Here is a 72,089-nt window from a genome sequence, read left to right as displayed (position 1 = left end):
TTATTTCTTCGCTATTCGATTTCTCGAGTCTGACACTATGATTGTAATAGCTTCTTCCTACGACTTGAAGTACAGTTACACTAACTTGGATATATTCAATCCGCATTCTGAGACGATCAGAGTGACATTGAAAGTTCAGTTTGGCCGTCCCATATTCCACTTCGATTTCAGAGAAAACCGAAGACTCGGAAAAAACTAAAATCAATTATTATCATTGCGTTAGTACCCACCGAAAAGTATGGAGGACTTCCAGTGCCTCGAATACCATGCGCGCTGTGTTTTTGAGTTTTTTTCCTCTCTTTTTGAAAGATTTTTTCAGGCCATTTATTCTGAAAATATCCACTTGATCTCGCGAGGAGGCGTCGTCGAGCGGTTTTTATTTTGGCCTCATCTCTTTTCTTTTTTCTTTTTTTGAGTGAGTCCGACTAGTCAATTCCACTGGGGACTTCAATGGTCCTGATCGAAGTCAGCTCTTATTAACGCACATTCTCTGCTTAGTGTCCAATTCCAAGTGTATTGCATTTAACACCACAACCCTACAACTCAGGGTAAAGTATTGTTGAGGGAGCTTCAATTCCTGTAAAGAAAAAGAGAGATCTTAATAGAATGATCGAAGAGTTTGGTGCCAAGGAAATGAGACTTACCTGAGTAACAAGCGGAGGTTATTGTTGGCCGAGTGTTTTGGAGAAGCGACCATGACTTGATGATGCAACCCGTAAGGATTTATTTTATTTTATTTTTTAAAACCATGTGTGTAAATAAAAAGTGCAATAAAAAAAATGGAAACTCTTTTCTTTTAGTGACCAGACTTGTCTTATGAGCATGTTTTATGTTTTGGTGATTTAGATAGCCGGGATCAGACACTTGACTTTTCCATTGTTCATCCTATGCGACTTCTGAATTGATTCTTGAAGATTTTTTAAATTATCCTTAAGAGTATGTAGTGGGAATCCATTTCTCTTGGCTTGGGCTACGCTTGATAGTTCTTGAAATAACGTGGTTTTCACGTCTTTGACTTCGAATACGAGTTGTTGCCGTGACTGAAGTACATTGTTTTTTTTTTATCCTTCTTTTCTTTTATTTTCTTGTCGTTCTTACCCGTAACGCTCTTGTTGTTTTTCATTACATTTGGCTTAGCCCGTTATTTTTGCCCGTAGCGCCCTTTCAGGTTTTCACCATATCCGGGTATTTGTTCTTGCCTGCCCCTTGGTAGTTGTGCCTTTTTTCCCTTGGCGCCCTTGCAGGTTATCACCAGGCCCGCTGTGCATCCATTGTTTTTACCTGAAGTGCCCTTGTGGGTTTTCACCTCATCCATTTTGCTTAGACTCTCTCTCTCTCTCTCTCTCTCTCTCTCTCTCTCTTTTGTCTGAAAAACTTTCTCACTGTTGGCCGATGATGATTTCTAGGGCAACGAGAAGCTTTGGAATGCCTTCTAAGATCAAAATTTTTCTTGGAAATGGGGTAAGGCTAATGGGAGTTTACCTTTGATTTTCTCTTTGGGTCTTCATTCCTTTTTTTTTTTTACTTTCTTTTTTTACTCCTTTTTTTTTTTTTTTGCTTTTTGTGTGTGTGTGTGTGTGTTTTTTTTTTGAATTTTGGGAAATTTGAATCATCATATCTACATACGTCTTTTTTTTAATCATATTTTATTATTAAGGATAATCGAGTAGGGAATTGTAAGATTCGATCTTAGGAAACCTTTCCTTAACTTACTCGTTATCCGTAGTGTATTTCGACGTGTTCAGCGTTGATGGGCTCAGCTAGATCCTCTCCCCCCATGTTAGTGAGGCGGAGTGTACCTCCAAGGAGCACTTCTCATACAACGAACGGGCCTTCCCATGTGGGTTTGAATTTGCCCCTTGGGTCAGGTAGATGAAGAGGTAGAATCTTCTTCATTACTACGTCTTATATTCTAAATGTTCTTGCATGGACATGCTTGTTGTAAGCTCATGCAATCCTTCTTTGATAAGCTCGGGAATGACATAAAGCTCGCATGCGCTTTTCGTCTGTCATATGCAATTGATCATAACGATCTTGTAACCACTCTCCCTCTTCCGCTTCACTTTCTAACAGAATACGTAATGAGGGAATTTCGACTTCAACCGGTAAAACAACCTCCATTTCATATGTGAGTTTGTATGGAGTGGCACCCGTTACAGTGTGCAAGTATGTTCGATAAGCCCAAAGCGTGTATGGGACCATTTTTTACTAGTCGTGATATATTTTCACCATTTTTTCTAGGATACGAACAAGTGTTTTATTGGTTGCTTTCACCCCTCCATTCATTTGCGGCCGATAGGGGCTAGTTCGATGCCTTTTGACTTTAAATTGCTCAAGAAAGTTGTCCACCTTTCGGTTCACAAAAGGTGTCTCGTTATCTATGATGATAACATGTGGGATTTCATATCGGCTGATGATGTTGTTCTTTAGGAACCGTGCCACGTGAGAGTGAGAGGCGGTGATGGTGGTAAAAGATGTCGCTTCCACCCACTTGGTGAAATAGTCAACTGCTACCAAGATATATTCGTGGTCATTGGATGCTTTGGGGTTGATTTTGTCGATGATGTCAATGCTCCACATTGAAAACAGCCAGGGTGTGGTCAGGTTATATAACTTGGAAGTAGGTGCATTGATCTGATTCTCATGTTCTTGGCATTTAAAACATGTCCTGACGTGTTGACAACAGTTAGTCTCCATAGTTAGCTAGTAGTATCCTAATCATAGGATTTTCTTAGCCATCATGTGTGGGCCACAGATTCCTTCGTGGATCTCAGACATGATTTTTGTAGCTTCTGCCTCGTCCATGCATCGCAATAAGATCTGGTTGAAGGATCATTTGTATAAGATGTCGCCGTTAATAGTAAACTATGTGGCTAATTATTGGATCGTACGATGGTCCGTTGGTGTGGCACTTTCCGGGTATACCTGATCTTCCAGGTATTTCTTGATATCATTATACCAAGGGTGCTCGTCAGGTGGCGTTCAGCTTCTTTGATCTATAGGCAGAATGCTGGATCTTCTTGTAGTTCGACTGTGATTTCCCATTGTGCTGCTCCTTAGGGAATGTCTAGCATAGATGTTAATGTGGCTAGGGCATCAACAAATTGGTTCTTGGCACATGGCATGTATGTAAAAGTGACTTTACAGAATTTGTCAATGAGATTTTCGAGATAAATGTGGTATGGAACTAGCTTCTCATCCTTCGTCGTCCCGTACCCATTCGTTTGATTGAGGATGAGTTGAGAGTAACTGAAGACCTTTAGCTTTTTCACCCCCAAAATATCAAGATCCATAATATTTCATCTATTTTTTTGTTGTTTATGTCATTTCTGATAGACAACGGTCCTGCCGGATTCTGGTAATACCTTACGCTAGATACAAGTCCTAGCGACAATAGCAAATTACGCTACTCACAACTGGATGCCGGAAATAAATGCGAAGTTGAATTCGTCCAGAGCATCTGTCCACTCAGGTTCTCTAGAGTCTTCCCATTGTTCTTCCATTTGCTTATTTGTCCACCTGTCCGTTGATCTGTTCTGCATGTCAACTGGGGAAAATCTCTAGGATTTCTTTTCAATCTTCACCTTCTATCTCTTCCTTTCCGCTTGATCTTATTCACTCATATGTTTGCAGGCCTACCTCACCTTTCATTTTATCTAGTGGTAGACTTTACGTTATTTTCGCTAATGATTTTAGTCGATGCTGTTGGTTATTTCTGCTTCAGTTTAAGTTGCATGTTTATGATGCTTTGTAACCTTCAAAGCACTAGTTGAGAAAATGCTTGGCAAAATTACTAAATCCCTCCAAACTGATGGAAAGGATGAATATACCAATCTACATTTTCATTCTTTTTTAATAGCAAATGGTATCTCTCATCGGTTTGCCTGCCCTGACACACTTGAACAAAATTGGCTAGCAAAGCGGAAGCTCCATCATACTGTTGAGACTGGTCTAGCCTTATTAGCTCATTCTAGCATCCAATGCCTATTTTAGGATAATGCCTTTTGCACTACAGTTTTTATTATTAATCGGATACCTACCCACATTCTTGCTAACACCTCTCTCCTTATGAGTGACTGTTTCAAATTGTGTCGGATTATAAGATTTTACGTAGCTTTAGGTGCACGTGTTTTTTGAATATTCGTTCCTATCATCATACAAAACTTGCATTTCGCACTGTTCCTTTTTCGTTTTTGGGTATGGAAAGAATTACAAGGGCTAGAAGTGCTTTAACCCAATTTCAAAGAATATTTACACACTACCAAAAAACAAGGCAATGCCGATGCTATAAACCGTCGGCGTAAGCCTTCCTCGACAGCTTTTAGCTGTTGGAACGGCAGTTGGGAAGGAGGGCGTTGGCGTAAGCCTTTACCGACGGCTTTTAGCTGTTGGAATGTCGGTTTAAAAGCCATCTGCAGCAAAACCGCCGGTAATGTTGACAACTTTAAACCCCAACACCGATGCCCCCATTCCCTACGGGTGGGAGCGGGCGTCAAATCTAGGCTGTCTCTGGGCTGGGTGGGACCTATCAATGACAGATGGCCTGAGGTATGTGGGATACGAAGTCACGTTTCAGGCATCTAAACCGTTTACTTATTGAACTTTCTCGTCTGAACTATTTTAAACCTTTGATTATTTAACTCTTTTCTTTATAAGGCCAACCATGTAGGCCTGGGCTACAACCTTTTCAGCCCACATGCATCTAAGGACAGACCAGATCAGGGCATAGCTCGGCCAAACCCAGGCCTAGGCCTAGCTGCATGTATGATGGATTAATCAGCACCATTCATCATGGGCCAACAAACACACGTTTGGCACTGATCCAGACCATCTAATTCCATCTTCGATGCAACATATCTTCAAAGAGAGCATGAATAAGCAACATCTGAGTTGCTAAGTGAAGATACCTCGTTTCAACACTTGAGGTCTTGGTCTTGGTATTGATCCCTAGCGGGGGTGGCTAACGTGGAGTGTGTGTACTGACATGGGTGTGTACTAACAAGCTAACCCAAAAAAAAAAAACATCTGAGTTGCTAGTGGGCCCCACCATCCTAATGCCGGGGACTGAAAGTCAGGTTATTCATCAGATATGGACGGCCTTGTGAGTTCTATTGTTCTTATCACGTGACTTCTGGATCTGCCCTTTCAGACCACTGGACATATAATGTGGGACCCACCTGAATACGTACTATCCACGAATTTACGCGCGTGACCAGGAGAGCAGTTGGTGAACTTGGCTGGATTCAAAACAGAAAGCTGGTAGTTTATGGAAGTTTGGGTCCTCGGCGGTCAACTCATCTAAAGGACCGTGGACAGGGAAGATGAGAAATCCAGACGGTTCATTTGATGAGCTCTGACGTAAATGGGACATTCCAAATCTAGGGCATTTTCAGACCTACAGTAGTACGTACCGGGAACGCGGATTAGGTACTTCCCCCCGCCTGTTCGGAGCTAGGGACAGGCGGAGGCTCTGAGGGTCCACTGTGATGTTTTCATTTTATCTAAACCGTCCATCTATTTTTCCATATTATTTTAGAGTATCAAATTAAAAATGGAGAAGATCAAAGGCTTAAATGGACCACAAGGTGGGGATTAGATTCCTACCGTTGAAAAATTCTCGGGGACCACAAAGATTTGGATCAAGACGATATTTGTTTTTTCAATTCACCACGTGTATATGATCGTATCAACAGGTTGGATGGTAAATAAAAAACACGGTGAACCCTAAGAAGGTTTCAACGGTGGACATCATTAGCACTACTGCTTCCTGTGTTGTGGTTCAATTGAGGGTTGGATCTGTCTTATTTTTTATTTGATACCCTAAAATAATATGAAAAAATAGATGGACGGTTTGATAAAATGAAAACATCACAATGGACCCTCAGTGGCCATCTGTGCCTCCGCCTGTCCGGAGCTCCGGTCAGCGGGGGGAAGCACCTAATCCGCGACCCCACACCGGCGGATACATAAGAAGCGGATTTGCTGGTGTACCACACACCAGCGTTCTAGCTTATGTGTTGGCGTCACCAAATTCAGTAGGTCCTATAATGAGGTGTGTTATATCCAAACCGTCCATCTATTTGGAGAGCTCGTCCTAACTTGAAACGGAAAATAAGGCAGATCTAAAGATTAAATGGACCACATTGAAAAGGCAATGCGAGATAAAATGTCTATCCGTTGAGGCGTCACAAAAGTTTTGGATCAATAAGATATTGATTTTTCTTCATTTATGCATCCGTGACCTTACGAACAGATTAGATGGAAAAAAAGAGTTACGTTGGTCCTTTGCAGGTTTTAACCGTGAAAATCATCATCCCCTGTATTATTTGTGGTGTGGTCCATTTGAGCTTTGTACATGATTCTCTCGAAAGACGGATGAGCTGTACGAATATAATAAATACATCATTTTTGAACCCACGTAACTTTGATATTCTTTCAACCGTTCGTACAACTCGGAGTTCGAGGAGCGTGAGCACTCCGTCTTCGTACGACACGTTCCCACACCAGCTGTATCGTGTGTGGTATACCAACCAATAGGATACTCAAGGACTCTTGTGTTGTCTTTTAGTGATCCAAACCGTTCATAGGCTGGGCCTTAAACTGACTGATCATTAAGTTATCATATTTTGCATGTGGACGGTCAACTTTACCATTGAATAATCAAAGAAATTAAATATATAAAACGTGATTTATTTGTTTGGGTGTCGGACAATCATCGTTAGGCCCTTCAGGTCACCAAGGGACGCGGATTGCGTCCTACCCCTGCCCGTCTCCTGCTGGGAACGGGTTGGAGGTTTGAGTGGTACCGTGATGTATGGGTGTTATCTACATTGTCCATCTATTTTTTTAGTATTATTTTAGGGTATAATCCCAAAAATGAGGCAGATCCGAGGCTTAAGTGGACTACATAATGGGGATTAAACTCTTACCGTTGAAAACTTCTTTGTAACTTTATGTATAGGTTGGATGGCAAATAAAATTTGTGTTTTCTATTCCTCAAGTCTATGTAACTTGGATGGAATAGAAGTTTTGGATGGAGCTGATATTTATGTTTTCTATTCCTCAAGTCTATGTAACTTTATGTATAGGTTGGATGGCAAATAAGATTATGGTGGGCCCTAGAAAAGTTTCAACAGTGAGAATCATTATCACGACTGTTTTCCATGGTGTGGTCCACTTAAGCCTTGAATCTTTCTCATTTTTAGGAATATAAACTAAAATGATACAAAAAAATGATTAAAAAAATGGATGGACGGTGTGGATAAGATCCATACATCACCGTGGCCACTCAAAGATCCTGCCCGTTCCCAGCAATCCGCGTCCGTCAGCAAGGACGGTACTGTGTGCTATACCTACACGACCCAATCCGTGCACGAGAAATGATAGTCGTTCTAGACGCGGTGCATGGATTAGGTACTACTCCCTCCTGTTCGGAGCTCGGGACATTTGGAGGCTCCGTGGGTCACTGAGGGGCCACTGTGATGTATTAATTTTATCCGCACTATTCATCTATTTTTTTCATATTATTTTAGATTTTTATCCCATAAATATTGAAGATAAATGGCTCAAAAGGACCACACAGTGGAGATTAAATTCCTACCGTTGAAAAATTCTCAGGAACAACAAAAGTTCTGGGTCAATATGATATATATTTTTTCACTTCATCCATGTGTATATGACCATATCAACAGGTTGGATGGAAAATACACAACACGGTAAACCTTGAGAAGGTTTCAATGGTGGGCGTCCTTAGCAATGCTGCTTCCTATGGTGTGGTCCACTTGAGCCTTGGATATGCCGTATCTTTGGTTCATTACTCTAAAATGATATAAAAAAAAATAGATGGACGGTGTGGATAAAAGTAGAGCTGGGCATATCAGGTCCAATCCAGTGGATCCGACCCTATCAAACCCGATCTAAACCGTTCCGAACCAAACCAACGGTCTGGATCGGTGCAGATCGGGTAGGGCCATACAGATGCGATGTTTTTTCCGATCGAAATCGGGTTGTGGTCAATCCAGACCTATTCAACCCGAAAACCCGATCTGAATGGATTCGGACCGACCTTATCCGACCCGATCCGGGTGGTTCTTATCAGTAATTTTACTTTTTCCAGTGGTATGGTCCACTTAGAGCTTTGGATATGCATCAATTTTGGGTTCAACCGCTGAAATGATCTGAAAAATCGAATAGACAGCGTGGATAAACCACGTGCATTCACGATGGGCCCCAACAGAGTTTACTTAGTATGATAACAAGAGGTTTGCTGGAGTACCATTACCATACACAGCTATATAGCATAGGATAGCTGATGTAGCCATGTAGGCTATAGGTTATAGTGGAGGTGCGTGTCGTGCGAAGACGAGCACTGGCGCTCCCTCGAGCTCCGAGTTGTGTAAATGGTTTAAAGGAGATCAAAGTTATATGGGCCCCATAGTGATGTATTTATTATATCTACACCGTTCATCTATGTTTAAAGATCATTTTAGAATATTATCCAAAAATTGAATTATATCCAAAGATCATGTGGACCACACCACAAATAGCAGCGGGGATAATGATTTTCACTGCTAAACAATTCGTAGGGCCCACGATAATGTTTATTTTCCATCCAATCTGTTCATAAGGTCACAAAGACCTGAATTAAGAGGCAAAACAAATTTCAAATTGATCCAAAACTTATGTGAGGTGTGACCCCAAAAAGGCTTTCAATGGTAGATGTTCAATCCCCACTGCCTTTTTCAGTGTGGTCCACCTGATAGTTAGATATACCTTCTTCTTTTTTTTTGGGGTTAGCTTGTTAGTACACACCCATGTCAGTACACACACTCCATGTTAGATCTACCTTATTTTTCGTCTCAAGCCTTAAAACGAGCTCGCCAAATGGATGGACGGTTTGGATATAACACGTCCCATGATCAGTTGCTAACATAAACGCAGCAGCAATACAGGTTTCGTGCACGGCACGTTGCATGCCGTGTATAGCACGCAACACAGCTGCCTCCCTGTACCACCTCGAGCTCCGAGTTGTACGAACGGCAGAAATGGGAATGGAGTGGTCGGTGGTTTGTGGGCCCCAAATGATGTAATGTTTTTCATGCATGCCGTCCATCTATTTTTCCAAGTCATTTTATGGTGATAGACAAAAATTGAGGTTTATCCAAATCTCAAGTGGAACACATTACAGGAAATAGCGTTGAATGAGCGTTAACCATTAAAAAACTTTTGGGTGCCATAAAAGTTTTGGATCAATCTATTCTTTATTTTTTCCATTCATCTGGACATTTATGACCTAATCAACAGATTGGATTTCAAATAAACAATACATTGGGCCTACGGAGGATTTTAATTGTGGATATCCAATCACTATTGTTTTCCTGTGGTGTGGTCCACCTGAGATTTATATCCCTCTCATATTTTGGGTCAAGTGCTAAAATGATCTTTAAAAATGGATGAATGGAATAGATTAAAAACAAACGTCATGGTGGGTCCCACAGAGCATCGACCACAGCCACCAGGCGGGTGGCAGGGGGAGTAGCTAATCCATTTCCGCTCATTTCAAATGAGATTAACATCACATGCACCCCACAATAAAGTATTTATTATATCCATACTCTTTATCCATTTTTCGTGATCATTTTAGAGCATTTGGAAAAAAAAAATGAATATATCTAAAGCTCAAATGGACCACACCGAATATAGCAGCGAGGATAATGATTTTCACCATTTAAAAAGTTGGACCGAATAGTATCCAATCCGATCTGACTCGGTTCGGGATAGGCCAACTATATGTCGGATCGGTTCGGCTCCTGTGTCCCAGACTCGGTCTCGGATCGGTTCGGGTCCTGTGTCCCAGACTCGGTCCCAGATCGAACCGGGTTCGGATCAGCCCAGATACACTTCGGATCGAATCGAGTTGGACCGAATCTGATCCGACTTGGTCCGATGCCCAGCTCTAGATAAAAGTCATATATCATAGTGGGCTATACTACACTAGACAGCGGGGATTGAACATCCACCATTGGAAACTTTGTTTGGGGCCACAAAAGTTTTGCTTGTGGATAATATTTTTGCCTACAGTTTATCTGAATGGTAGTAATTCTATGAATGGTTTGGATGGCATATAAATAGTATGGTCGGCTTCTGGGAAGTTTGGACAGTGGACATTTCTTTTCCTACTCTTTCTTTTAGCATGGTCCACATGATTTTGGATCTGCCTGATTTTTATATTCTTGTCTTATTTTATTTTGATCTTGCAAAACAAAGGGAATGAGTGGATTTGTCAAAGGAATCTATGTGGGTCCAGGGAGCTAATTCACGTGACAGGTTGGTGACCCCTACATCAGCCAGCTAACGGGTGGAAAAGCTCTGTGGGCCCGACCATGATGTATGTGTTCTCCATGCCATCCATTCATTCTTCCATATCATTTTAGACCATGAGCCAAAAATTGAGGTGGATCCGACGCTCAAGTGGAACACACCACAGGAAACAGTGGTGATTGAATGAAAACCGTTGAAATTTCTTGGTGGCCACAGAAGTTCTAACTGGAATTTGCTTTTTCCAAATTAGCCCACAAAGACCTGGTGGGTTCTCCTGATGAATGAGTTGGATGACGTATACACTAAAAGGTGGACCCCTCAGAAAGTTTCTACGGTGAGCACCACCCTGCTCAGTGTCCCCCATTGTACCCAAACGTAGTTTGGGACAGCGTTTGTACCTTTATTTCGAGTGGATTAGCTGTTACCCGGGTAACACATTAGTAGGTATTAACATAACCGTGAGGGGCCTACCTTGATGTATTTTTTGTATATCCACGTGGTCCATCTGTTTTTCCATCTCATTTAAGGAGGCGACCCCAAACCTTAAGAATATCCAAATCTCAGGTGGATCAGAATACTAGAAACAGTAAAGAATGACCACTAAAAACTTTTATGCAGGCCACAAAAGTTTTGGATCAAGCTGATATTTGTGTTTTACCTTCACAGAGGTCTTCTCGATCATCAACAGGTTGGATGGAAAACAAGCATTAAGAAAACTTTATGATAGGCCCTTTGAAATTTTTAATAGTGAGACACTCAAATACCACTGTTTCCTGTCGTGTGGTCTACCTGAGATTTGGATCTGGTTAGTTTTTGGGATCACTGCTTCAAAGAGGCCGGAGAAATGGATGAACAGTGTAGATATACAACACATCATCAAGGTAGGTCCCATGGTAAGGGTAACAACAGCTGACGTGTTACCCGGGTAACACGTAATCCGCTCACCCTTTGTCTCAATTACCCAAAAACCAGGCTGTTAACGCGAAGAGGAAAGGATGACAAGTCTCGTGATGGACCACGTCTTCACGTGAAGAGCTATATGCTTTGATAATCTGCTAGGTGCGATGGATGATATCGTTGGCCCCTATTTATGGTGTGATGGATGATATTGTTAGCCCTGCCAATTCCAACCAGCGCCAATCAGGAGTGCGTTGTATATTGTATTTAAAGATATTCAGAAATGTAGAAATGATTTTGCGGTAATACAGCTAATATATATTGAGAAGCGTCAGGTCATCCATTAGGAAAAAGTGGTTGAGCGAATGGTGGTCATGCCGGAGCAGTTAGTATAATAGATGGTAGGTTTAGAAGCAATGAAATCAAGTAGTGCTGAAATGGTTATATTAACCGTCACAACATGGGAAGCATCTAGATGATGAGTTTGAGACTATAAATACAAGGGAATTCAAATGGAAAATTCATCTCATACAAACATAGTTAAACTAAATCTATCTTTTAATTATCATTTCAATCATCTATCATTTACATTCCTTAATGTAATCCTTATATTTATTCGTCATTTACATTTCGTAATGTAATAATTTACATTTACCTACTATTTATATTCTTTAGTGTAATTTATAGCGGTAATCAAAGCAATCAACTTTAGCCATCATTCGAATATACGCTCATACGCTGGATCATTTTGAGTATCAAGCAAAGTTTTACATCCAGAGAGGTATTTTATAATTGTTTTGTGCGGCCAATTGTAAGAATTGTCCTTTTATTTTATCTGTATTAAAGTAAAGAAGTTCTTTTGTACGGAAGGCAAATGTGTAACACATTTTCAGACGATGAACCTACTATAAAAAAAAAAAAAAAAAAAAAAAGAAAAAGAAAAGGCCAATGGCTAAGAACCGTCGACAATGACCAGAAGGGTTGTTGGGAAAGGGAGCTGGCGTTGCTTGCCGACGGTTAAAAGCCGTCAGTGTTTTCGACGGCCAAAACTATCTGCATTTCTGACAGATAAGGGCGACGGCCAAATCCGTTAGCGTTTCCAATGGCTAAGGTTGATAATTAAAAAGCTATTTGTCGACGGTTTCAGCTATCGGCGTTTCTCATTAAGTTAAAATAATAATAATAATGGAATTGGATTACCTAATCAGTGCACACATTCAAAACTAGCTTAATACCCATTTCAGAAACGTTCTCCAAAGCCCTAAACAAACCAACCTATTTGAAAAGGTAAGTCAAAACATAAGAAAAAGGAAGTAATCAGAATTGAAATCAAAATCAAAATCAAATCTATCATCCAAATCTCACACATGTAAAATCTGTATTTTCATACAAAAATTGATTGTATATATGATACCCAATCTCAAGTTGTTACCTGATCATAACGAATCATGACAACTCCATCTAAAAGCAATCTTAGGAAGAACGTTGATATAATAATTAAATATATGCTAATAAAAAATATATATCCCAATTCTCACAAATCATATAATGTAAATCTTTCAAACTATAAACTAATTCTCACCTTCTAAGTGAAGATAATAATTACATTCAAACTAACGCATAAACCAAAGTATGATCAAGAAATAAAATTTAGGCAGTTTGGATTAAACTGCCTAAAATGATTATTGTAGTCGAATCTGAAGCTTCGAAACTAGCAGGCAAACCTTCGAGTTCTCAATGAATTACGTGAAATAAGATTTGGTCTTTAAAAAAAATCATTGACAAAAGTTGAGAGGAAAGATAAAATTAAATCAATAAACTTCAAAAACTTGAATACAACAAACAAATAGCTGACGAAAGGGGGGAAAGAAAGATGTGGGCCTGACAGAATTTAGAAAAATAAAAAAATAAAATCCAGTTAAATGATATTGAAAGCTGCTATAATGAGAAGAAAATGATCAGCTATGTCGGACAAATTATGTGAATTCAAGATATTTGATCCAATCCAAGGATTCACTTATAGTCATCTACCACACTAATGGACGTAAAATCATCGGGAGTACCCAAATTTCATTTTTCATGAATGGAAAAAATTAGGTCTAACCATTCAAAAAATAGATAAATAAACTAAATCTAATTTCCATCCCATGATAAAGAGCTGATCTCAAGTTTTAGTTCATGTGAGCATCTTACCTCCCCGCCGAAGGAGGAAGAATCATCTCCTCATAATGAATCAGCACCCAAGCTCATATCATCCTCTTTTATAAGATCTTCATTCTCATCCTCACGGGGAAAATCATCACACGATCGTCGGCTTTGGTCATTTTTCTGTAGTGACCCCGCTCTTTGACTATCGCCTGATTATCTTAAGCAACACCGTGCAAATGGCTAACTAGGTGACTGATTTTATTCAAACTCAGTCATATATGGTCGAATTCTGACATATCTGCTTATCTTGATGTTTGAGGTCATAGTTGTTCAGTTTGAATTTGGCGCAATGAGGGATGTGATGAGATCAAATACTGTCATTATTCTCCTAACTTTTCCAAGCCCTTTTAATGTTGGGCATGACTTTTACAATACGAAAGATCACAAGTTATACTCGAACTAAATTTTACTATTTATAGTAAAAATGAAATTAAATGAGACTTTTGATTGTCCATCTGATAGAATCTCGCAAATCCGGCATGGGCAACCCATCGTAGCAAGGTTAGTTTAAGTAGGTTCTTCTACCCCCAAAATCATATATAATATGTTGAAAAATTCATTCCGATTTGTGAGATACGATTGATTTAATTAGGTGATCATTTCCATCTCTGATCAGGCTTTCTCTGATCCATCTTTGCCATGAAAGTGTTTGCGACCCACTCTACACAAGGCTTTAGCAAGGCAAAATCAATATTTTTTAATATGCCTAGCCCAATGAGCCACCAAACAAGCTCAAACTCTGACTTTGAACCAACACACAGCCCACCCAAAGCCAGTCCTATCAATGGGAACTACACCCAAATTCATACCTATATTGAGATTAAAATAGGCATTTGTTCATTCTTTTCGATACAGTAAGCTATACCGAACCCCAACACTCAATAGACCGCGATATATGATAAACGCATTAGGTGCTTCACTGTACAGTTTCATCAGCAATCGCCAGCCTGTTCAGCAAGTGCTTGGTGGAATGCATGTGGTCATGGAGTTAATATGTTAACCTATACATTATAAATATATAAAGTCAATCAACAAGCAGTTGCGTCTCAATGCCGCAACAATAGGATAAGCTTATCTACACCCAAATTCATAACTATATTGACCTTAAAATAGACATTTGTTCACGTACTTAAGTTGTTCGGCAGTCATTAATTAAGATATAAAGTACTCGATTTGTGCTTTGATATTTAAAAATAAAAAACATATGGGTCCAGATGCATATACCTAGGCATACTGCCATATGACTATGAGCTAGTATTAAATCATCACAATCTTCCACTTTCCAATCCCATTTCGAGGTACTTTCCATGTGAGGATCAGCATAGCAAGTGTATGACATCAATGCATCAAGTGAGCCCCATTATAATGATAGAATGTCAATATATTAGGATTATTCGGTTATTAAGTGGGCCACACTATAAAAAAATTTACAACACATAAAATATAACTCCAAATTCATTTGATAGCCCAGATGATGGTTGCGTTCGTCTGAACAAAGGGGCTGGTGTCACGCCCGAACCTGAGGACAACCTTACTGTATGGATTGGACGGCATATATATATATATATATATATGGCTCACACCACAGTGGCCCCACAAGAAAATATGTTGTAGAGTAAGCTTATCCAAAATGTGGATTTAACTACACCCATATACATCCAGAGATCAGATACCCGTCGGGCCTTTCCCAGCCCATTACCACCACATACACGAGTTCTCTCATTATGCAGTTGGACCCCTGGTTCACTTGTACCATTTAAAGTTGAATGATGAGGACATGTATTCGATTATGTGGTTTTCAATTTGAACAGGTGGGACCTTTAACCATTAGATTAGTGGTCATTTTTCAGTGATCCACCCTGTTCTTATGATGGGCCTCGGGCAATCCAGAAAAATAAAATTTTATTGAAATATATCAACCCTTAATCAATTCAACTGTCCAATCACCATAAGTATTTGACAGTGTAGGTTAAAGGATGGAAGTCACAGGCACATGCATCAAATAGAAACCTAACTAACAGCTAGGGTTGTAAATGGGACGGGCTTTGGGTAAGTCTCGGCCCAGATTTTGAACTGTTTCGGACTGGGCCGTTAGGCCGCCGCTACTCAAAATTTTAAATTTTCAGACCCGAGCTCGGCCCATTGACACCCATACGCACATGCGTGCGTGCATCATGTTTTGCAACCGATCCACTTTCCGTACATGTATTTTAAGTACGGTTGGTACGTTATGAAAACACCAGTAGTATGATGTTCAGAACCATTTTAGGAAATGATGGATTGCACGATTTTAGGAAATGGCGAATCGTAGACAGAAAGCTTGGTGGGCCACCGTAACGTTTGTGCCAAATCCACTTCCTCCATCTCTTTTAACGGATCATCTTAGTACAGGAGCCTAAAAATGAGGCAGAACCTAAACTCAAGTGGGCCTCATGACAAGAAACAGGGAGGATCGAATGTCCACCATTAAAACATTTGTGAAGGGCTACAGAAGTTTTGGACCAGATTATTATTATATTTTGTTTAATTTTCAGTTCAATCCAGTAGAAGTGTCCTTATGAACAGATGTATGGCATATAAACAGCAAGGTTGGCCCAGGGAGGTTCGAATTGTAGGCATTTCCTTACCCCACGTTTTTCTTGTTGTGCGGCCCACTTAAATTTTGGATCTGCCTCAATTTTGGATTCATGTCTGAACATTAGCTAGACAAACGGATGGACGGAGTGGATTTATCACAAACATCACAGTGGACCCAAACTGCAGGAACTTCCCACCACAGAGTGTCACAGGCAGTCCACGGCTGCATCTACTCTATCCATCTAGACCATCGAAATCACGTTCACAGTTGCGTATTGAGAACACCCCAACAACCACACTCACCGTACGAGGACATGAAATGGAGAACGGATTGGCTACTCCCCCTGTCACCAGCCCGGTGGCTGGTGGTCGGTGCTCTGTGGGCCTCACCATGATGTATGTGTTTCATCCACTCCGTTCATTCATTTTTACAGATCATTTTAGGGCTTGATACCAAAAATGAGAGGGATATAAATCTCAGGTGGACCACACTTTAGGAAAACAATAGTGATTGGATATCCACCATTAAAATCCTCCTAAGGCCCACTGTACTGTTTATTTGACATCCAATCTGCTGATTAGGTCATACAGACCCAGATGAAGGGAAAAAACAAATATCAGCTTGATCCAAAACTTTTACAGCTCCCAAATTTGTTTTAATGGTCCACGTTCATTCAACACTATTTCGTGTAATGTGGTCCACGTTCATTCAACATTGTTTCGTGTAATGTGGTCCACTTGATATTGGGATGTAACTCATTTTTGGTCTAATACCATAAAATGATCTAGAAAAATAGATGGACGGCATGGATGAAACACATACATCATGGTGGGGCCCATAGAGCACCGACCACCAGCCATTGGCCGGTGGCCTGGGAGTAGCTAATCCATTTCCAAATGGAATGGACACCATACATGACCTCTGGAGGTGGGCATCGAGTCAAGTTGACCGGATTGGGTCCAACTCGAATCGATCCGAAACTTTCAATGCACTGACCAAACTTGATTTGATCCGGGACCGAGTCTGGTTCGTCTGACTCGATCCGATTCGTTGCACCGTAGGCCTGACCAGAACCGAGTCCGACTCGATCGGGGAAACCGAGTCAGATCAGATTGGATATGGTTCGAATCAAATCTTCTATTTTAATTTTTTTTATTATTATTTTTTTTGGTAGTGTGGGCCACTTGATCTTTAGATCTGTCTTATTTTTCGGCTAAAGCCTTAAGACGAGCCTGCCAAATTGATGGACGATTTGGATATGACACATACCTCATGATAGGACCCACAGAACTTGCTGACATCAATACAGCAGCGTAGTACACCTGCCATTCTGTTCATGTACTTGAGAGGGGTTACGGCCTTACGGGTTACCCTCCCATTAAAACAGTCATAATCATTTTTGGGCCCACCGAGGTGTGGTTCAAAAATTCAGACCATCCATTATGTGTGTCCTACTTGGATGAGGGGTCATACCAAGTTTCAGATGCATCCAATTTTTAGGTGGGCCCCACCAAGTGCTTTTATATGTCTAGGAATGTCTTCACATGATTTTAGATGGTATGGCCCACCTGAGTTCTGTATATGACTGATTTTTGGGATATCCCATAATTTAAAGGGGACCCATCAAATGCACGGTGTTGATGTTAGACAAACATCACGGTGGGGCCCACACAGCTTGACTACGTGGAACCATTTTCCTTTTCCTTCTTTTCTTGGGCACTAGGCAGTTTGGCAGAGCTCAGTGCTCGATGCACCTCGAGCCACGGGCTGAGGCATGAGAGGATGGATTGGCTACTCCCCCTGCCACCAGCCAATGGTTGGTGGTCGTGCTCTGTGGACCCCACCATGATGTATTTATTTCATCCATGTCGTCTATCTATTTTTCTAGATCATTTTATGATATTAAACCAAAAATTAGGTATATCCCAATCTCAGCTAGACAACATTACAGGAAACAGTGTTGAATAAACATTGTACGGATCGAATAAGATCGGATCCCGGATCAGATCAGTTCGGATTGGCCATTGATTCGAACTCGACTCGATGTACGGCCGGATCTGAGTGGGCCTACTCGATCTAACTCGATCCTGGCCTTTAGTTCGGTTCAGATTGGGTCGGATCCGTCGAATTGGGTCGGATTCTGCCCTGCTCTAAATTAACCTCTTCGAAGTTGGATATTCCAATGTGCTTCTTTCCAACTTTTCCAAGTGATGGTGAACGTTGGCATACATCAAGTTCATCCAGACCATCCAAATTGTGAGCCAGATTGTGAATTGAGCATAACTGGACAACCAATCCGATCAGGTCATTTAAACTGTACGTGAAGACTATGTGTCAACTAGCATGATCCAAACCGTTCATCCCCTCAGCCTCACCTTGTAGATTGTCTCTACTTTTTTGGATTCCAAAAGACATAATTGCAATGATGATGGACCATAACTAGGCATTTTTATGTCTAGACATTATCATCTGTCGGTTTCATTTGTAGACAACGTGGTCCTTGTGAAAAGAGAAATTCTTCAAAAGTGAGGGAAAGTGCGATAGATGGGAGAATTATAACCTTTTAATTAGTGGGCTATAATTAAATGCTCGACTCTACCATGACGTGATATCTTTGAGTGCTAAGAAATAACTCATGATTTCATGATCTAACAATATATTAGAATGTTGATTGCTTAACCAAACAACTACTTAATTATTTTGAATTTGTATGGTGCCACTGTTGGGGATTTGTGTTGCGGAATCACACAAATCTAGATCTAGGATAGCAATCCAAGAGCAACAAGCAATCACAAGAGAACACAAAGATTTAACTTGGAAAACCCTTTCAAAAAAAACCATGGCACAAAGTGACAAAAATCCACCATGAAATATAAATTACAAAGAGAGATGACTTACCCGATTCGAACAATCTCAAATCTCACCCTTGCTACACCCTTTGATAACCTTAAAACCCTAAAACCCTTTTAAGAACCCTTGGAACCCCTTTAGGAAGCCTTAACATACATTAGAATAGCCCTAGGGACTCCCATTTATAGTTTAGGAAACTCCACTTACACACCTCTTTGGAAATTTTTTGAAATTGCATCAAATTTACGCAGTCCGCACAAAATCCACGCAGAATCTACGTAACCCTCGACTAGTCAAACTAGGGCTTCAACTGGTCGAAGGGGAGCCTGACCCTCGACTGGTCAAGCAGCCTAGACATCCAAAAGCTATGCTCACTGGACTTCGAGTCGAGTGGGCTCACTGGTCGAGTGGACCCTCGACCCGTTGAGCTAGGCCCTCGACCGATCGAGCGGCGCAGAACATTGAAGACATCAATGTCTGACAACAATCTCCACCATGTCTTCAATCTTCAATCGTGTAGCTTCTTGACCCCTTGTCTTATCTTTGCATCACATCATAACTTCAATCAATGCTTCCCGTGCACACTTCGTCCTTCTTTTACGCCATTGTCAAGTCTAGAGAAGTTGCACAAAACTTGAACTTCTCTGTAGGAACTACCTTGGTGAGCATGTCTGTTGGATTCATGCTGGTGTGAATCTTCCCAATGTTACGCTTCCTTCCTCAAGCACCTGTCGGATAAAGTGATGATAAACATTAATGTGTTTAGTACGTAAGTGATAAACATAATTTTTAGCCAAATTAATAGCGCTCTCACTATCACAGTTAACCGACATGGCCTCCTGCTGAAGTCCCAACTGATTTATCATGCCTCTGAGCCAAACACCTTCTTTAAACATTTCCGTCACTGCCATATATTCTGCTTCAGTCGTGGAAGGAGCCACCACGGACTGAAGCTTCGACATCCAACTGATTGCTTCACCCGCTAGTACAAACGAGTATCCTGAAGTAGACTTTCTGTAATCTATACTACCCACGTAGTTGGAATCCACATACCCTATTAACTTTGTCCATGTCTTCTTAAAAGTTAAGACGTAGTATTTCGTACCTCGAATGTATCGAAGTAGCCATTTCACCGCTTCCCAATGTTGTTTGACGGGGTTTGACATGTATCTGCTCACAATACCGACTGCCTGTGAAATATCTAATCTTGTATAGACCAGACATATATTAAACTTTCAACCACATTCGAATAAGGCACATGAGACATAATCTGTTTTTCCTCATTTGATTTAGAACATTGTTTTGAGGAAAGCTTGAAGTGAGTCGCGTGCGGAACGCTCATCGGATTTGTTTGGTCCATCCCATACTTAATTAACACCTTTTCAAGGTATTTTGCCTGTGATAACCAAAGTTTGCTCTTCTTCCTATCTCTATGAATATCTATGCTGAGAACCCTCTTTGTAGTCCCTAGATCTTTCATCTCGAATGTCCCTGATAACCGGGTCTTCAGTACGTTGATTTCAGACATATCATGACAGGCCATCAACAATCATCAACATACAGTACTAAGATGATAAATTTTTCATCACTCAATGTCTTGTAATAGACACAGTGATTATATTCACTCCGAGTAAATTTCTGACTCACCATGAAATAATCAAATTTTTTATACTACTGCATAAGCGACTGTTTCAGGTCGTACAACGACCTCATTAACTTGTAAAAAATTTTATCTACCCCTTTAACTTTATAGCCCTCTAGTTGTTTTATATAAATATGTTCTTCCAATTCCCCATGTAGGAATGCAGTCATAACATCCATCTATTCCAGCTCGAGATCGTATTGGGCAACCTGTGCTAACACGAATCTAATACACCTGCTTAACTACTGGCACGAATATCTCTAAGAAATTGATTCCTTCTCTCTAAATATAACCCTCCGCTACCAACCTTGTTTTGTATCTATCATGTTTTCTTTCAAATAACCACTTGCATCCGATCACTTTTTAGCCCACTAGAAGTTCCACCAACTCCCATGTGTGATTTTTGTGTAACGAGTCCATCTCATCGTCTATTGCTGCCTTCCACTTTTCTACATCAGGCTCATCAAGAGCTTCCTGAATAGTAGACAGGTCCCCTTCATCTGTAATGAGGGCATATGCAATATTAGAGCCGTCCCTGTATCTTGCTAGCGACCTGCGATCACGTGGTGGGTTCCTTCTCACAGGTGGCTGCTCCACCTAATCTTATACCTCTGTCTGTACATTTGTCTCTGCCTGTGTATCATATGTGTTAATTTGGACATTTACGATAATCCTTTTTGGTTCCTTTTGCTCCTCTTGATCATTCTTACGGAATAGAGAGCTTTTATCGAATCTGACATTGCGGCTAATGATGACCTTACATGTGACCTTGTCAAATAACCTGTAACCTTTCACACCAATGTCATAGCCAATAAAAATGTACTTCTTGGCTCTATAGTCTAGCTTATCTTTCTCAACTGACGGTACATGAGAGTAAGCCTCACAATTAAATATGCATAGATCTGAGTAGTCGATCCACTCCATACTTCCTCTGGCATTTTACATTCAATTGCTGTTGAAGGAGACTGGTTCACCAAATAACAAGCTGTGTTAACGGCCTCTGTCCATAAGTCCTTGTCCAACCTAGCATTACTTAACATGCATCTGGCCCTCTGCAGGAGAGTCAGATTCATTTGCTCAGCCAAACCGTTTTGTTTGGGTGTGTGGCACACTGTGTTGTGTCTGTGATCCCTTCATCCTTGTAATGATCATTAAACTCAGTGGAAGTAAATTTTCCATCATTGTCAGTCCTTAAAACCTTTATTTTTCACCCTGATTGTTTTTTCACTATTGTCTTCCATTGTTTGAATATAGTAAAAACTTTAGATTTACGTTTCATAAAGTAAACTCAAACTTTCTTGGAGTAGTCATCAATGAATAAAACAAACCATGACGACCCTCCAATGGAAAACTCCGACGATGGCCCCCATACGTCAAAGTGCACATAATCAAGCACTCCTTTACATACATGTTTTTCAAATTTAAAAGACAATTTAGATTGTTTACCATATATACAATGCTCACATATATCTAAATCAGAATTTTTAAAAACTGGAATCAAACATCGATCAGAAAGTACCTCCATGCCCCGCTCGCTCATGTGGCCCAGACGAGCATGCCACATACGTAGATACGTGGAGTCTACAATACTTGCTGTCACTCCACCTGCTGAAATGCTCCCAATCAACTTATAAAGGTTTCCGTACCTTTGCGCTCTCATAACCTCAAGTGCCCCTTTTAAAACTTTAAGGACACCATCAATACCAGTGAACTTGTACCCTATAGCCTCGAGTGCACCGAGAGAAATCAGACTTTTCTTCATATTAGGAACGTGCCTGACATCAGTCAAAGTACGCTCCATTCCATTAAACATCTTGATGCTTACCGTATCAATAGCTACAACATTACAAGCATTGTTATTTCCCATAAAAACTTGTCCACCATCACATTCCTTGTAACTGGCAAACCAATTCCGATGAAGAGTCATGTGATATGATGCCCCAGTGTCAAGTATCCACTCATCTTTATGATTGTCGTGTAATTGACCAATTATGGAAATAGACAAAATATCACCACCACTTGTTTCTTCATCAGATGTAACAACATTGGCCTCCTTCGAAAAAGCCACTGAATTTTTTTTCTTCGCATTTGGATTTCTACAATCCTTTTTCATGTGTCTAGATAGCCCATAATTCCAACACTTTAATTTTCCTTTGCCCTTGCCCTTGGATTTGGATCTAGGTCTTGAAGATCCTGTACTTCACTTAGAATTTCTACCCCTCGTAACTAGTACATTGGAAGATGCACCCATGTCGATGTTTAGTTTTCTCATAGCCTTCCCTTGAAGGGCTGAGATAACGGTGTCAACACTTAGGGTTTTATTTGTGGTGCACATCGTGTCCCTAAATGACTCATACGATGTAGGAAGAAAATTCAACAATATACATGCATGTTCCTCATCTTTGACCACTTCCTCCATATCCAGCAATTTGCACATCAATTTATTAAAGTTACTGATGTGGGCTTCTAGATCTCCACCCTCTGCCATCTTGAAGGTATAACATTGTAGCTTCAAGTGTAGGCGATTTTCAGAGGACTTCTTTGCATACATGTCTCTAACTTCGTCCACAAACTAACCGCAGTTTTCTCCCTCAAAACATTATAGAGAACCTCATCCGTGACACATAAACGGATAGAAGCTTAAGCATTACTATCAAGGTTTTCCCATTATTCATCTTTCATGGTAGATTTCTACTCCTCAAGAGCCTTAATCTCGTGTTGCTTGGTTAACAGGCTAATCATCTTAACCTTCCATAATTCAAAATTATTTTTGCTTGAGTATTTCTTAATATCAAACTTACCGTTTCCAATCATTACTAATCCTACAGATTCAGATCTATGCCTCGACGATTGCTTTGATACCACTTGTTGGGGATCTGTGCTACGGAATCACACAGATCTAGATCTAAGATAGCAATCCAAGAGCAACAAGCAATCACAAGAGAACATAAAGATTTAACGTGAAAAATCCTTTCGAAAAAAAACCACAGCACAAAGCGATAAAAATCCACTATAAAATAGAAATTACAAAGAGAGAGGACTTACCTGATTCGAACAATCTCGAATCTCACCCTTACTACACCCTTTGATAACCCTAAAACCCTTTTAGGAACCCTTAGAACCCCTTTAGGAAGCCTTAACATATATTAGAATAGCCCTAGGGACCCTTATTTATAGTTTAGGAAACTCCACTTATGCACCTCTTTGAAAATTTTTGAAAATCGTATCAAATTTACGCAGTTCGCACAAAATCCACGCAGAATATGCGTAACCCTCGACTAGTCGAGTTAGGGCTTCTACTGGTCGAAGGACCCCTTCGACCAGTCGATCTTAACCCTCGACTGGTCGAGCGGCCTGGACACCCAAAAGCTATGCTCACTGGACTTCGAGTCGAGTAGGCCTCGACCAGTCGGGTGGACCCACGACCCGTCGAGCCAAGCCCTCGACCGGGCGGCGTAGAACATTGAAGACATCAATGTCTGACAATAGCCACGCAATCTAATTTTTCTTTTTAACAACGTTTAAATATATTGTAATAACCTCTCATATCATGCTCACATCACTCAACATGATTTCAATATCACTTCATAGGAGAAAAAGTAACTTATGGTGAAAATAATATCTAATCTTACTAAAGGCTTAAGCACTGCTAGGTTTGAGTGTGTACAATCACAAGAGTTTCAACCACATAGTAACGGGTTTTGATACTCATTGTAGTGAAATCCTACTGTGGTGTGAGTACATATGTAAAGAAGAAAAAAAATGCTTAGTTTTAAATGTTACAAGAAAAGCTTCACATCACCAAACAACGGTATAGTCCACGAAGGCATGTTAGTATATATGCACCAAAATTCCCTCCAAATAGTACTTAAAAGGTTGAGAAAACTTCATATGTGACAAAGAGGTCACTGCAGATGAAAATTACGATTAATTCAGGATAGTTTTTGTTGTAACTGACTACATCTCGTGTGATCCTGGCCACAGATCGAATGGTTGGGTGGTTATGGGAATGTCCAAGGGGGTTGTAAAACATGATAAAACATACTAGGTCACACATACCTTAGATCCAATTATAGTAATGGTGTCTCTGATGGCGCATCCTTGGTGTCCATGCAAATCAGACGCTCCACACTCTACGGCATCAGACAACGGTGTAGATGATTCGGGAAGCAGAACTATAGTGTGAAAGACAAATGAAAGTAGGTATAAACATGGTGGATTGAATGAATATTCATCTACAACAGCCTAAAGATAGCCTTCTTTAGGTTGTCGGAAATGAACCATTCATTCAACTGCCAGTGCAGTACCTAGCATCCCTTGCCTTCGTAACTGGAGATCTCTACCACCCAAACTGTAAGACCCGTGTCCTAATCCGTACTGTTCCGTTAGCTTCCGCGGTCCTTCCGGTCAAATTCCGGCAACCTTCGCACCGTATTCGGTATTTGCGCACGATCCTAAGCCAGGTCCCGCGCACCGACGTCGGCTTGGTCTGAAAGTTATATCTTAGCGACCGCGTCGTCGCCGCGGTTCCAACGCCGTGACTTGCGCACCGAACCGATACCCAGGCTAGAAGATGCCGATCAGCGTTTATTCCGAAGAAACACCGCGCGTTGCGGATTTCGAGGGAATCTCTACTATTAGTCCCATCAATCAACCATTAAAGCATCCCATACCCTAAGTACATCAACCCATCCCCACCTTTTTCAAAAGTCCACCATTCTTTCCACCTCACCACTCCTCTTTTCCAAATTTCAACAACAACCATACACCTTTTCACAATTTTCAACCCAAACCATCCCCCATCACTCCATCACCCATCTCTTTCTCTCTCTCTCCCTCCCTTTACAACTATCTCTCTTATTCTTTTTTCAAAAGAAAAATCCAAATCCAAGAGAGAGCACCATGAGTTCCCCATGGTGAGAAAACTTCATATGTGAGGTCCACCTTTCCCACCCCTTCATCTCTCATCTCAACCATCCATTTCCCATCTTCCTCCATCAAAGGGTAGTACAAGGAGCTAAGGAAGCCAAGGGAGCAAGAAGATCAAGTGGTGGGTGTTTGGATAGGATAGTTTTTGATGTTTTTAAGATGGGCCAAGTGAGGCCAACCGATCAATGGTTTGGATCTCGCTTTGGACCCTAAGGTGTGGCCGATGGCCCACTTGGATCATCATGATCATTCCATGATGGGGCCATTCTCCATGGACCCCATCATGATGTTTATTTTCTTGTATGTTTAGGGTCATCTAGACCGTTTAATTTGGTGGAGAAGGGATCTCCACCGTTGGATTTAATTTTTAATGGGCCACATAAAATGGGACCCACTTGATGTATGATTTGGTGCAAGGGAGGGCCCATAGTGCCGGGGTCCCTCCATCACACGGTCTCACTCTCTATCTCTCTCCCTTTTTATTTTTAATTGTTTTATTTTTATTTTTATTTTTATTTTTTTATGTTAATGAGGTTATGTGGCCCACTTGAATGGACCCCACCATAGGGCATGTATTCCATCCAACTCACCTACGAGTGGGGCCCACCTTGTGTGTAGTATACACACCATCCTCCATGAGGTGGCCCACCTAAGCAAGGCCCACCTCTATAATAGTTGCAGAGTCCAGCGTCCAGGGACGCTGGACGTTCCATGAAAAAAAAAAAGAATTTGCTTGGTTTGGGGATGGCCCACTTGTGTAGGCTCCACCTTGATGCATGTATTAAATCCACACCATCCATTCCCTTCCCAAGCTCTTTTTAGCCGTTGACCTGAAAGATGGGATCCATCAGACTTTCAGGCGGGCCATACCGTAGCAAATGATGGTCTTTACCATTAAAACTTTCCCTATTGGTTTTATGCATCGAAACAGGTCCAATATTGGGCTCGTTTAACTTGTCTAGGGCCGTGGAAGGCCATTGGATGGAGTGGATGGCTTGGATATGGACCCCACCTGCAAAACCCATCAAAAAACAAAAATCAAAAAAAAAAATAAAGAAACAGCAGCCGCAGCTGCTGCTGCTGTGTCACCGGGCTGGCGGACTGGCCGCCGTACAGCCACCCACGGCTGCAGCCGTGGGCCCCACGTTGATGTTTATATGTCATCTAGTCCGTTCATCAGGTGGCCCACTCTCTGAAGTGGGCCCATCTCAAAAATCAGCCTGCTCCAAGACTCAGGTGGCCCACACCGTGTGAAACAGTGGAATTGAACATTTACCTTTGAAACCCTTTTTGGGGTCCACAGAAGTTTTGGATCAGGGTGAAATTTATTTCACCCTTCATCTAGGTCTGCTGGACCTTATCAACGGTCCGGATGGGATATAAACATTATAGTGGGCCCCACATGGAGCCCACATTGATGTATGTGCTTCATTCCCACCGTCCGCCTAGACGGTGGACGTGGACCCACTGTGACGTGTGTGGGCCCACTGTGATGAGTGTGTGGGCCCACTGTGATGTGTGCGCGTGTGTGTATATATATATATATATATATAATATTATACTTCATATAATATTATATACATGTATTATGTATATATATTATATACTATATACATATTATATACTATATTATATGTATATATTTTTTTTTTACTAATGTGGAGGCCCGTGATTGAGGCCCACCTCAGTACTTGTGACCCATGGTTGAGAGCCACTTTGATGTATATAAAAGGCCCATGGGTCGAGGCCATTTAATGTATTAGAGGCCCATGGGTCGAGGCCATTTAATGTATTAGGGGCCCATGGGTCGAGGCCCATTTGATGTAATGGGGCCAATGAGTTGAGGCCCATTTGATGTGCACATGGGGCCCAATTGGCGAGGCCCATTTGATACATATAAGGCCCAGGTGAGTAGGCCCATTTGATGTACATATGGAGCCCAACTGTCGAGGCCCATTTGACACGTATAAGGCCCATAAACGTAGGCCTATTTGACACGTTCTAAAGCCCACGGGTTATAGCCATTGCAATGTACATAAGGCCCATTGGTGTGGCCCACTTAGTGAATGTAAGGCCCATATGACTTAGCTAATTTGATGTATTTAAGGGCCCAATGGATGTACCTAAGGTCCATTGCAATGGGTGATCCCAAAATAACTTATGAAATGATATTTGTGGCAGTCGTGCCTTGGGAGCAATGTTGGTTTGACGTCCACATTGTAAGTGTAGTGTGGTTAAATGTCCGCATTATGACTTTCCCTTGGGCCCACTGATAGGCCCATATGTGTAATATGTAGGCCGTCTAGGCCCGTCTTCATTATGAGCATCATCCACCCCATATGACATATTTAATTCCATGATTCATGATCATATGCATCATACGTATGCTTGATATGAGAAATGGTGATCATAGCATAGCCTTGGGCGGATTGTTTAGGGCTCCGTCAGGGGTGTTGCCTACATGAGCGCACGATACGCGCGAGAATTGCTGCATGATTGAATAGTGTGATTCATGCATTCGCATTGTGTGGTATAGTTCTTGTACGCCCTAGCGACATCGGGGTCGTAGCTCCACAGACGTATCGTGGTTGGCGGGATTGGATACGGAAATCTTGTTCTACATGGGGTGCGATAGATATCCCTGGGTGAAAGTCCCTAAACCCTTATGGTACCAGGAGGTTGCTCCAACGTCTAGACCGAGTGGGTGCATGAGCGCTGGGTGCCGATTACCAGACGGTTGCGCTTTCCACTGTGTCGTGGTCGGTTGGAAGGGGGTGCGGCCTTACCCGCCCGAGAGTAGGGGGCAATGCTAGGCTGAGTCTGACCAGCTCGAGGAATGGGTCCGCTATTGACGAGCCGAGCCCGATATTGGCAGGCGGATAGTGAGGTCTTTTCCACTCACCTTATTGCGCGCGATGGGGCGGCAATCTGGCTTGGAGTGTACTAGACCCCGGTGATATTCCAGATTTGAGCCGTATTGACATGTGGACTTAGATGAGGATTTGTATGCTTGACTTGCATTGCATGGCCTTGGTATGGCCGACATCATTCTTTGCACCGCATGGCCTTGGTACGGCTAATGGGATTCTTAGCATTCATCAGCATGTTCCGCATTACTCTGATACTGCATGACTACATTATCACTTGAGCATACACTTTCACCACCCTCTAAGCTTTCTATAAGCTTATGCACGACCGTTGCGTGCAGGTGACGTTGGATCGCAGCAGCGCTGAGGCTCGGACGCGTGGCTGATCTTCTTTTGGAGTTTTGGTCTATCTTCATTGTATTTCCCTTCTGCTCATTGTACTTGTAAAGTTTTTGATTATAGTGGAAATGTGATGGAGTTTCTGGTTGTTGTTTGTGGGTTATGCCTTTGGTTATGCTTATTACGAATCAAACTGATGTTAAAAATCCTCCTTGTAGCATCCCAGGATCGGTACCTGGCGAATGGGCGCTGGGAGCCGAGAATGGGGTTCTACGGAGGCTGTCGGCGCCAGATTCGGCGATCGGGAATTTTGTGAGCCCGGTTTCCGAGTTTGGGGCGTGACACAAACCATCTACTCCATGTCTAATGCCAGGAAAGTGGCATTGATGATGAATGTGATTCTTCACATATACTTTGATGTCCAAACGCTCCATCTGCATAACTGAATTCACAAATCGAAAGAGAAATCAGTGATGTGTTTGGTTTCATGGTTTTAAGACTTAAACGCAACTCACACCTGATCTGGTTTGAAAACATGAGTCACTCAGATGAGTCGCCCCATCTTCGCTGAGTTTGGCCGATTCACCCCAACTCGGGTGTGTCGTGACTCGTCAACAGACTAAATTTTTCTAAACATTATCACTTATCAGGGGTGGCAGCGAATTAGGTGTTACCCGGGTTACAAATAATACAGTGGGACCCTTACTGTGGGGCCCACCTTGATGATGTGTTGTATATCCATGTTGTCCATATGTTTCTATAGCGCATTTTATGACGTTATATCAAAACTTAAGCAGATCCAAATCTCAAGTGGACCACACCACAGAAAACAATGGTTGTTGAGTGCCTCACCATTAAAAATTCGAAAGGGCCCATTGTAAGGTTTTCGTAATGTTTATTTGCCATCCAACCTGTTGATAATGTCAAGAATACCTGGATGAAGGTAAAATACAAAGATCAGATTGATCCAAAACTTTCGTGGCCCACAAAGTTTTAATAGTTATTCATAACCGTTTCTAGATGGTCCACATAAGATTTGGATCTTCTAAAGGTTTTGGATTGCATCCTGAAATGAGATGGAAAAACAGATGGATGGCGTGGATAAACAAAACATACATCAAGATGAGCCCCCACACGGTTAGGGTGTGACAACCCATTTTTTGTGGGAACCAACCCCACCGTCTGCTTGCGTGTGGCCCACCAGAGTTTTGGATCAGGCTCATTTTTTGGCCTTATATCCTCTTATGGCCAGGCCAAGATGATAGACGGAGTAGATTTATATCATCGTTAGTGGGACTCACCATATCTATAAAAAAATTAAAAAGGAGAATGAATTATCTTCCACGCGTCACCACCGACTAACCCACTTTCTTCATTCTTCCTTCCTTTTTATACGGTAATGGGCACCGAACCCTCCCACTAAAGGAAACTGTCCACATTCCCCACTCTTCCATCTCGTTACTCACCTCCATTAAAAAGGAAGGAAAGAAATAAACAAAGAAACAATTAAGTAGAGAGAGAGAGAGAGAGAGAGAGAGAGATTGGAGTAGGGCCGGATCATTAGATTTTTAAGGTAGGTGATCTTAACTTAAAGTTTAATATTTTCAGTTAATTGTTATGTTATGAATATTATTTCAGTTAATTATTATGTGGGTGATCCAATCCCAGATGTGAACCTTTTTAATACTTATTTATTTATATTTATTTTTCTTTATAAAAAAAATCTTTTATTTTCCCTTTGAAATTTTCAAGAAATTTATATTTATTAAATAAATATATTTTGTTGATGGGCTTATGAAAATATAATGATTATGTTAATCTATTTGGAATATAAGTTTGTGAATGAATAAATTTATTTAAATTAGTAAATTTGAAATAATTTCAAAATATTTTTAATTAGTGATTATGTTAATTATTAAATTTAATTATGTAATTAATCTGAATTATTAAAAAAACAGGTTAAAAAGTAAACCAAAATTTAAATTCCAATAATTTATAATACTTGAAATTAATTATATAAAAATAAATAAATAAAAATTTGAATGTGTAAAAATAATAGTATCCAATGTCCAAATTAATAACTTCCTGTAACTTATTTTATATATATATATATATATATATATATATATATATATATATATATATGAAATTTAGAATATTTGATCTAAAATAATTACATTAAATTTTTTAATTAATTTAAGATAGATTAACTTAAATTATTAAATAATAATTTAATTACATTGTTAATTTTATAAATTATGGAATCAGTATAATATTTTGTTTCTATAAAGATTAAAATCTAAATTTTAATTAATTTAAATTTTAAATGAACTTAAGTTTAAGAAAATTTTTAAAATTTTGGAATTAAAGCTAAATTGATTATATTTATATATTTTAAAATTTATTGATTAATATATATTTAAAATTTATTAGATTGAAATATTAATAAAGTATAATATTAAATTTAAAACTTATAAATCTTCTCCATGTAGTTCAAAATTTTTGTTTAAATTTAAATGTAAATAAATTTATTGATTAAACCTAAATATACATTCTCGATGAATTATCAAAGAGAAATTAAAAATTAATTATAAAATAATCAAGTCATTTCAATATATATAATTAAATTAAATCAAAATTAGAACAATATATGTGTGTGTGTGTGTGTGTGTGTGTGTGTGTGTGTGTGTGTGTGTGTGTGTGTGTGTTAAGTTTATGTGATAATTAAAATAAAATTTAAAATTTAGAATTTAGTGAATAAAAATAATAAAGATTTTTATACTAATACTTAATATTATTTAAGTAAAAAAATTGATTTAATTAAAGTTAGAATTTAAATAAAATTTCTTATACATTATTTCACAGTAATTCCTAAATTAAATAATAGTAAAAATAATATTTTATTTAAATATTTAATTATTAAAGTTTCAATAAAATTATATCTAGAATTATTGATTAGAAATAAAAATTTATATTGTTAATATTTTCAATTGCGAAATAATGATTTATCTTACATGCATGTCTAGCATTCATTTAGCATCAATTTTAATATGTTGGATGTAACATAAACAAGTAGGGCAATCATGTCCCTTTGGTGAAAGACCCCAAAGTTAGCAAGTAGGGCAATCGTGTCCCTTGGGTGAGAGACCCTAAAGCCTGCGAGTAGGATAATTGTGTCCCTTGGGTGAAAGACCCTATAACCCACTGGATCATTTGGAGTCTCTTTTATGTACAGTGTATGAGTACAATTATGTGCGTAGACATACGTAAGAGGTACAATTGGAGCAGTAGTCTGACCAGCTAATATATAAATGGGTCCATCACCATGAGGTACTAGTGTGTGGGCGTTAATGCAACGTGGTCATCCACTTAGGTACGGTGTTGTAAGAAATGACATATATTATTTATGAGAAGTCATGAAAAATATCACATACATTGCAATTTTACAATTTTGTTGCTTAAATTTATGTTCTTTATTATCTGTATTTTATTTTCCTCCATCGTTTATAAAAATTCTATTATCTGAACATGTTAAATTTTGGGTAAGAAATGACCCTACTGGGCTGTTATGCTCATCCTACTACAAAAATGCACAGGTGCAGAGCTGAAATACTTTGAGTAGGCGGGCGTCTAGTATTAGTTTTATTTTCTAGAAAATTAGGTTTAATATAAATTTAATTCAGTTTTGTTATTTAGGTTTAATTTATATTCTAAATTTTGATGTAAAAAAAAAAAAAAAAACTATCAAGAGAGTTAATTTTATAAACATTTCAGCAGTATTTTCTTTTTAGATGATGTTGAATATCTATTAAATTTGATTGAATCATGTGGATTATAATAAATAATCAATATATTAAAACTCACGAACTTGGGATTCGAGTAGCCGAATGTCGAGGCATGACAAGTTGGTATCATGGCTAGGTTTAGATTAAAAACTGTGGACCTAGGGTTGTCTTTTAAATTATTGACCCAAACATAAATCCCTTTGCTTTTATGATAGGAAAAATAGAAATATAAACTTAGGGATCATTGCATTATGTTGACATCAGATATGATCTTATTTAGACTTGACATTGAACTAATAACCCAAATTTAGACCCTAAGGAATTTTAAATTTTTTTTAGCATACTACGATAAATTGGATAGCAATAGCAAGGAGAAAATACTTAACTTTAAAAAAATCATAACTAATTAATTACAACTCTGCTTAAGTCGATTCAAAATCTTAGTCGTAGATTAACAAGTATAGTTTTAGTTAAAAATAATTCAAAAATGTAAATATAGGTTTATCATATACCAATATTAAGTTGTGTATATTAGTCAGAAATTAATTATTTCTGGATAGACCTAATTATCCGAATTTTTGAATTTCTGTAGACATTGTATTAGGCTGAAATTTTATAAAATTATAACAGACTTATAGATGTACCCTCATAAAAAAATTTAGATCAATCTGACACCTATAAGTATCAGAAACATTAGCGGGAATAATATCCTAAAAATCTGAATTTTCTGCATGACAACCTTGATACATGTCATTGCCTAAATTCTCTTAACCTTCAGGTGTTAGTCTTTTAGATCATCTAATCTTTCTTACAATTCAATAAATTTTTCATGCTCCTAGAGACCTTAAATAGTATACACTCCCTTAATAACACTTAGAATTCAATTCTCATTACTACAATCTACCTTGGCTGTCACACACTAAGCTTACTTGTTTAATTAATCGTAGATTATGACGGATCACAACATTAATGTCGAAGCTTCATCAAGAGCTCATGATCCCAATGCCACTGATAACGGGTCACTTATGGGTGAAATTAGTAGAGCCATAGGAGATCTGATAGCTCTTGTGGGCTATCAGTTAAGACGAACTCAAGTACAAGGTCAAACCCAAACCGTTTGCATAGCTAACGAATGGATAAGAACTTTATTGGAAATGTTCAAAAGACAGAGGCTGCCTGTATTTAAGGGTGGGCTTGACCTATCTAAAGCGAAAGTGTGGAAGAAACAACTTGATAAGATATTCACGGTTATGAAGTGCGATGAATACTAGAAAGCAGAATTGACTATTTACATGCTAAAAGAAGAGGCAGACCATTGGTGGGACTCGGTCGTTAGGATGAACTCAAGAGTTGAAGCCTGGACCTGGGCCCAATTTTGTGAGAAGTTTAACGATAAATACTTTTCTTTGTATGTGAAAAATCAAAAGGTGGGAGAATTCATAAAATTAGAGGAGGGTGATATGACAGTGCGCTAATATGATGCTAAGTTCACAGAGCTATCGCGATTTGTAACTTTTCTAATGTCCGATGAAACCCGTAAGGCACAGAAATTTGAAGAAGGTCTGAGAGCCTCTATTCATAGTCAATTAGCCCCTTTCGTACAGAAGACCTATGCCGAAGTGTTGAAGTGTGCCTTAGCAGTGAAGAAAGACATCAACGAATATTGGAATAATCGTGATCAGAAAAAGGACGTATAGAGTGGTGCTAGAACTGATACACATATATCTCCAGCTCAGCAAGATGCAGCTAAGAGATAGAGAATAACATCGATATTGATGGCCAGACCGACGATAGCACTTCCTGCACTGCGATTTTCAAGAATTTGCTATAATTGTGGACTCGAGGGTCACACTTCTCATTTTTGTTCCAGACCACAGCGCACTCAATATCCACAAGGTCAGGACCTATATATGCGGCATAGGAGATGGATGAAATTCTTGAAGGATTATCATTTCGACATCTGCTATCATCTAGCTAAGGCGAATGTCGTAGCCGACAAGCTAAGCAGGAAGACACGTAAACTGGTGGCAAGTTTAATGATTAAAGAATGAGAGATGCTTGATATAGTTAAAGATTTTGATGTCAGACTTCGTATTGATGAACCTCGAGCTTATATCGGTAACTTAGTGGTACAACCCACTCTGGTAACTAATCTCTTCATCATCCAATTAAATTAGCCATTTAATTCTTATATTAGAATGTAGTTATTCAGGATTTTCTTTTCTAGGTGCGACGAATAATAGAAACACAGAAGGATAACACATGGTTACAAGAGAAAATAACAGAAAAAACAGGAAAGGACAACTCGGAGTAACGAGTAGGCTATGATGGTAGGATCAAATTGAAAGGAAAGTTATGTGTTCCAGACATATCTGAATTGAAACAATAAGTCTTAGATGAGGGGCACCGTACAAAATTCACCATCCACCTAGGAGGAACCAAGATGTACCGTGATGTACGATGTCAATATTGGTGGAGTAATATGAAGAATGACATAGCTAATTACGTTGCAAGGTGCCTTACCTGCAAGCAGGTTAAAGTGGAGCATCAGAAGTCGTCGGGACTTTTACAACCATTAAGGTCACAAAGTGGAAGTGGGAGCACATATCAATAAATTTTATTGTTGGACTACCGAAAACAAGTCGTCATTATGATGCGATATGGGTGATCATTGATATGCTAACAAAGTCAGCACACTTCCTTCCTATACATATTTCTTCATCCCTAGACGAGTTAAGCAAGCGGTATATCAAAGAGATCGTTAGGCTCACGGCATTCCGGTGTCCATTGTATCCGATCGAGACCTTAGGTTTACATCACGCTTTTGGAAGAGTCTTCAGAAGGCCTTGGGAATGACGCTAGACTTAGAGGTGTACACGAATTGAGCTAGCTCGATTAGCTCGCTCGACTTGACTCGAAAAAGCTCGATTCGACTCGGTTCGAAGCTGAGTTCGAGTCGAGTTGAGCTAATTTTTTAAGCTCGAAAATGAGTTCGAGCCGAGTTCGAGCTGGCCCCAGCTTGAATCAAACCAGTTCGGTGACTCGGTTATTTTGATATTGATGTTGCTCACCAAGTGTTTGATGAAATGACTCAAAGAAGTGTGACAGGTGGCAAGGAAGGTATGTATATGAAACCAACACCCTTTTTTTCTTGATTTTTATGTTGCTTAGAAGGTGTTTGATAAAATACCTGTAAAACCATTGCTGTTATCTCAAATACAGTGAGATTTTAAAGGTGCAATCTAGGTGTTTGTGAAAATGCTGCAATGGTGAACTCGACTCGAACTGGCCCGAGTTACTGACCGAACCGAGCCGAGATGGCCAGTCAGGCTCGAGGACCGAGTCGAGCCGAGTTCAAGCTAAGGTTAGCTAGTGGCCGAGCAAAGTAGAGCTGAGGCTAGGTCGACTTGGTTCGACTCGATGTACACCACTAGGTAGACTACAGCATGGCTTTTCATCCGCAGACTAACGGGCAAACGGAGTGGGTAAATCAAATCCTAGAAGACATGCTTCGCAGCTGCATTCTTGACTTCAAGGAAAATTGGGATGACCACCTCTACTTAGTAGAATTTACCTACAACAATAGTTTTCAGTCCAGTATTGGCATGGCGCCATTCAAAGCTTTATACGGAAGACCCTACAGATCACCAAGTTGTTAGACCAAAGTGGGTGAAAGAACATTATTGGGACCAGAACTATTCCAAGAGACATCCGAGAATATTGTCGTCATCAAAGAACATCTACGTACTGCTCAAAGTCGCCAGAAGAGCTACACCGACAATTGCCGAAGGAACTTAGAGTTCGTCATAGGAGACCATGTGTTCTTAAAGGTATCCCCGATGAAAGGAGTTATGCGATTCGGGAAAAAAGAAAAATTGACACCACGCTACATCGACCCATTCGAGATCTTGCAGAGAGTAGGCCTCGTAGCCTACAGATTAGTCTTACCTCCTCAGCTTTTTGGCGTCCACGATGTATTTCACGTATCTATGCTTCGGAAGTACGAGAGAGACGCATCGTAAATCATTAATTGAGAGCTGCTGGAAATCCAGGAGGACGTTTCATACATAGAGCAACCGATTCGCATCCTCGACAGGAAGGAGTAAGTACTTCGAACAAGAACAATACCACTCATGAAGGTTCAGTTGGGGCATCATGGCGAAGACGAAGCTTCGTGGGAGTGAGAGGATGAAATCCGAGAGAAGTAGCTTCACTCTTCATACGATAGGTATGTTAAATTTCAAGGATGAAATTTTTGTTAAAGGGGGTAGAATGTAACAATCCATTTTTTGTGAGAACCAACCCCACCGTCCGCTTGCGTGTGGCCCACCTAAGCTTTGGATTAGCTTCATTTTTTAGCCTTATATCCTCTCATGGTCAGGCCAAGATGATGGATGGAGTAAATTTATATCATCGTTAGTGGGACCCACTATATCTAAATAAAAAAAAAATTTAAAAGAGAATGAATTATCTTCTGCACGTCACCGCCGACTAACCCACTTTCTCCATTCTTCCTTCCTTTTCGTACGGTAATGGGTACCGAACCCTCCCACTAAACGAAACTGTCCACATTCCCGACTCTTCCGCTCGTTACTCACCTCCATTAAAAAGGAAGGAAAGAAATAAACAAAGAAATAATTAACCAGAGAGAGAGAGAGAGAGAGAGAGAGAGAGAGAGAGAGAGAGAAGTTTGTAGATCAAGAGAGAGAGATTGGAGTAGGACTAGATCATCATATTTTTAAGGTAGGTGATTTCAACTTGAAGTTTAATATTTTCAGTTAATTGTTATGTTAGGAATATTATTTCAGTTAATTATTATGTGGGTGATCCAATCCCATATGTGAACCTTTTTAATACTTTTTTATTTATATTTATATTTCTTTTTTAAAAAAAATACTTTTATTTTCCCTCTGAAAATTTCAAGAAATTCATATTTATTTGATAAATATATTTTGTTGATGGGCATATGAAAATATAATGATTATGTTAATCTATTTGGAATATAAGTTTGTGAAGGAATGAATTTATTTAAATTAGTAAATTTGAATTAATTTGAAAATATTTTTAATTAATGATTATGTTAATTATTAAATTTAATTGTGTAATTAATCCGAATTATTTAAAAAAATCAAGTTAAAAAGTAAACTAAAATTTAAATTCCAATAATTTATAAACAAAGAAAATTATATAAAAATAAATTAATTAAAATTTGGATGTATAAAAATAATAATATCCAAAATCCAAATTAATAACTTCCTTTAACTTATTATATATATATATATATATATAAACTGAATAAAATTCTGAATTTAGAATATTTAATCTAAAATAATTAGATTAAAATTTTTAATTAATTTAAGATAGATTAACTTAAATTATTAAATAATAATTTAATTACATTGTTAATGTTATAAATTATGGAATTAGTATAATATTTTGTTTCTATAAAGATTAAAATCCAAATTTTAATTCTAAATTTTTAATTAAGTTAAAGAAAATTTTCAAAATTTTGGAATTGAAGTTAAATTGATTATATTTCTATATTTTAGAATCTAGTGATTAATATATATTTAAACTTTATTAGATTGAAATTTTAATAAAGTATAATATTAAATGTAAAACTTATATATCTTCTCCATATAGTTCAAATTTTTGTTTAAATTAAAATTTAAATAAATTTATCGATTAAACATAAATATACATTCTCGATGACTTATTAAAGAGAAAAAAAAATTAGTTATAAAATAATAAATTTAAGAAAATATGAGTGGAAGAAAAGTATAATAAACTATGAACAATATATATATATATATATATATATATATATATATATATATATATATATATATATATATTAAGTTTATGTGATAATTAAAATAAAATTTAAATTTTAGAATTTAATGAATAAAAATAATAAATATGTTTATGCTAATACTTAATATTATTTAAGTAAAAAAATTGATTTAATTAAAATTGGAATTTAAATAAAATTTCTTATACATTATTTCACAGTAATTCCTAAATTAATTAATAGTAAAAATAATATTATATTTAAATATTTAATTATTAAAGTTTCAATAAAATTAAATCTAAAATTATTAATTAGAAATAAAAATTTATATCGTTAATATTTTCGATTGCAAAACAATGATTGATCTTACATGCATGTCTAGCATTTATTGAGCATCGATTTTAATATGTTGGATGCAACGTAAGCAAGTAAGGCGATCATGTCCCTTGGGTGAAAGACCCTAAAGTTAGCAAGTAAGGTAATCGTGTCCCTTGGGTGAGATACCCTAGAGCCAGGGAGTAAGGCAATTGTGCCCTTGGGTGAAAGACCCTAGAATCCACTGGATCCTTTGGAGTCTCCTTTGTGTATGGCGTATGAGTATAATTTTGTGCGTAGACATATATCAGAGGTACAACTAGAGCAGTAGTCTGACTAGCTAATGTATAAATGGGTCCATCACCATGAGGTACCAGTGTGTGGGCGTTAATGCAACGTGGCCATCCACTTGGGTACGGTGTTGTAAGAAATGATATATATTGTTTATGAGAAGTTATGGAAAATATTACATGCATCATTGTTTTACAATTTTGTTGCTTAAATTCATGTTATTTATTATTTGTATTCTATTTTCCTCCATTATTTATAAAAATTCTATTATCTGAACATGTTAAATTTTGGGTAAGAAATGACCCTACTAGGCTGTTACGCTCACCCTAATACAAAAATGCACAAGTGCAGAGCTGGAATACTTCAAGCAGACGGGCCTCTGCTATTAGTTTTATTTTCTAGAACATTAGGTTTAGTATAAATTCAATTCAGTTTTGTTATTTAGGTTTAATTTATATTCCAAATTTCGATGTAAAATAAAAAAAATTTAAAAAAGTATCAAGATTATTGAATTTAATAAACATTTCAGCAGTATTTTCTTTTTAGATAATGTTGAATATCTATTAAATTTGATTGAATCATGTGGATAGTAATAAATAATCAATATATTAAAACTCACGAACCTGAGATTCGGTCCCGAATACCCTATTCGGGTACCCAAATGTCGGGGCATGACATAGGGTAACACCCACTATGGTGTTACCCAGTAACAGCTAATCCGCTCCCATCAGGACTACTTTAAATGTGGGTCAAGTGGGCCCAACCATGGCCCATTGAAGGGGCATGGTCCCTTATTATCTAATCGGGTGATCACGGCTGATAATATTTGTTATCGTCCATTTTGCATGCCCTTATTCTCATTATGGGATATTTATGTACAATCTATGGTGAGTTCCTGCCATATAAACGTCCTTATTGATCATTGGTGGGCCCATCAATGGTTTTGATGGACTTTTCTGTATGAAGGATTCACTGTGGATTGGAGAAGAGCAGTCTATACGCAACGTATTTGATGATCATTGATGGGCCCGTGGATTTGGAGAAGAACAGTCTATACACCATGGATTTAAAGAAGAACAGTCCAATTCCTAACCGAAATTATGGCCATTGCTAGGCCCGTGGATTTGGAGAAGAACAGTCCCATTCCTAACCAAAATTATGGTCATTGCAAAGATGCACATAATGATTTATTTGCGCACCACCAGCCCGAGTGAATAATGGATGAATGAATGCATGAGTCAAATGCTGAACATCCCTTCTCTCTGCGAGTACATCTCCACAACACATGATACATCTCCACCAGGAATCACGAACATACCACATATGGGTAATCCACCATCCTCACATAAGAGTGGGACAAAATCCCTTATCATCCGCTAGTATATCTCTGGAAGATCACCGGGGTCTAGTATAATGCTGTCAACCATACTAAGGCTATGCGGTGCAAGGCATACGTGGCCAATGTCATATGCAAGATGCAACGCAGGCACGCCAGTTCTCATCAAGATCTACATATCAGTACAGTTCATCTATGGAATATCACTGGGGTCTAGTACACTTTACACCAGATTGCCGCCCCAACTAGACGTGCAACCATGCAAGTGAAAAAAACCTCACTACCTGCATGGCCAGTAGTCTGCCAATATTTTCTTGACTCATCGGTAGCGGACCCATTTACGAGCTGGTCAAACTCAGCCTAGCTTTGTCCCTACCCTCGGGTGGATAAGGCTACACCCCCTTCGTACAAACCATGACAAAATGGGAGACATGGTCTACTGGTATTCGGCACTCAAGCGCTCATGTATCTACTCGGTCTCGACGTTGGAGCATCCTCCTAATACCATAAGGGTTCTGGGACTTTCACCCTAGGACATCCTAAGCGCCCACAGTGCTAGAACTAAATATTTTTGGTGTCCAATCTGATCATCCACAATACGCCTGTGGAGGCCACAGCCCTGATATCACTAGGGCGCCAAGTGATCATGTCACACAAAATGCAAGATGCATGAGTCATACCATCTAATCATGCATCAAACCTGTGTGTACCGCGCTATCATATGGGGCAACTCTATCTCACAAGGAGCCCCATAAACATCTCAGCCCAGTGGCATATGTTATGATCAACCATTCATTCCTCACAACGGACATAGAAATAATGCGTATGGGCATGTATCATAATGTTATACTAAGCATGTTCTCAATGTGTCTTACTAGACTAAGTACACTAGCATGATTATCAGATATAAATAATAATCGGCCTAAACACAAGAATAGCCAATGTGACGCGAGGGTTCATATATTTAAGTGTCTTCAATAGCACACCGGGACCCTATACCTCTTGTGAATACTTAACAAATGACCACTAGGGCTCCTATAACACACATATACATAAGCTGCATACACTACAAGAAAGTAGGCCTTTGGCCTCAATTTTTTAGCCTCGGTTGAAAAAATAGAGGCTAAATGTGTTTTTTAGCTTTGGTTGCTAAGAAACTGAGGCTAAAAGTTCATTTTTCGCCTCAGTTGCTAGGGTACTAAGGCTAAAAGTCTAAAAGTCTACTTTTTAGCCTCAGTTGCATAGTAACCAAGGCGAAAAGTCTACTTTTTAGCCTCAGTTATACAGGAACCGAGGCGAAAGGTCTACCTTTTAACCTCAGTTCCATAAGAACCGAGGCGAAAGGTCTACTTTTTAGCCTCAGTTGCATAGGAACCGAGGCCAAAAGTCTTCTTTTTAGCCTTAATTGCATAGGAACCGAGGCGAAAGGTCTACTTTTTAGCCTCAGTTACATAAGACCCGAGGCGACATGTCTACTTTTTAACCTCAGTTGTATAAGAACTGAGGCCAAAAATCTACTTTTTAGCCTCAGTTGTATAGGAACTGAGGCGAAAGGTTTACTTTCTAGCCTCTGTTGCATAGGAACCGAGGCTAAAAGTCTACCTTTTAGCCTCAGTTGCATAGGAATCGAGGCGAAAGGTCTACTTTCTAGCCTCAGTTGCATAGGAACTGAGACGAAAGATCTACTTTTTAGCCTCAGTTGCATAGGAACCGAGGCGAAAGGCCTATTTTTTAGCCTCAATTGCTTAAGAACTGAGGCGAAAAGTTTACTTTTTAACCTCAGCTGCATAGGAACCGAGGCGAAAGGTCTACTTTCTAGCCTCAGTTGCATAGGAACCAAGGCAAAAGGTCTACTTTCTAGCCTCAATTGCATAAGAACTGAGGCCAAAAGTCTACTTTTTAGCCTCATTTGCATAGGAACCAAGGTAAAAGGTCTACATTTTAGCCTCATTTGCATAGGAACCGAGGCGAAAGGTCTACTTTTTAGCCTCGATTACGTAGAAACTGAGACAAAAAGTCTACTTTTTAGCTTCAGTTGCATAGGAACCGAGGCTAAAAGCTTGCATTTTAACCTCAATGAAAAAACCTCTAAAATCAAATGCTCGGTCTAAGGAAGTTTTAATAGTGGGTCTACTTATGGTGTGGCCCACCAATTTTTTGTTCCGACTTGATTTTTAAGTTACAAAATGGGCCCACCTTATGAGTAGACGTAGTACTTACATCCCAGTGGGCCCCACAAACTTTAAACTTATTTTACAGATGTTATAAATAGGATTCGGCCATGGAAGAGATGCCATATGGAGTACAAGGGAAATGGATGGTAGGCGTCACTCTCCCCACTGTTTTCTGTGGTGGGGTCCACTCGAGGTTTAGATCTGACTCATTCTTTGGTTCATGCTCTAAAATGATCTCTCCAAATGGATGGACGGTGTGGATATAATACGTACATCATGGTGGGGCCCACAGAAGTTGGTGACATCGCTACTCGATCTGTTAGTAGCTAATCCGCGGCTACCCCACCCTGTATATTTGAAATCCCCAATTTCATTTCCCAGCTTTGATTGAAATCAACAGCTCTCTCTCTCTCACTTCGTGAAACTCCATCTCTGCTAGCTTTTCTTACTCGACCTCAATTCATCCCCACCGAATCGTCACTCTTCCTAAGATCTTTACCTTCCGTTCGGAACATCTCTCTCGATCGAGGTAAGTATCGTTAAAATCGGTGATCCGACGCTCCGAATCGAGGATATGGAGAAATCAGAGGCCGAATTGCGGATCTGTGTCGAGAAGCTGCGGCAGAACGTTGAGGAGCGGGATGAGATGATCCGGTTCATGTCGAGGAAGGCGGATGATGAGGAGGATGTGAAGGAAGCAGAGATCCGTGGGCACGGATCGAAGAGCAGGGCCACGTTTGGCAGGAATGTGGAAGAAGGCGGCGATTTAGGGGAGTATTGCACGGATTTTTCGAGGATTGGGAGAATTAGGGTTTCGCAGGGGTTGGATCCGGTCCCTGAGGCTTGTTTCATGTAGAGGATTATGGAAAGGAATGCTACTGCAGCAGACGGGATGGCAGTTCTTTATGGGCAGAGGAATGACTTTGGGAGGGATTTCTTGCCATCAGCTTCTGTTACTTGGATGGAACGGTCGAGTGAATGGCAGCAGGTTTGTGCTTCTTCTTCTTTCTCTTTCTCAGTTTCAGGAGCGTGTATAACACACACACACGCGTGCACACACACACACACACAGTGAAAAGATGAATTGGTAGGCTCCTATCTTCTATACATTCCACCACTTGAGCATGATCCTCCATGCGTGTGTTACTCATGCTCAGTGCTATATTCCTGGAAATTGCCCCTTCATCACCCAATGGGGATGGGTGTGAGATATGTGCTCAAGAACCAGTAGAACATAACATGTTGAGGGGAGATAGAGAAAATATATATCAATTCAATATGTGAGATGGTTCCCTGACCTCAATTAAACATTTTACTGATGACCAGCTTATAGTTTGTTCTGGAAGCATTATTTGACATTTACATTTTGATATTCACTATTATGGAATTTTTAATTTCTTATATTTGTTGCTGTTTCTAAAGCTTTTTGTTAAAAAAGTAATCTGATGGACCTGGTTCAGAACATTATTCTGATCTATGATACTTGGATCCTTCAAAAAATAGTGAGATTTAAAAGTAATTTCTTTATAGGTCACAACAAGAGGTTTGTTTTGGGCTTTGTACTGCTCGGACATTTTCTTTATAGGTCACAAACTATTCATAATAGTTTTTTTTTTTTGGCATCACTCTGCTGTGAAATTAAGCTTTTATCTTCCCTACCTGGGAAATGGAAGGACGCACTTCAATCTATAAGTCCATTAATCTTGCTAGGATTTGGTCGGCTCATTTTTACAGCAGGTGTATATTATCAGGTAGGGTGCTTTTTCTTGGTCAGCTTGGTTCTTTTACATCTTTGTAGATATCATGGTGGTCACCTATTTAGATAGATAAGAAACCAAATATAAGTTCATTGTCTGTCTTGCGGATTGGCCAATGTACTGTATCACGTGTAAGAGTGGACCTTGTAAGCATGTGATCAAGGATATCATTTTGCATGAATGGAGATTTATCAAAGAGGAGATGCAAATGTTTCTTTAGGAAAGCAGCTCAATATTATGTCTTTCAGTTAAGTATAAGAAAATCTTCTACCTGAAGGATGATCTTTTTGTTAGGAGTTCTAAAACATAGTGGGATGGAAGTTTTTAAAAATTCATATTTAAATTTAATTAACCTAAGATCACTATTTAGTTTTAAAACATAGTGGGATGGAAGTTTTGGATGGTGGGTGTTCAATTAGCACTGATTTCATATGGTGTGGTCCACTTGAGCTTTTGATATGGTCCACCCTTTTTGATGACTTTTTTCTTTTTTCTTTTTTAAATTCTTCTTGTTGTGTTCTATGTTTGAAATTTTAGATCTTAACGGTTCTGCTACTGAGCATTGTCTGGAGACTTCATTTTTTGAAGATTGGTTGAGGAGATTCTTTGATCTTTTTATCTTTTGAAAAGTCTGCGAGTTTTTCATTCACTTGGCCTAGTCAAACTTGGAAAATTGAAAGACTGTTTCTGGTTGAATGCAAGAGTTTGAGACTTTGCCTAGACATGGCCTCATACTGCCAGACACATCTGACTTGGGTTATGAATGGATTTAAAACATACTAAATGTCATCTTGAATTTTCTATAAAATTCCGTTAAACCAACAATTTTCTCAGTTGACTTGAATAGCTAGCTTAATCGGGCATTTGTCAAGTATTATAAGTAGTGAGACCGGGTGCGTCAGGGTGCTGTACATGTCCCATTGCACCAGGACCATATAACCCTTTTAATTTTAAAAGGAACACCATATTTGCACTTTACCTATTCTGTAAGCGTGATGGCTTAATGTACTTCAACACTCTTTAATCAGATCAACCCTACGTTTCTCATAGAAGTTTGTCAGGTCATAAACCTGAATTATTTGGTTGACCGCTGCCTGTGAACTTGTTTCTACACACTCAGTTCATCTTCACATTGGAAGGTTCTTATTATCTTAAAAATTGATGCTGAACCTCCTTTCTTCTCATTACATATAGGTTTGGCAAACTTTACCTGACTAGGCTTTTAAAAATCATCGAGTTATAGAACTAATACATCTAGCTGTTTATGAAGGATAACTCCAAGACTCCCCAAATTGCTTATTGCAAGGTTTTTTTTCCCCCTAGTTGTCCGTGCTAAACTGATGGTTATTTAGGAGAAACTTCATAAGTAGATCAAATTCATAAACCTAGATCACCCTGCATCTCCATGGTTTCTGTGCAATCTGAATTTATGTCCAGTTCTTTGAATGTTTGTACTGATACAAAATATGTTTCTGTGCATCTCCATGGTTTTTGAGAGATTATTAATTGTGGTATTTTCCTATGCACCCAATATGTGCTGTACACTATAGGGTTTATCTTAGTAAAAGTTAAAACAGTTTATAAGGTAGCCTGAAACTTTCACTCTTGAAAACAGAGTGAAATGCTTATGTCTAATAAGAACTCCTTGTAAGATAATGAAGTGTTCTTGTGCTTCAAGTTTTGCTTGATATGCAGGGCATTTTATGTGGATTTTGTATCACGAGCATGCATTAGTGGTTTCAGCTGCATAGTTTGTGGGCTCATATGTGTTGGAAAATTACAGAACACAAGCAAGTTTGAGTATTCTAGTAACAAAAAATAACATAATAAAACTATGAAGGTATAAAAAATGGTGTGTGCAGACAATAAGCTGTTTCAGCAATCTGAAATGTGAGTCTGTTGGGCTTGGTCTGTTACAGTTTTCAATTTCCCTTTGTTGGTATGGTTGGTAGGATTGAGTCCATGATATTTTGACCCTTGAATAGATGCCAATGCAAACCTTCGTGGGTATTGTAGCTTTAAACCCATGACCTCAATGTTGGTAGTCCAAACAGTAGGAGCACAATGCTTGACCCAATTACCTTCAATATATTACAGCAACTGCATTTGGATGCTTCCATTATTTTCTTATTGGGCTCATGTATCCGTGGAGTGAATTGGCAGGCTGCTCTTGAGGATGCCCATGTTCTGGTTGGTGATGACATCAACTGGGTTTTTAGGCCTTGCCATCAGCTTCACTTCAATGTGGTTTCTTCATCAGACGGGTGCTACTACATACAGGTAAACTAAAGGCCGCAAGTCATTTCATACTACTAGACACATAAAACTGATGTCATGGCTGTAAAGTCAGTCCATATAAAGCTAACTTAACTCTAAACTGAATCCAAACTAATGTTTATTTTCTTTTAGAAAAGGAAAATTACTGCTTCGAGCATCATAATAACTTGATAACATGACTGCTTAGGCTTCCAGCTTCCTACGCGACATCTCATCTTTACAATGCAGACCCTAAATCATGGGGTTATGATATGTATGGGCAGTCACCTGAGCTGGAGGGTTATGAATTTACTTTCTTCATTTTATCTATGGCAAGTGTTACATGTATATATGTTCATCGCATTCGACACATGTAAAAAGGTTATCTAGTGATCCTATACTATATATAACTCTAGTAGTTGGAACATTGGGAATTCCAGGTTGGCTCTATCGGAATTTCTGCCAGTGATGAGTTGTGGGTGGCCTCCTACATCCTTGAGGTATCTGTTAAACTAGAATTTACTTTAATACTAATTACTTTCTTGGTGAATGGCTTGAATCACATGTTTTTGTTTTTGTTTTTTATTGAATGGCAGGGAGGGTAGATCACTCTCGTAAGGTCTATATCCTTTCTTTGATCCTTTCTTTATTGGGTTACTGATTTCTGAGCTACTTCATTTGCTTACTAGTTGAAATTTCTAGTTTGAATTTAGGCAGTTTGCCCCCACCTTCTCATTTTGCTTCATGGCCTCTCTTCATATATATTGTCATTGAGATATCTAGATTGAATTTTTTTCGAGCTCCAAAAACCAACTCAACTCTGTCTGAATCCAGTTTCAAGCCGAGGCGAGTCGAGGGAGCTGACCGAGCTAACTCGACTCATGTACAGCTCATGTTCTACTTGCAAGGTAAGTGTGGGGCTAGGAAACCTCCAACCTATGGAGAAAATTTTTAGTTTCACTTTCAATGGTCTTTATTTGTTTGTCCTTTTTATATGATTATTTTCTATATGGACTATATATATGTTCCTTTCTGAGGAAGTTACTGTTATTTTCATTGTTCACAAATAACTCATTGAAGCGCCAAGACGTTTGGATTTTGTGGTCAATCCATGGTTTCATGGCCATATAAAATGAGAATGGTATGTAATTGTCCATCCAAGCTCAAAATTAATTAATTCACGTTAGTATGATTTATTTCTGATTCTATGTGGAAGTTCCTGACGACAACTTTGTGCTTTTCGGCTTTTCCCTGGCTTTTGCTTTCTTTTTTATTTAACCATTTGTTTGTAGTTGTCAATCAAAAGATTAGGAACTTCTAGTGTATAAGCTTACTCAACCCACACTGAGATCCATCAAATTAATAGTCTGGATTACCACATACACTGCTTGTATGGAACTGACCCAAGACGGTTTTCAAACCCCAATGCATCATGGCCCATTACTTTTGTTCTATTTCTGAGTTGTTTTAGCATATATGGTAGCACATCATTTTTGGATTTTAGTTTGTTTATATGCGTGTGTGTGTGTGCGCGCACGTGTGCGCGCGTGTTCTTGGATTCATAGAATCCCCTCAAATGGAGTTCAAAATAACAACATATTAAGGTATGTCCCTTTCTTAGTTTTTGTTATGTCATAGTTTAAGTATATGAACTGTAATTTGTAATGAATTCCTGCCTGTTGCGTTTTCTCTTTGATAGAGTGAAGAAGAAGAGTGTGGATTTCATTTTCCGTTCTTCTCTTTATACTTTTAAGTTGTGTTTAATATTGCTCAAGTCAGTAGGGTATAACCTATGTATTGAGGATTTCATGTTTTCATGCTCGGGCTGCCAACCAAAAACAGAGTTCTCAACCTATGGCTGGTCATGATGTGAGCTTTTGTGTTATTTGGATGGCAAAGAACCATCAATTCCACAAAACAATTGTTAACATTTTTTGTAGTTGTTGTTGTTCTTGTTATTATTGGGGAATGTTGATGAATAGTTATGATTGCTTTTTCATTTTTGATGGTTAAATTCTTCATCACATACCATTAATATCATAATGTTAAGTCAGGAAAATGGCTAGAAATTCTTTTTTTTTTTTTTGTCTTTGCTGAAATTTTGTCTGACATGTTTTTAATTGTTGTGTTTCAAATGGTTGCAGGGGAAAGGAAGTGCGTTTTGTGCTGGTGGTGATGTTTTAAATATGGCCCATTTCGTAATCACCAGTAGATGTCTCTTTTCTAGCCTGCGACAAATCCTTTAATGATAAGATATAATACATTGCAATAGATTTTTTTTGGTGATATTAAGTCATTTACCGAACGTTTTATGAAACTCAGTTTTGGATCTTTGTTTGATGATTTTTACTCAATTAACATGGACTACTTTCATTTTTTGGAGAATTGGGCATTGTTAATGACAATTGTAATGCTTGGTTTTTTAATTAATCAAATCATGGGAGCTAATAATTCAGGATGTTTGTCAGGCAGGTACACAGTGAAAGAAACACGGCTAAATCTATCTTTAGTCTCAGTTTTGCCTCAATTACCTAAACTGAGACTACAACTCCCGTGGTTAAAGGCTTTAGCCTCGGTTGTTGAGAACGGAGGTTAAAAATAGATTTAGCTTCAATTGGAGGCAACTAAGGCTAAAATTTGGATTTAGTCTCAATTGGAAATAATGGAGGCTAAAATTTTGATTTAGCCTCATTTCGAGAAAACTGAAGCTAAAAAGGTTCTTTTAGCCTCACTTGAAGAACCGAGGCTATAAAAGTCATTTTAGCCTCGGTTGCGAAAAATGAGGTTAAAGCCTTTAGCCACAGGGGTTTCAACCTCTGTTTGGATAACTGAGGCAAAACGGAGGCTAAAGGCTTTAGCCTCAGTTTTTAACCTCTTTAGCCACTGTTTTGAACCAAGGCTAAAGCCCTCTTTTCTTGTAGTGATAGGTTATAGTGGTACACAAGTTCTAACATATATCATCATTATCATAGACATCATTCAGCATTAAATTTATCCTCATAACAGGTATCATGCAATCATGTGCATAGAGTACATAGCATATAAGGATTCACATGTATCATCAACATCATGGCCATTGTCCAATACTATCATTATACATGCCCTAGGCATTAGTTGTCTATCATGCATAAGGTTACCCTTACGTCCACCAACATCATTTATGTATTATTATCCATACATCAAGTAAAATATAGTTATCTTATCCACATTATCATTACGACAATCAATATGTGCATTATTATCACTTGGATATCAAGCATGGTAGTCAACTAGCATGTTTTGTCATCATGCATATATATATATATATATATATATATATATATATATAATATCATCATCATTACCATGAGGATCATTTTCACTTCATGATTAACATAAACAATGTCATAAGTGCTATAAATAATTAGTCATCCATTATCAATGCATAAGCTATAATTCACCATCCATTAAATCATATCTATCATTTTAACCAACAACTTACAATCATCATTATCATGTACCATACATGTATCATCATCTCACCCATCACTAAGTGTGACCTAGCTAGTGTGACATTCACACTGGACTTGAACTACATGTAAGGCATGGGGTCGTATAGGTCAAGTGTGAGTCCCACTTGGTAAACTGATGTAGAACCTGTCACAGACACGTTCCTAGCATGGTTGAGCCAAAAGAAGATGGACCGTGAATTGACTATAACTTTTGATCCGGGTATCATTACGGGGCGCACAACCTATCAATCTTTACTGAAATGGGCCATCTGAGGTGAACCGACCCACATAGTGGGTCGCATCTGTCCGTTTCGTCAAAAAAGGCGCGCTTTCAGCTCAAAAACGAATTTTTAGGAAAATTTTACTATTTTTAGTAATTCCGATTTTTTAAATATTTTTAGAGCTTTAGATTTTCTTTCCTTTTAGAAATAACTTTTAGTTGTACTAGGACTCTTCTAGAGAAAGTTTATTTACAATTTTTATTTTTAGAAATTAGGCCTTAGAAGAGTTTTATTAGAATTAGGATTTTTATTAGAGTTAGAATTTTGCTAGTTTTGGTAATTACGAATTTTAGTTTATTTTTTTTCCTATATTAATGGTGTAAGGAGACACATTAGGGAATTATCAATTATTCATCAATCAATTTCGAATTTATTAGAATTTATTTCTATTTTCTGCTTTCTTTCCTCGTGGATTCGAGAAGTCTCTGTGAGGAGTCCAGAGAAGTTCCGTGGATTCGGAATAGTTATCCCCTTGAGGAAGACGGTGCTCGACCTCACGTCCTCCCCTGCGTCATAAACCAATAAGCCAACCCAAGGGCATAAATGTCCAACCACAACGTTTTCAATGGTGTGGATCTAATTCCACAACTAAGTGGGCCCCACACATTCCACCAACTAGAAACAATGCACAATTTCAAACATAAAGGATAACATGTTAACATCTTTCATATCATATATCATATTAGGCCCACTAGCCACATAAACAACAAATCAAGAAAAAGCCCAATTATTTAGTTTATGCATTGTAAAATAGGTCTCTCTAAGCGTGGTCCACTTGACTAGAGGTAGTATGAAAGGCACGTTGCCCAGTAGGCAATGGGCCTGCCCAACAGGCTCAAGGAAGGTTACCATTGTGGGTTTCTCATTCCCCAACGATTTCTCATAGTGTTGGGCCCGCTTGGGCCTTAGGGTTCCATCATTTAGATGGGCCCAAGGCCACTTATATCTTAAGAGAACATTTGGACATCAAGATCTGTCCATTAAATATTTTACAAGTTATACAACACCCATGTTCAAAACATGTCAGGTTGACCTCATTACATGAAAGGTAAGAGACATACAAAATAGCCTATACTAGATGGCCCACTTAAGGTTTTTAAGCCCAACAATATCTGAGAGTTATTTTTTAGAGTTTAGATGCTATATTAAATAGTTTGGGAAGGTGGTGGACCCCACTGACGTGGCCCCACATATATTTTGCATCAAACAGATTTTTGCGCAAATGTTGATTTCTGGCCATCTTCAATTCATATTTATGATCATATGGGACCCACATATGGTGAAAGGAGGGATCCATCTAGTGGCTCTATGTATGGGCTTTAAAGGATACAAGGAAAGCCTCATTGGTTGGGTGTTTACAATTTACGGTGATGTCCCAAACATGGGTAGTTGGAGGCAATGTGGAGGAAACATATTGCATAATTAGTTTTGGCCCGATTTTGAGTATGTCCCATGATCATAAGGGACCACCTTTCAGTGTGTCGTCTGGTGCCTTTGGTAGTACTATATATGTACTTTAAAAAGTATAAGCTAGGACCAACTGGTTGTGTACACATAATATTGGGTATAAGGCCAAACATAGGTACTTTAATTTTCTTTTTTTTCTTTTTCTTTTTTTTTTTTGTACACATGCACACACGCTACCAGACACTCACGCCTTAGTGGGATTTCACCACCTATGGGTACTCGAACCCTCAACCAGGTGTTGAAACTCCTAAGAGTCTACCACCGGATTAAGAGCAAGGACCCTCTACCATAATATTGGGTATAGGGCCAAACATAGGTACTTCAATTTTCTGTACAAACATGCCTGGCCATATTTTGAGATCCACTTTCTAATCATGTGGAGTCTGATTTAGCCCAAGTAAAATATTATTTATCTATTTACCGGTATAGGTTAAAGGTTCCAAGTGGTGACATACTCATATCTCTAGCGTATGATCCACTACAGAGGTCCAAAGTTGGTACAAAACACAAATAATCAGACAATTTTCAGCAATGGGGTCTGTCACAACTTAGGGCCCAATTTTCAAACACTTAAGGATCATTCTTGACAAAAAGGTGGGATATCCCAGCTCAATTATATAAGGATTAAACATCCCCCAAAGTGGGACCCTTAACTACAGAGTGTGGGGCCCACTACAAGGTGTTAAAGAGGCCTACATGCAATGCAGTTAGGTACTTCTAAATATTCCAGCAAACAAAAAGTGTAAAAGAAAGGAAATAGATAGAATGGCAAGTGGGGCTCACACACTAGCAAAGCATAAATAAGACACACACATCAATACACATGATTGTCCAGATTAAATGAATTAATAAAGTACATAAATAAAAAGTAGTCTCATTACCAAGTGGATCCATAATAAGAGGATGAATGTTGTGTTCAAGATACATACAACATACAAGTAGCACATGAAATGTCTTGATCAAATATCTATGATCGGATTCTATGTTGTAAAATCTAAGCTAATGGATGGTTTGGGAATACATCATTCATGCCATTTATAGGTTTTCAACCATACAGAGCCTTGGATCCATCTGGATAATACAAACAATTTAAGGTTCATCCTTACGAATGTATCCTATCGGTTCAGAATTTTCTAAATTTTATCATGAAAGAATATGACTATAGGGACCATGCATATGATTATCAGCTATCTCAAGGATGTTAAGAACAAATATCAAATACATCTGACCTTTGGAATCATAGATATGACCCACACAAAAATGGTCATAACAAGCTACCAAATACATTTTCGTATAAGGCCAAGATCTCAGCCGTCCGAACTCCGATTGAGGCTTATTATATACCGTTGGAAAGCTAGTTTGATTTTCTACGAATCCAATGGAATATATATTTTTAATACATTTATTAAAGGAATTAGAAATGGGTCCGTTTTAGACAAATCGGAATCCCGCATATCCTGCTGGATAGTAACCAAGTAAACTTGATGCTACGAATGATTGGACTATTGATGGCTATGAAATTCGGCCCAAAGTTAGCTCATATTATGGTTCATTTTATTTTTATCAACTCTGATCTTACCATGATCGATTTTATATTATTTTTAGAACTTGCTGTCCAGATACAAAAACAGGATTACATGTGAAGGGTGTGGATATGATGTTCATCATGGTGGACCTTACTGACATGGGCCACTTTGCTAACCACCATACTCATAAATACATGCATACAAAAACCTCATATCAGTGGAGCCCACACATATTAAGAAAATAAAAAGAGGAAGAAAGAGAAGGATGAGGATGGAAGGAGGGATGTAGACTCACCTCAATGGATGGATGGTTGGATGATGATGTGTGGTCCACTCCCTCTTTTATTAATGGTGGGTCACACCTTGACCCCTCTCTCTCTCTCACTTTCTCTTAGAATCTTAGAATTTTCTAAGTATAGGAAAAGAATAAGTGTAAGAGAGCTCCTACTCTTATATAGGGAATTGGGGGTTGAGGTGGCAAGATGATGTAACAAGTTTATGAGATCTTATTAGTGTTAAAAGAATAGTGGAATGTGATGTATGGTATGGGTAGTGGATGGTGCTAAGCATGCACTAGTCAAGGTGGAAGAAATCTAGACATGCATTGGCTAATGGTTGGATAAAGGTTACGGGTTGTAGGTGATGCATGGTGGATGCTGAAGTGGAGTGTTGCAATTGGTTATTTGAAGTGATATGGCACAAATAAAGACATGCATTGGATGCATGTATAGGATGAGGTGGACATGAGCCATGATTAGTTTCTAAGGCATGGAGAGAAAGCTAATGATGGGTTTTGGTATAAAATCCAATTTTGTCTTATAGTGCTTGTCTTATATGTGCTAGCTCATATTTTTGTCATGTAGCAATTGTCCTATTTTATGGTAATTTTCATGTTCTAAAAGTGAGTTTTATGCCCACATGGGCTCAAGTCCAATGGGCCTAGCATCATAAAAGTTGCTTGTATTACTGGATACATAATTTGGATCTTACGTTCTATGGGTCATATCTCACTAACGGAGTGTCGGATTGACATACGGTTTTTGTCGTTGCGATCACAACGACGATGTGGTCCATATGATAGAGGTCTCAAGGTTATTCAGAACAAATCACTTAGGTGAGTTTTTTAGGTACACTAGGGTGCAGTGTATGTTTATCAATGGTGCGAGTTGGGACACATGTGCACACGAGCGATGTTGCAAAAGACCGGGTTCCCACATTCTACCACCCTGTGAACTTTTGTATACTCTATTAGATCTAAATTTTATGAATATTGCCTAATCAAATGCCTAAATTAACTTCATTCCTTCACTGAACATGGGTATCCATCATCAATCCAAATCCCATGCCAATCAAGTGATGGGCCATAAAATCTTAGCCATTGAAATTACCAGCAACTATGACAAGAATATTTTACCAATTACAATAAAAGAATGATGGCTAAAAACATTTACAAAACTATTTGAAATCTTTAGAGCATGTCTACCAGCGAAAAATCATTTAATGGATGTTTTGATTTATTATATTTACATTAGGATCGCGAACTCTCAATTCGTTCCCAGGTTTAAAGATTAGTCAAAGCTAGTATACACATAAATAGATCATAGTTCAAGCACGATGGGCTTCTTGACTTAGAGACTTGAATTGATTATCCAGTGCAATTGTCCAATAGGTCTAATACTAAGAACCTATTCCCACTGCACACTCACACTCCTACATAAGGTAGGGTACAAGTACATTAACTCATTGCCAAACCAAATGATGGAAACCTTTCATCCAAATTTATTATTGGTTAATTGGTTCTCTCACATAAGATGACCACATAAAATTATTGCATCCACGAGTTTATCCTACAACCTATTTGGTGATCATAGAATAACGAGGTGTTAAGATTTATGGAGCATAAATCCCTCTTAACTATTGCCATTTATGTCCAATCTTAAGTTTTAAGGGCGCGTTTGGCGCAGAGTATTAGATGGGATTAGGTGGGATAGAATTGCATTTGGTCCCCTGCAATTCCATCCAGCATTTGGAGAGGTTAGGATTAGGTGGGATGGAATTTCATTTAGTCTCATGGAATTGCATTTGGTCTCATGTAGGATTTCCATAGATTTTGAAATTCACTACACATGTAGGCCCCACATTGATGCATGGGTTTATCCATGTCGTCCATCCACATACATTGTTTACACATGACATTCTGGTTATATACGTGTAGAAGTGGACCACATCTGTTTTGAATTTGGTCCGTTGATTACAATTCCATGGTCTACCAAACATGATTTTGCTTAATCCGGTGTTTTCTGATAGCAAAATTTGTATCCCAAACATGTGATTGGATGGCTACAATACCATGGAATTTCCAAAGATGCAATCAATGTTTAATAATGATGTTAATCCCATCTAATACAATTCAATACCGTTCAATTCCACAAACCAAACATGCCAACTAGAGGAATCAACCCGTATACACGTACGGTTTAAAATACACCGGCATCGAATTAATGACATATCCACATAAGACCTATGGCCTGCACATCAAATCAACAACTAAGATTGACACAACGGCTCTGCGGGGCACATAACACTAACACTAACCTGTTATAGTTCGAGTCTTAACTTCCAGTAGATTTCAAAATTTTAACTAGTGGCAACTCCATAAATCTCCTTTTCATCTTCTATTGCATCCCTTCTAATGCCCTCCTAGTCTATTCCACATCTTCACAATAGAGCATACTAGTTGATGGCTTGGCCATGAGGCAAGTCGAGACTTGCTCAAGTTTATGCGGAATCGACCCTTCTCACCCTAGTCAGATTACTAGTGTCAAACCATGTTAGGTCCCATGAGTCCAAGTTGCCTCATCCAAGTTGCACCCAACTCGAATGAGTCTTAAAACCATGGGTGATTCATACAAGCATGCATTTGTATATACATGTGGATAGACAAACCTCTATACTTCGAAACCAAGGTCATCAATTTGGATGTGATTTTAGAAATATATATGCTCCATCTTGAATTTGGGTGGTTTAGGTATTCTTATAGAAATGGCACTTGTGTGGATGATGAATTATCACAATCTAAAATGGTGGTTTAAACTATCACAAGAGTCTAATCCAAAGTTTGGAAAGAGATAACCTTCTCATGGTAGATGGTCCAACATCGAAGTCTTAAGTAGACTAAAAAAATAAAAGTTAAATACATGCACATATATGTGCATATATTTTATATAAATAAGACTAATGTGGTCATAATATGGGTGTATTACATGGATTGATAGATATAGGGAGCGTGTGTGTGTGTCTATACATGCGTGCATGCATGTGTGTGTGTGGCAATGTACATAGGTAACCAAAAAGTGAATTAATACTGTGGCCAGGGCAGTCAACAGACCTGGTTCAAAGTAAGCTCAGCCCGCAAGGCCCATGTCCAATCCAAGTCCTCAACAGCCCGAAACAAACAGACCCAAACCACACTCACGATGATTATGCATGGCCTTACCCCAGTCCCCAAGCCCAACCACACTGTCTTGTGCAAGATCTAAGTTGTTCGATTATCATGCCCTATTATGCATGATATTCACAAAAATGTCCTTGAAACTTTAAACAACGTCGAGTGAGACTAGGTTCAAGCTGGGCAAGCAAGCTCTTCGATGTAAGCATAAGACCAGCCTAATTAATAAATGGGCTTAAATGTTAGGCCAGATTTGCACATCAAGTTTAATATTTCAGCTCAAGATTGGCCAAAAGTGGGCCAAGCCCAAAAGCCCGATGAGCGCCTGGTCCATTGATAACCTTATTCTTGGTCATTGATCCTCCCTTTTCCAAGTAATCCATATATGAATTGGTCTCTACCTACCAGTGTCCTTTCTTTCAATCTTTTTTCTTTTCAACTTGGTCTTCTCTGGAATAAAATAATTTTTTAAAAGCGAGTTTTCTTGTTGAAGTTAAAAAAAATAAATAAATAAATTATATCTACACCATATATGAACTTTTAAAACCTCAAAGTAACATATCACTATTTCTTTCAAAAAAATAAGAAATTTAAAAATGAGGTTGTGAGACCCACATTTAGGTTTTAATACTCAACATCCACTTAATTACTACAATCTTAGTCCTTAATCACATATCAGGTCTGATACCATTGCTACTTCAAGATTTGACAGCCAAGATCTAATGATCTTGCAATTTAGTTCCCCACTATCAATCCCAATGCCCATGGCTAAAAACCATTGATCCTATGGATAGAATTTGGTATGATTTTTTTTTCCTCTTGATCAGTAGCAAGCTTGTATCATAACACTATAGATAAGCCTATTTTGAATTCGAGCTAATAGAAACCTACAAAACTTCAGCCACCCAGAACAAGAGGTACTCATTGCATCTAACCCAATTTTAATGGGTCTAGGTCCAATTTTCAAAGATTCATTTTGAAATCAAGTTGGATTTGAGTCTATCATTTTTTGACATGGTAACAAATAAAGTCTAATTGGGGTTCGGTCATCCATCATGGAGTAAATTGGGGTTCTGATCCAGGTCGTGTATGTGTGTGTGCGCGTGTGGGAGGTCTGATGTCCAGCCAGTTGGACCCCAAGTTATGGTCCACCTAGATAATAACTTCCAACTTATTAAATGCATGTGACATCCAGCCCTTCCAACAGGTTGGCCCCGCCATGAGAATCACTTAGTGAAAAGGTCAATCCTATCTACTCATCAAGTGGGTCACATCATATAAAATAATTTTCATCCATTAATAAATAGAGAAACAAAAGTGTGGTCCACTCAAGTAGGTTGCTAAGTTCTTCAAAAGGTGATCCTCATAATAGGGCTAACTTATCGGACAGGTTGGATTTTGCATATGCATAAAAGGTTGGAAGTTATCTACTGGTTAGACCTTAACTCATAGGAGGTTTAGTGAGCCGCATGCATGTAAGAGAGCTTGTTTGCACTCTGCATATCAAAATGGCACACATGCATGTGAACTTAAACCATCCATTGAGTGGGTACAAGCAAGAAAATGGCATCACTTGAACTGGATGTGACCTGTTTCACATCTTTCTTTGGAGGGAAGGATTTATAATTATGAAATTTTGGCACGTGCTTTGAAATGATATTTAAAAGCATCTTTTCTCTTGTCCCAGTTTATAGACTTTTGAGGGTGATCACATTTCACTTTCTTTTTATAATCAAATCATGATTATGATTATGATGACTTTTCAATTACCATACTAATCAGAAAATATTTTGGAACATTTATACCATCAATCTTTAACTTATTCACTAAGTTTTATTGTTTACTTACTAATGAGAAAATTGGTGAATCATTCTTGAACTTGACATGGCATAGTTATTAATAAAAAATTCTGAGCACCAACTTCTTCAATCATGTAATTAATTTAGTCTAACTTTGTTTGCAGTTCCTTGACAAATGATATTTTCTAAAATGAATTGCAAATGAAATTAGAGAAGATATTAAAGATATGACACTTGCATAGAAAATTATCTCCCTTTTTTTTCACTCCACACCAACTGCTTTTGGTTTGTCATCTTTCAACTCAAGTGGAAAAGGTTAGTCACCATTTGAGGGTCCTTGCTCTTACTCAGGTGGTAGATTCTCAGGAGTCTCAACACCTGGTTGAGGGTTCGAGTAGCCATAAGTGGTGAAATCCCATTACAGCGTGAGTGTGTAGTGGTGTGTGTGCATGTGTTATAAAAAATAAAAAAAAAAAAGGTTAGTCACCATTTAAGATATGGGATAACTTTAGAGATATCATAAAGGGAAAATAAACATCTTTTAATGTGACATCAAGAAAAGTTGATGGTAGAAATAATCTAATCTTACAAATTCTTGATTTATGATATAGTATACAATAGATAGAAGAAATATATATATATATATATATATATATAGAAAAACAACAAATTTATGGGTTTGTCCTTATTTGAATAGTTAATGTTGGGACATCACATACATTTCCCTTTTATATGCAAATCATTAGGATTAATAATATAAAAGATTTAAGGGATGAAAATCACTTCTAGTACAAACAAGCAAATTATTAAACATGTAAATTTTAAGAGATACAGAGATTTTTTATGTTGAAAACCTTCAAAGGCAAAGGAAAAGACCACATGACCCTACTCCAGGATAAATCCATTATAGTAGAAGCAATGAATGTACAATCATTAAAAACCATCTCTTAGATATCCAAATTATATCACCCAAAGGTGAATTATAAACAATAGTAAAGAAATGAATTTCTCATCAAGGATTGTAAAGAAAAAAAATTCCAATACAATCATTGAACAAGACAATGAAAGAAACTCACATTGTTGATGGACCCTCATGAACCATAAGGTGGAGATTTTAATGGTAGAAAGCTCTTAATTTTCTTCTTTTACAAAATTTTCCTTCTCTTCTTTGTATCCACTTATTAGAGAATAAGAAGAAAAAAAAAAAAAAAAACCGACTTTGTATTACTAGAATTTTCTCTAAACAAAAAATTATTTTTTCTCTCATTTTAATCTGCTGGCCAAAATATCAAAATACTTAAGCCACATTTGTAGGTCCCATCTCCACATGAGGAGGAGATCCCAACCGTTAATACCTCAATATATATTTAATCTTTTTTTTTTTTTTTAATTCCAACAAAAGTAAAAAAATGAATATGGCAAATTGCTTTTAAGATACAAAGAACTCATATCTAAAATTTACCCAAAGGATCTACCACCCTCCAGGAGAATAAGTGAGAGTCAAAGGTGGTAAAGATGAGGCTACCAGGATATGGCTTGATCAAGAAAATATCATTGTCTTTTTAATGTCTCGAACATATAAAACTTGGAAGGATTTCTTAAGAGAAACACAAGCAGGCAGAAAAATAGATATTTGGTAAAAACTTATCGTTTTACAATTAATACATACGAGTATTAATATACTTTATAAAAATAAAATATTTTAAATTTTATTTATTTTTATTTTTATTTTTCCAAAACACAACAACTTTTCTAGAAGAAATCGATAAACACGATGTGGTTACATCTTCGATCATAACACCAACACGTGTCCTACACGTGGAAACTGCCAGCTAGACAATGACAGTCACGTGCTGAGAAAATCAGGTTGATCCACTTGTTTGGTGGGGCCAAAGAAGCACAGAATCATACCATCGGCTGTCCATTGATATGTTGCATTAGTGGATCCCTGACTGTGGGGCCCATCTTGATATATATACTTTAAATCCACACTGTCCATCCATTTTTACATCTCATTTTAAGGCATGATTCCAAAAATGAAGAAAATCCAAATCTCAAGTAAACCACACCACGGGAAACAGTGGTTATTGACCATTAAAAACATCTTGTCGGCAAGAAATTTTTTTGGGTGAAACGGATATTTGTGTGGTCCCTTCATTCAGGTCCTTGGGACCTTATCAACAGTTTGGTCCATCCAAGCTTTTAATGGTGGTATACAATAAGTTTTTAATGGTAGGTATTCAATCACCACTGTTCATGTGGTGTGGTCCACCTAAGATTTAGATCTGCTTTATTTCTTGGATCATATCCAAAAATAGCTGTCAAAACGGATAGATGGCGTGTATGTAAGGCACTAAATCATGGTGGGCCCACAGTCACGGATCCACCGAAGCCGTGGCTGCATACCATAGTCATGGTGGATCAATGGACGGTCGGACTTCACCATCGGTTTCTCATGGCTCCAAAACCGTCAGAATCGAATGATCAAAGCCGATGATTAAGGGACAGCCATCAGTGATCCATGGTGAAGACCTCCTATCCAGAGGTCCCACTTTGGATGGGCCATGATCCAAATTCCACAGCGCTCGTAATGGGCACATCTAAGGTCAAAACGGAAATAGCCGTCCAAATTCAAGAAAATAATCTCCATCAACCATGGTCAGAACTGTCTAATCGCTCTTTATTTTTTGTGGCTATACCCCACTGTAGGGGGTCCCACTATTTGAACGGTTTAATTTGAGGTATTCACATATGACATGTGTATATATGTGTGCGCGTGAGCATGGAGAATCAAATTCCGCGAGAGTATATCAAATATCTCCTCGATTACAGAGTAATAATTGTGGACTGGGAAGTTATTGAATGGTATGAATGGTATTGCCAGTGGATTGTCTTGAGATCCATGGGATTGCTATGTCCAGCCACGCCCGGTCAAACCAAGATTAAACCTTCCCGCCCCTTCCAATCCCTTGAACCAAACACGTGCGAGGTAAATTTTAACGGATTAGGATGGATTGAATAGGATTTAAAGGTAATGATGATATTGTCAGTGGATTGTCTTAAGATGGGATTGGGATCAGATCACCGACTCTGTTTGGCACGCCAGGCCAATCCTAGGGTTTAACTTCCAATCCCTTCCCATATCATCCAATCCCTTCCAATCCGACCGGCCAAACGGGCCAACCTGGAGGTGTTGTGAGCATGGGATTAGATGGGTTTAAGTGGGATGGAATCACCGTAGCATAATGATTATACTGTGTCAGGATTATCCTCTAATCCTATGGCTTAGAGGCCCTCACACTTTAAGCTTGGGAAACGGATTGGCTGCTCGTCTTGCCACTGCCGGTCGATGCTCCGTGGGCCTCACCATGATGTATGTGTTTCATCCATGCCGGTTGCCCATTCTTCCATGTCATTTTACGGCCTGTTTGGCCGGGCCAATCTAATGGGATTAGGAGGGATGGGATGGATTTTAAGGTAATGATGGTGGTGTCAGTGGATTGGTTTAATATTCATGGGATTGCTATATCCCGGTACAAGTTCACTGGGGCTGTTTGGCACGCCCAGCATATTCCAGGATTTTATCTTCCAATCCGTCCAACTAAGGGATGGGATCAATTTTAAGATAACGATGGTGATGTCTGTGGATTGTTTTTACATCCATGGGATTGCTTATACCCCGATTCAAGTTCACCGGGTCTGTTTGGCTCGTCATGCATGCCCCGGGATATATCGCGATCCCATCCCTCCTAATACCGTGGGATCGCTCTGGCCAAATAGGCCTTTAATGGTTTGAGCCCAAAAATGAGTTTGATCCAAATCTTAAGAGAACTGCACAGTTGGCCCTAAGAGATTTTTAATGGTGTAATTCAATCACTACTGTTTTCCCATTGTGTGGTCTCCCTTTAGATTTATATCGACCTCATTAAATAGATGAGCGGCATGAATAAAACACATGCATCATAGTGAGCTACACATAGAACTTACTACTAACCATACGGAACCCAAAGTACGATTGTAGAAATCCTTACCCCACCCCGGGTTGGGATGATCCATTGGGATGTTAAAACCAACTCTCACCAAATCTCATTTAAACCCAAACTCCCACCAAATCCCATTTACGGACAAAGTAGGAGGCCTCATACACAGGCACTCGAAAGCGTCCATGTCACATATATTAACTCAAATTACACCAACCGAAACATTCCCAAGATCAAATTGATTGGACAATTCTGACGTCTGATTGGTGGACACTTTGGATAATTTTCATTTTTAACCGTCCAAATAAATGTCTACAAATCCATACAAAGATGATCAAATAATCGTAATATTTAACAAAGGATATATTTAAACTGGGAATATGAATTGGACAGTTTAATTTGTTTTACTTGTATGCAACGAACACTATTCTTAGTGCCTGCGTATGGTCTATTATACTCTGCCAGAGTATTAAAGCAAGCACCGTTGCTATCAACAAAGCCTGACGACGGCATCCTCGTGCAGTCCAATTTAATACAGACATTAAAATATGTAGGAAAAGGAGTTGCCTTCTATCCATCAAACGGACGCGGATCGCGTCCTACCCTAATCCGTCCGGCAGGGATCTGTGGGGCCCACCCTGATGTAAGTGTTTTATCCACGCCGTTCATCGTTCTTATCAGATCATTTTAATATATGATACAAAAAATAGGCAGGTCCAAGGTTTAAGTGGACTAAAAAATTGGGATTGAACGAACACCATTAAAAACTTTGGGAGCTGGAGAAGTTTCGGATCAAGCTTATATTTGTTTTTTCCGTTCATCTACGTCTACATGACTTATAAATAGGTGGGATGGTTAAAAATATATATATAAAAATGTCCCTTAGAAAGGTTTCAGCGGTGGGTGTCATCATCACTGCAGCTTCTTTTGGTGTGGTCCACTAGAGCTGTGGACCTACCTCATTTTTAGGACCGTATCTTAAAATGATTTTAGAAAAGCCATAAACAGCGTGGATAAAATACTTACATAACGGTGGGCCTCACAGAGACTGCCCGGACGGATTACTGAGCGGGTAAGACGCAATGCAGCAGAGCCAAAGCTACCGTGCACCAAGTGGGTTGGAGTGTTTGAGACAAGACGCAATGCAGCATATCCAATAACTGGATCACGCTTGGATTGTGTTGAATGGGCAATAAATGTGCATTAAATGCATGTTGAAGTGTTTGATTTTCCCGCTCAGCTATAATTATCTTATAATTATGGTAATGATTATTCAAGACGTCAGCAAGCTCCGCGTGTCTGTTCCCGTGTTACATGTTATATCTAAACCATCCATCCATTTGACGAGTGTATCTTGAGGCTTGAGATAAAATACATAGTTACATTGAAACCCTTTTTGGGGTCACAGAAGTATTGGATCCATGTGAAATTTGTTTTTCCTTTTCATTCACGACCTTGTGATCTTATGAATAGATGGGATGGAAACTCAATGTTATGGTGGGCCCTATAAAATTTTTAACAGTGAAATTATTATATCCATGGCTATTTGTGGTGTGGTCCATATAATCTTTAGATATGATTCATTTTTTGTATAATAATCTAAAATGATCTCTAAAGATAGATGAACAGTGTAGATATAATAAATAAATCACCGTAGGGCCATGTAACTTTGATCTCTTTTGAATCGTTTGTACAACTCGGAGATGGAGGAGCGTCAATGCTCGTCTTCGTGCGACACGTACCTACAACAGCTATATAGCTGGTGTGTGGTACACTAGCCAATCCGCTTCCATGATTATTGGGTATCTCCCGCAGTAGGTAATTACTAGGTCTTTCCTGATGCAGCTGTGACTTTTTTTTCTTTTTTTTTTTAAAGCAAAATGGATGTAGGGCCCACTATGACGTTGATTATTCACGGGGGTGCACATCAAACTGGTAGATCTAGGAATCGAACCAATGACCAAACCCATATCGTTTGGTCCGGTTCTAAAGTGCACATGTTTCTATTCCGGTTTCGAAAATCAAAGAATCGATTGCTATGGTTTGGGGCATGTAGAACCGAATCGAACTGTCGATCCGAATCGTGGATTTAAACGGTGAACCAAACCATAAATTCAAACCGTGAATCCGAATTAAAATCGGACCTTATATTCCAAAAAAAAAACATAAACTATTCATTCTCCCTTCAGTCTTCACGCGCCGCTCCCCATGCTGCAATCTTATGTCCTGCCATGCTGCCTGGTTCTCTTTCTCACTAGTTCTCTCTTGCTCACTAGTTCTCTCGCTCATTGGTTCTCTCTCTCAGAATCACAGAACCAATCTAGAACCAAACCAGTTTTAACGGTCTGGTTCCGATTCAGTTCTAGGGTGCTAATGGTCCGATTCTGGTTCCGGTTCTAATTTTCCTAAAACCATTAACAATGGTTCAGATCCGGTTTCACCCTAGAATCGGATCAAACTGACCCATGTGCACCCCTACTTATTCATACCGTCCATTCGTTATGTCCACTAAATTTAGGACATGAGTTCAAATTTACGCCGATTCAAAGTTCCAATGGACCATACGAAGGAAAACAACAAGGGTAAAAAACCTATAGTTAAAAACTTCTTAGAGCCCTTAGAAGTTGTGAATCAAGCTTATACTTGTGTTTTTCCTATATCCATGTTTGTGTGACCCTATGAATGAGTTAGACTATGAGTAAATCAAAATATATGACTAATGAAGGAAATAATTTTCAACGGTAGACAAATTAAGACCATTATTTTTTTCATGTGAGCCATGATTGTTGGATCTATCTCATTTTTTCCGCTCATGCCCCAGGACGTTCTGATGAAACGTGGACAACCAAGATATATCATATACATTAAGGTGGGGCCCATATATTTAAGCCAATACTTTTGAACCAGTTGTCGAGGTGAAATTACCCACCCATTTTCAAACCAAGTGAAAAAGTTATAATTAATTATTTACAAGAGATTTAGGTATATCCTAGAGAAACAAACAGGCCCTGAGTGCAAGAGTTATATCCTGTGTGGTCTGCTAGAATGTCATTATTAGGCTACCTTAACATGATCTTAGAAAATGGATGGACAACATGGATAAATAAATAGATACATCACGGTGGCCCCACACAGATCTGGTCAGACGTTTAAAGGATTAACCCGGGTCAGACGCATGCAATCCACTTTCCGTTTCTCTCAGTTTTCACTCACAAATAATTTACCTATCGTCTGTTTTGTGCTATCCCACCAATTTCTTCTGAATGGGTCAGATCACCCATATGGAGCTTGTGGGCCATAGAAAACAGAGCTCTAACGTCATTTTCCTGTGGGTTCGGTGAAAAAAGAAAATAATATACGCTACCACGTGTTGCTGAATTTTTCGGCGTAAGTTGCATTCGAAAGGCTCCTTCCCTTTTCTTGAGCATCAAGACTCGAGGATGGATGGCTCTTGGAAGGTTCTTACATATTCTTGTTGGATTCAGACATGAATACTATGGTTGAATAGTCTGTTCCCTCGGATTCAATGCTGCCAATGGAAGTTTAAGAGATAGATGGCTGTGATCATCTAGATGAATGCCTTGAATAGATGGTTAGAGAATCTGGATTGGATGAATGGTGATTGAGTTATCTGGTTAGATGATTAGCCATCCACATGCAATATGTTTCTGTAACGAACAGTCAGGTGAGGTCCACCATGATGTTTTTAGTAAGTGGTGCTAGGACATGGGCTCTGATGTGGGGCAGGCTGTCCATCAAGTGCATGGTTAAACAAGCCAGAAGATGGATGGCTTTGATGGGTTTCAGTTTTCTACCGCATCCGAATATCGGCTTATGGGAAGAAGGAATGAAGACGGTGTAGTCATAGAAGGCGAGAGGAGATGGGACTCTCCACGGACGTAAATGGTTTAATAGTCAAAATTCGTACAGATGATGTTGGTGAATGGTTTGGATCATTGATTTGAATCGGTAACTTCTGTGAATGGTTTGCATCCTTGATTTCCATAAGTGGGTGGTTGAGATAGCATCTGAATGGTGGTGATAATAGATGAGTGGTTTGGATTTAATGAGTCTATACGATTTTGGTCGAGATAATAGCAGGAACTAGTGGGCCCCATGATATACGGACATTGGATTGAAGAGGTTAGGCTAAGAGGAGAACAGTGGATGTTTACCATATGCTTTTTTTTTTTTTTTTTTACCTCTCTTTTTTCTTTTTTTTTAAATTTTTTTAATTTTTTCATGGGAGCCACCATGATGTGGACAGAAATCTACTCCGTCCGTAGGTTTTGTGAGGTTGCGTAGGGTTGAGAGCCCTGTAACGAGGTATATCCAAATCTTGGTAGAGAGTCGCTGGATTGAAACCTCGACTCATTTTCTTTCCCTTATCTTATAATATAATATCTAGGAAATGATATAAGACCTACGTGGGATTCGGTGGGAGAGGGTTTTAATATCCCGTCCATCCTTCCAACGACTGTCTCGGCCTCACACAAGGTATGGGTCGAAGCAATCTTGGAATCAGCGCCGTTCAGGGGTTTTTAAGATTTTACCTCGGGTTTCATGTAGCCAATGGTTGGTGTTATGTGGACCCACCGTGATTACCATGATATATGTGTTTTATCCATGCCATCCATCCATTTTAAAATATAATTTTAGAGCTTAATCCCAAAAATGAGGTAATATAAATCTCAAGTGGACACCATGGGAAAACAATAGTGATTGAATTACACCATTAAAAACCTCCTAGGGCCAACTGTGTGGTCCACTTGAGATTTGGATCAAACTCATTTTTGGACGCATTCCATAAAATGCAATGGAAGAATGGGTGGAAAGCATGGATGAAACACATATATCATGGTGAGGCCCACAGAGCACCGACCAATAGTGGTAAGATAAGTAGTCAATTCATTTCCCAAACATGAAGTGGGATGGCCTCCAAGCTATGGGATTAGACGACAATCATTGACACAATGTAATCATTACATTTTGGTGATTCCATCCCACTTAAACCCATCTAATCCCATGCTCCAAATTCATTTGTAAATAATCAGAGAGGTATAAAAATCCACAAACCCCCGATTTTTGTATTCATAAAAAGTAAAAAATTAGAAATGGTAAAACCCCTAAATTCCAGAAACCACCACCTCTGTGACATTCGATTAAAGTTTTTTACCACATCGTTTTTGAGCTCAAACAATGGTAATGGAAGTCATGGCAGAACCGTATCAAACCGGACATGCATGACGCAAGACCTCGGCCCTGCCAAAACAAGGTGGGATGACATGCATGTAGGATTTCATGGTGTCGAAGAGCATTCAATGCTGAAGAAAGGGAGAAATCGTACCTTATGGTCCCTCAGCATTACAGTCGTTGGTTGATGTAATGGCCGGGATGAGTGGAGAAGAAGAGATTATATAGACAGCGAAGAAAGGGCGCGAAAATTACCTCCCGCCACCACTTCCGAGACCTTACTGTCTTCAATCCCATCTCTCTGACTGTACGGACGACTGCAGAAGGGATTGGGATTGGGATTGGGCTCAAGGTGCAATCCAGAGAGAGAGAGAGACGAGATGACCAGGCGCTCTGGCGAATCCAGCAAGAGATGTCAATCCCTCCGCCGAATCCAGTAGGAGATATGGCGAATCCCATCGCCCTTCAATCCCTTGTCAGTCCAAACACCTCAACGGCCGTACAATGCGGGAGTGGACGGGCGAATCCTATCCACTCCACCTTAGTACGCCTCAATCCATCCGTCCAAACGACCCCTTAGGCTTTTAATTTCATTTTCTATTCAAGAGTAGAGCTCGATAGGATCTGACTCAACTCGACGGATCCGACTTCACTAACTCGGTGGGATTCGTTTCAAATCGAATCAAGTAGACCCACGCGAATCCGAATCTGAATCCCAACTGAGTCAAGTTCAGATTACACAATAACCTGACCTGACTCGAACTGAAATTTGATCTAGTTGGACTCGATCCAATCCAAAACCCAACTAGGACCAGTAATCGAGTACTATATATTCAAAAAATAAAATAAAATCATAAACCTACCCGTCCCTAACCCTAGCAGCCGCCCGCCGCACCCAACTCGATCCCGGAGTCCCATTCTTCTGCACCCATCCATCTAACTCCTCCTCCTCTCTCCTCCACCCGTCCGCACAGGCAGCAGCCCCATTCCAGCCACTCGTCCGCACAGGCAGTAGCCCCGGTCCAGCCACTCGTCTGCACACCGACATACAGGTTTTTTTTTTTTAATTGAATGGCCTGGCCCGCTGTGACTGATCGGCCTAGCCCACAGTGGTTCATTCAGGCCGGCTCGAGATCGACCTGGGTTCACTCTGTAGTGCGGTTGGCTTTGCTCGTGCTAGGCGTGGTGCGCCTAGCCTGGTTCGGATGCGCCAGTCCGGTGAGGTGGCCTGGATCAAAAAAATTTCAATGGTTTTTTACCCAATCTACTTAAGCTTTTGACCCAATCCGAACCGTAGCCAACTCGGTTCAGATCAGCCTAGCCAAGATCCAGTTTGGATCGAGTTAGGCCTGTTGGACTCAGTCCTGAGTCGGTTCAAGTTTGGGTCATGGTTTTGACGATACCAGATTGAGTCAAGTTGGACCTAACTCGGTTCGACTTGACTCGATGCCCACCACAACTCAAAAGTTTTGCCACGCAGGGACTTTGCATACACCGTCAATTTTGGATGAAACTTGACCATGGCCTACTATTTTTGGAGCTCTTTCAATAGACTAAATTTGTACCTTTGATCTCTCAATGGTGATCAAGATACATTTTAACAGTTTATGTCTCTCTATGGTCTCTAACGTTGAATGTGTGCACCTCGTGTGGAAACTGACCCATAGGTTTGAAGTGTACATCATTGGTTTCACATTGATAAATTTCTTTTGATAGTTGGATGACCCAAATAATGGATGCAAGTGTGATGGACAGATAAGGATGAGAAAACTATATGGTTAGGACTTTAATCATGTATATGTATCATTGTGCAGCCAGTTTTATCAATAGATAAGCATAAAATAGGTTTTTAAAGTGATCCATGGTAGGCCTGTACACTGTCATTTCCAGGTAACTTATACACGTGTAGAGTTTTTAGTTTGCAATTTCAATGGTAAGTTAAGCATATACATAGTCAACGAATAAGATGAATGAATATGACTATTTGAATGTGTATGAGTGGATATGAAAATCTTGTAGCTGGTTTACTATAATCGAGTTGTCCAAAAGTGAAGTATACAGTCGAATATCTTAATACAGAGATGGATAGTTGTTTGGACAGTTAGTTTAATGAGTAGGTGAGAATACTCGAATATTTGAAGGTATAAAGTTCATAATAGTTTTTCCCTACTAATGATAGAAAATTAGCCAACATCTAAGACTGTTTGGCACATGGGATTAAGATAAATTGCAGACGGATAAGTGGACAACGTAGATAAAGCAAGTTCATTAACACAGGCTCACGGTTGTAGTAGTGTTTGAAATCTACTGAAAATCATACAATATACATCATAGGCATTGGAATATGTGATACTAGTATTAATCCAATCCTTCTTATTGTTATCAAACATCAGATGAAATTTGCATGATACCAAATGTAATTTCATACCACCTAATCCCATCTTACTGCAATAGACTCATCTAATACCATGCACTGGACGTAGATAGACAATATGAATGAAGAAAAGACCAAATGCAATAACATGCATGTGAAGCTTTCCTTACACAGCACACTAGAACATTCTTTATTAGGAGCTTTCCTAAGACTACATGGGCGTATCGTGTTCTCTTTCATTACCTATATTTAAATAGGGTTGGTACATTTTGAAAAGACCATTGCTACCGTGTTCCGCAACATTTTAGGAAATGGCGAGTCCAACTTTCTCTTTGACAGCAACAGGATTTTCATGTTCATTGAAATGTAATTGGGCAAGTTGGTGACGATGATCAGCTGATTTCATCAGTGACGATGTAATCAAATCATAATGCAAGAAATTAGAAAAATCCTATTCGAAGAGGATCAGGATTCAAGAAGACAAAACCAACTCTCAGTCCATTTTTCACCTTTGCACAATCATATTAGGACATAAGCTTAAAATTAAAGCATATCCAAAACTCAAGTAAGCTGCACAATTTTAAAAAATAATAATAATGAGGATATAGAATGCCCACCATTAAAATATTCGGGTGGCCACAAAAGTTTTGAATTTCTGTATTTTCAGTTCGTCCCAATAGAAATAACCTTATGACATCAGGTGGACCTGGGGAGGTTTCTCATCCCAATAGAAATAACCTTATGACATCAGGTGGACCTGGGGAGGTTTCAACAGTAGGCATTTTGTCGCATGGATGAACCTCATGAAGTCGATCACACTACTTTGAATCCATGAAAGCTTCTCTGAATTCCTTACATAGACTTCTCAAATCCATAAGGAAAAAAGTAAGAAAATATAAATAATATTATAGAAAATTCATAAATTGATTGATGAATGAATAAACAAGTTTACACCCCTTTAAATAGAGATATTAAGTTATAGAAGAAGTTTCAGAATTAAACTACAACTAAAACTCCTAGAAACTGCGACTTACTATAGACGGTCATGATTCGTACCAGTGTGCATGGTTTTTGGCAAAAAATAGTGTCTTATTTGGCTGAACTATGATGTTCTCCTAATTATTCTAAGCACTTTTCATGTTGGACACAACTCCTAAAGCCCAGTGGATGAAGAGTTATACTCAAACTAAAACTTACTATAAATATTAAAAACAAAATTAAAATAGGAATTGGACCATCGATCTGATGATATTTCACAAATTCGATGCCCGCAATCCGACATAGCGGGTTGGGTGGCTAAAGTAGCTCATCCTACCCTAAAATCATATAGCTCATTCCGGTGTGAGAGATACTTTCATATTAAGTTCTGACGGTCTGAATCACTTCTGTCATTGACCGGGCCTTTTTTGATCCATCTTAGCCATAAAAGTGTCCGTGGCCCACTCTACATCAGTGAGCCTACTTAAATTCTAACTATAGGAACTTTTCACAAAAGGGTGTCATAGTCTATGGGGACGCATCTACTCCATCAATCTAAACCATCAAGACCGTGTTCACTTGAGAACATCCCAAAAACCATACTCACCTTATGAGCCTAACCAGCTAACAAAAGGTCATTAAATCGACACCTTACGTAACCTCTTGGAAGTTGGATATTCTAGTGTGCCTCTTTTCAACTTTTTCAAATAACTAACGTTGGCATGCATCAAAATTCAGACCATCTCTATTTTGGGCCACTAAATGGATTGAGCTTTTTTTTGTTATTTTTTTTTTTTTTGTTCACATCAGCTATAAATTTGTTAATGGGAATAAGGCTTTCCAAATTTACAGATAGGTGCAACTAAAACGACAGACTACACTTGTCATATAAATCTCGACCTACTCTCTTAAAGACAACATGAGGCTAGACAGCCTGAAGTCCAACTGGAAAATTCAACAGACCAGCACCTGATTGCATCAATCCAAAGAGCCCCACACTTCTCTGCTAGCAGCAAATGCCCCAGCTCAAACAGGGCACTATTCAATCTCTCGTACCTGCTGCCCTTAATAGATCTCTTAAGGCCTATTTGGGAAGCTGTATTAGGTGGGATTAAGGTGGATGGAATTGTAAAAGTTGCAATTAGATCTCTTAGGGCCTATTTGGGCAGTTGTATTGGGTGGGATTAAGGTGGATGGAATTGTAAAAGTTGCAATAA

At 38.9% G+C, this 72,089-nt stretch overlaps 1 protein-coding gene across 4 annotated transcripts; it reads left to right on the top strand.

Moving 5' to 3' along the window:
• The first annotated feature begins 44,611 nt into the window (after positions 1-44,611).
• Positions 44,612-48,790, top strand: LOC131250964 (uncharacterized). Of its 4 annotated transcripts, none has more exons than XM_058251403.1 (3): positions 44,612-46,359; positions 46,776-46,835; positions 48,480-48,790. In XM_058251403.1, the coding sequence occupies exons 1-3, from the start codon at positions 46,144-46,146 to the stop codon at positions 48,579-48,581; spliced, it is 378 nt and encodes a 125-aa protein (XP_058107386.1). In that variant the 5' UTR covers positions 44,612-46,143; the 3' UTR covers positions 48,582-48,790. The 4 variants fall into 4 exon arrangements, 2 of the variants coding, with proteins under 2 accessions (XP_058107386.1, XP_058107387.1); XM_058251404.1 differs by lacking the exon at positions 48,480-48,790 and adding an exon at positions 46,932-47,053; XR_009173523.1 differs by lacking the exons at positions 44,612-46,359; positions 46,776-46,835 and adding an exon at positions 47,142-47,476.
• Positions 48,791-72,089: the final 23,299 nt, after the last annotated feature.

This window comes from Magnolia sinica, chromosome 7 (assembly GCF_029962835.1).
Source record: "Magnolia sinica isolate HGM2019 chromosome 7, MsV1, whole genome shotgun sequence".
In the NCBI taxonomy this organism is placed as follows: domain Eukaryota; kingdom Viridiplantae; phylum Streptophyta; class Magnoliopsida; order Magnoliales; family Magnoliaceae; genus Magnolia; species Magnolia sinica.
This window is presented reverse-complemented; position numbering and strand designations above follow the sequence as displayed.

Bases quoted from the DNA above. Each gene is read 5' to 3' on its own strand.
- LOC131250964 (XM_058251403.1), top strand. From the start codon at position 46,144: ATGCTTGACCCAATTACCTTCAATATATTACAGCAACTGCATTTGGAT. The intron at 46,360-46,775 runs GTAAACTAAAGG...TGGGAATTCCAG, and splicing joins ACGGGTGCTACTACATACAG to GTTGGCTCTATCGGAATTTC. The intron at 46,836-48,479 runs GTATCTGTTAAA...AAATGGTTGCAG, and splicing joins TGGCCTCCTACATCCTTGAG to GGGAAAGGAAGTGCGTTTTG.